This window comes from Muscardinus avellanarius, assembly GCF_963383645.1.
Source record: "Muscardinus avellanarius genome assembly, chromosome: 8".
Classification (NCBI taxonomy): Eukaryota; Metazoa; Chordata; class Mammalia; order Rodentia; family Gliridae; genus Muscardinus; species Muscardinus avellanarius.
Window position 1 is genome coordinate 88227185 of NC_137794.1, and position 72089 is coordinate 88299273.

Here is a 72089-nt window from a genome sequence, read left to right on the forward strand (position 1 = left end):
CGTGAGAAATACGGTTCCCGGATCCCAGCCCTGGAGCCCAGTCAAGGACCAAGGGGCGGGCTTGAACGGAGACAGTGACTATGCGGCGGCCCCCGGGACACCGCGGCCTGCCTCTGGGCTCTTCCCCTCTAACCTCGCACACTTCGTGAGCAAATTAGTAAATCTCTCTCCCTTTCCTCACCCAGGCTATTGGGAAGGGATCTGATTTTATGACTGCAGCAATGCAGAGTAATATTGACTGATTAATCGCAGTGTCTATAGTTTTGTGTACTTCCTAGTGATCCAACAGATCCTACGTAGGGGATTACTGAAGGGACAGCCTGTTGCAGATAGGAACTGTCCCAGGCCAGCATGGGGGATGAGTTTCCTGCCATGTCACAGCAGAAGAGGATGAGGAAAGCTGGCACAGTGCTTCTGAAGAGCTGTTGGTGCTTACCAGAACTTCCCGCCCAGGAGGAGCCCCAGCTGCTGGGCCACGCAGGCTCTAGTGATGGTGGCATCTTTGTGACATTTACTGCTCTTTTATTTATAGTGCAGCCTTCCCCGCAAAGTGCCCCTCTGTCCCGTCCAGCCTTTTCTACCCACAGTGCAACCGTTTCATCCTACCTGCAGGTAAAACACAGGCCTTGCTCTGAGCCCTGGCTCAGCGGCTGTGGGAGGGAGACGTAGACCTGGTGGACACAGCACTGAGCCCACTGAGAGCCTGGCCACGTCCTGGGACCCGAGTCCTCACGCCCGAGAGTGGCTGGCTTAGAGCCCTCAAGGCCTTCTCTCTAATTGCTACCAATAAGACATACAGTCCTGTATCTGGGACCAGGCTTTGAGGCCGACTTCCAGGAAGTTGTCTCTGGCTCACCATCCTGATTCCCTGGCCCGCCACTGTGCTCTGGTACGCATCCTGCCCTGTGCTCATTCATTTTTGTCATGCCTCTGGAACACCATTCTTACCCCTGGATGGACTACACACCCATAGCGGCAACTGGACTGCCACACCACAGGCCAGTGAGCAGATTCCAGGCCAGGTCCTGCACAGTGAGGGAAGGGGCCTCAAGACCCTGAGCTCAACTGAAAAAATAATATAAAATAAAATAACAAGTGAGGGGTATTAAACACACTCAGATTCTAAGAGAAAAGTCATTCTAAAGTATTCCAGAAGGGGGTAGGGCACTTTCAACTCAAGAGACAAAAGTTACTTTCTTTGAAAGAGGTGATGCTGATTCAAGGAGCTCCAAAGCGTCTGGGAGCTTAGAACCACACAGGCGGGCTGTAGTTCCAGGAAGCACAGCGTGTCTGTTAACTGAGCATTTCCTGTGTGCCAGGAATGAGCAGAAAGACACCGGTAATCGATGATGAGAAAACTCACCTCCTGTTAGGGGAGGAGACAGAATGGTAGGTAAAGTCCATAATACAGTAGCGTGAGGCTCCCCTGGAGGTGAATCTAGATTCTGAGAAGACCAGGCAGGGCCTGGACGGCTCCAAGTGAGTGGAATGACATGGTCCCAGGGTGAGACTTCAGACATGGGTGGAGGAGGGTGGATAAGGGAGAGGAAGTTAAAAGACAATAGAAAGAAGGTGATCCCAGGTGAAGAAATTACCTGCTCTGGGAACCCCCCCCCCCTTTCTTCCATCTCTCCAAAAACTTTGACCCCTGGACTATCTCCTCTCTGGCCTCTAATCCCCTCCTCTCCCCTGGCCCTTCCAACTTTAAGTGAGCTCAGTCTTCTTCCATGTAGGAAGTAAAGGTAAATAACATTGTAAAAGAACCTTCCCGTGGCCTTGTGTGCCCCCTTGGCCTTTAGACTTTCTCTTCCCCAGAAATCACTTTATGGATGAATGAGCATGGATGGGCCGTTGTTACTGGAAGAGCCGCCTAACTTCCATGTGGCAGGATGTTCTCTTCCGCTTTACCCACTGCTGTCTCCTCAGCCTCACTCCTGGGTGGAAAGAGTATTGTGGCACAATCACACAGTGGGATTATGCCATGAAAGGTGATCAGTAGGAAATGCTACAGGGTTCTTTCATTGAATGTACTCTGCTTTGGAGAATTTGGGATGTGCCCTTGCCCTCCAACATCAGAACAAGAATGGGACCACTGCCCTTGGCCTTAGAGACTCTACCTAAGGAACAGTGACAAGGTGCTCACAGGCCCTCCGAGAGATAGAGGCAGGGCCCGCAAACCCAGGAGAGCGGAGGAAAAGGGAGAAGAAGTTTCAAGAAGCACATCAACGGGATTCTGTTTCAAGTGTGAATAGGTAATATTCTACGCTTATATCAAACTCAGCCATTTGGCAAATGCTAGAGGCCTCTGTCAGACACCACAGATGTTCTCTAGTGCCCCTTCTCCTCCGGAGCCTTCCTCGTCCCTGTGCAGTGGAGTCATGTCGATAGTTCTGGCTGGGGCAGTAGCTAGAAGCAAATCCTGCTGAGGGTCCTCTACGGTCTTCCCCACAGCCATGTGGACTAAAGAGGCTGCGTGTTCCAGATGGTGGGTACAGGATATGAAACCTCTGCTGGCCAGGGCAGCTGAATCGCTGTGAGAAGTACATTTTTACTACATGGTGATCCATAGCATGAAATAACCACTTGCTTTGCTGTGTCACTGAACTGGACATCAATTTTTTGTAACTCAGATCAAAATCCAGCCTACCATGGTTAGCAGATATATAACTTTAACAAACATTTCAAAAATGTTCATGCATGCTTTGCACTGCAAATACCAGTCCCTGGGCATTGTGGTCCCTTATCTAGAAAGGATGGAGTTCTCTGTGTTGCAAATTGACATTGAGGTTACTGATAAAGAGGTCAGAGCCCAGTGCCCAGATCAGAGGGAAACAAGGCTGTGGGCAGTGGAGGAAGGCCAGTCTCAGGGGGTGCAGGTATATGCCTTCTCTGGTTCTGAGATCACAAACATTAAACACAATTAACTGGGTGTCCAGCTGATCCCACAAAGGCCATAGGCTGTGAAAGCAGCTGCTACTATCTAAGTCCACAGTCCCTGGATCCGTATCTGAGCCTGGATGATGGGGAAGGAGCAGACATTAGTCAATTAGGGTGCAGTTCTTCTGAGGCAAGTGAAGAAAATATGCTGCTTTATACTAAATCCGTAAGGTGAAAGGAATGATCCATCCAAGTGGTTAACTCCAGAACTATTCTGACCCACATTACCTTAGGATGAGCAGAAGTGGCTTCTTTACAAATTTCCCCATCCCCAAACCTGTCCAGGGATCACGGATCCCTTTTCTCTCAGCTCCCAACAGCGGCAGGTCCCCCAGGCTTCCTCAGGCCCGGGTCAGACCCAATTTAACCAAAGAAATGGGTTTTAAGAATTGAATTGATTCTCACAAGTAGGGTTTTACTTGGCCAGGGGCCATTTCCACTGTCCAAAGAGATTTAACAGAATTTTCCTAACATATCTGAGTACGAGGGTAGAGCCTAGAACGTGGGTTTGTCAGTCCAGGTCCACATTCACCAGGAACGAGGCTGCAGATTTCATATCGCTTCTGTTTTCACTCTGGAGGGAGCTCTGGCTTCCAGGCTGCGGTTCTGGGATCATGGACAAAACAAGGATGCAGAGACTTGCCTGGGATGAAGTAAAAAAAAAGGGGACCAGAGAGTGCAGCCAGAATAGGCACCAGAAGTCAGCACTGACAGTGAGCTAAGGTGCCAAGAACAGACCAGAGGTGAATTACAGAATGAAATGCAGTAGTCAGGGACAACACTGGCAGCGGACTTCCAGAAAGACTTCATACCGTGGAGTGGATTTTTAAATTATATATGCATAAATTTAACTCATGTTAATTGTACAAATTAATGGCTTTCACTGTGAATTTCCATGCGTATCTCAGTTTCATGGTACCCACCTTCCCTATTTTCTCTTGCCCTCTCCTCTCTCCCTGATCCTTTTTTCTAATAGCCACTTTTCTACTACTAGAGTTTGTGTTTGTTTGTAGTTTTCATATTAAAGAGAAAATATGAATAGTTCTCATTCTGTGTCTCTGTATCTGGTTTAACTTGACAATCTTTAATTCCATCCATTTTCCTGCAAATGACATGATTTCACTTTTTTATGACCGAATATTCATTCATATATATATATATATAATATATATATATATATATATATATATATATATAATCTCCCAAATTTTATTGTTGACAGACTGACTTTGTAACTTGACTGTTGGGAGCAGTGATGCAATCGATAGGTATGTAAGTATCTCTTGTATACTGACTTCATTTCCTTCAGGAATATACCGAGGAATCACATACATGAATAAAATGGTGGTTCTCTGAAGAACACCCATACTATTTTCCACAGTGACTGTCTTAGTTTACATTCCCACCAGTAGTACATTTGAAGTGCATTATTTAATATTTATAAGGTATACCTGGAAGCTGAGCTGGAAAAGTTGTTTTGCAATCCTCCACTGACGAAGAACAAGGGAGGTAGAGGTGGCACTGGGTAAGAAATTTCTGGTTCACACCGGTAATTCCAGCTGAGACAGGTAATTCCAGGCTGAGACAGAAGAATCACAGGTACAAAAACAGCCTCCGAAACCCAGTGAGACTTTCAGCAACCTAGCAAGCCCATGCTTCAAAATAAAAAATTAAAAAAGAATTGGGCATGAAGTTCAGAGGTAGAATGCCCCTGGGTTCAAGGTTCAATCCCTTGTACCACATACTCACAAAAGGAGAGAGGGGGGAGGGGGAGGGGAAGGGAGAGGGAAAGGGAGGAGAGGGAGAGGGAGAGGGAGAAGAGGGAGAAGGAGAGGGAGAGGGAGAGGGAGAGGGAGAGGGAGAGGGAGAGGAGAGGAGAGGAGAGGAGAGGAGAGGAGAGGAGAGGAGAGGAGGAGGAGGAGGAGGAGGAGGAGGAGGAGGAGGAGGAGGAGGAGGAGGGAGAGGGAGAGGGAGAGGGAAAGGGGAGGGGAAGGGAGGAGAGGAGAGGAGAGGAGAGGAGAGGAGGGAGAGGAGGAGGAGGAGGAGGAGGAGGAGGAGGAGGAGGAGGAGGAGGAGGAGGAGGAGGGAGAGGGAGAGGGAGAGGGGAGGGGAAGGGAGGAGAGGGGAGAGAAGACAGGAGTCAGAAGAGGAAAAAAGAAAAAGAAAAAAGGAGAGAGAGAAAAGAGAAGAAAAAAGACAGGAAGAATCCTCCAGTCCCTAGAAACCAGACCTCCAGGACAGGTGAGGGATAGCCTCACCCTCCCCATGGCAGAAATAAAGTAGGGGTAGAGGCATTTTTAATTCACTGGGTGAAATGTTAATAAGGACTGGTTAGATAGCAATCTACATATTATTCCCAACTTTGATGGTCATATTGTGGTTATGGTTATGCAAAATATTCTTTGAAGAAAATACTTATTCAAAACATTCAGAAGTGAAGTGCCATCACATGGCAACATACTCAAAGTTTCAAGAAAAAAAGTTATTTGTACTGTATTTGGAACTTTTCTACCCATATATTCAAAATATCTTCCAAAAATATATAATTTAAAAAGGGGAATTGGATTTCTACTTCCTGTTATACACACATACTCAGACCATACATGTACATATGCAGATATACATTTTTAAAAGTAAGGAAATGTTAAGCTCCAAAATCAAGTATCATGGTCAGGGTGGAAAAAGGCAGAGTGATAGATTAGGGTAGATTCAAAGGTATTTATTAGTAATTTTTTAATTCATTAGAAGGATGAGTTCTTTTTTATTGTTCTTAACCTACATACAAATTATGTCCATACTTTTGCCTGTATCAAATGTTATAACATCAAAATTTAAAGAACTATATAAAATAGACCTTTTTATTGAAAAGTTTTGTATTTACAGAAAATCCACACCCAGTTTTCCCTGTTATTGCCATATTACATTAGTAGAGTTGCCACAATTAATGAACCAGTAGTCACACATTACTATCCACTGAAATCCATTTTATTGACATTTTCTTAGTTTTAAACCTTTATGTTGCAGGATCCGGCTCATGACAGCCCATTACATTTGCTCCTTTGGGCATGAATTTTTTCATATCATCCTGTGTTTGATGACCTGCAGGTTTGATGAGTATTGGTTGAAAATTTTGTAGAATGACCCTACACTGGAATTTGCATACTTTCTCATGACTAGACTGGTGTTACTAGTTTTGAGAGGAAGACAGGGTGAAGTGTCATTTCCACCCAATCACACATATCCTGGTCCCTAAAACCAACAGGACTTACCACTGGTGATGCTTGCCTTGGACACCTGGTTGAGGTAGTACTAAGGTTTCTCCACTACAAAATTCATTTTTGATCCTTTTCCCATACTGTACTGATATGTACTTAAGTATGCTCAGTCCATACTTAAGAGTGGAGAGTTATGTTCTACCCCTCTCAGAACAGCATTTCTACAAAGATTATTTGGAATGCTTCTTCAAAGGAGATGTCTCTTCTCCCTCTGCCTTTATTTACTTATTCAGTAACATATATATTAATATAAACTTATGAATGTATTTTCCTGAGGTAAGTCATGTCTCTTTTCTAGGTTTCTGTGGTAAAACATTTATTTAGCTATTTTTGTATGTTGATAATATTTAATGTTATCCTTTAATTCCTTATTATATACATACTTATATATTCATGTAATATAAACATATACATAATACATGGTATATAAGATATGTATGTTAGATACACACACACACACAATTTTTTGCAGTACTGAAGATTAAACCCAGGAATATTCTACCTCCAAGCGACACCCCCACCCCACCCCTGTGACCCTCCTGTCTCAGCCTACCAAGTACTGGAATTACAAGCATGTGACTCCACACCTGGCACACATATACATTTTTTGCTCTGCTGACTTTTTATTCTTTTGATTTCCATAAATAATTTGAGCTGAAATACAGAAATAAAAATACATCAGTCACAATGGGCTGAGAGTATGGGAAAGGACAGTATTGGGAAGAAAGGAAAATAAGGACTTGCAAACAAGAAAACAAAATCAGTAAGGATGGTTTGTAAAATGCCTAACTTAGACCCTGTAGAGCTTGGGGACTGAGCTAAGTTTGGCTGTGAGCTTCTGAGCAGCCAAAACATGGAGGGAAACATCATTAGTATGCAGTCTGAAGGTTTAACAAGTACTATGAAAGTCTCATTTTCATGTTTTTGTAAATAATCTTAGATTTTCTTTTTCTTTTATTGTTATAATTGCTGCCTTTGTCTTCATTTGCTTATCTTTCTATCTTTTGCTCCACCAATTAGACTGTTTTGTCTTGATATGAAGAGTTTTACTAATTCTGTTAGAGGTTACTTTAGTCTTGAACTCTGTGATTGTCGGAATAACAACGTAGTCCCTCTATGGACTCTAGGTATCTTAATGCCTTTTCTTACTGTACTTCATGTCTCCATACTTGGAAGGACAATTTATACTTCACTGTTTTATTATTTTATGTTGTACTTTTACAACTATATTTAGACTTTTCTCTTCTACATATTTAAATGGTTTCAATGTGAGGGAGAAAAAAAAACCCCACATCTTCTGACAGGTAAGAGCTCGCGAGGCACTCACAGCTAGACCACCGTGTTCTCACTGACCATCAACAATTCCCCATTCCCTGACAGCAGATGAAGTCACCCAGTGACCCTCAAACAGTGAGCTACTGTTCACAGGCCAGAAGGGCTGCTGCCTTCCTCCGACTCCCCACATTAAAAGGTGCACAGCACCCAATCCAGAAGAACCCCTCCCTCATTGTTAACCTTCCCCAAAACTGCCTGCACATGCTCAATCTCTATAAAAGCCCTCCTTGCACATTCTTAGTGAGAAACAGTTTCTCATCATTGTGGTCTCTTCTGTTGCACAACAATGAAACAAATTTTGACCACACTTGTGTTCTAGTGGTCCTCGATGGCATCGAAAGATACTTGCTGCATAATTTTCCATCATTAACTCTCCAGTTTTAATCTCTTTACGGTGTTTTTTCAATCCTCCCCCCTCCTTTCACCCCTCTGCCAGGACACCTGAGGCCCTCATGAGGCCCTCATGCCATAGCTGTGTTGAAGTTGTGGGGTGCTAATTCCTTTAATTTGAAGTAGAAAAGCCTGAGGCTGTCTTATCTTTCCTTTGAGGACTTTTCTTTTAGGAGCTTTGTTTCTGAAGTGGTTTAATCTTATATATTTAAAAGGTATAACAGGAGGTGCAGTTGTAATGCTTTTGTGACTTTTATATAAAACCCAATGTCTGCAGTCTTGGTGTCTTCCTGTAGAAGTGCTTTCCAAGGTCAGCTTTTCTATCAATCCTATTTTCTGCAATTATAGTCTATTCTTTTTTTTTGTTTGTTTTTGTTTTTTTTTGTTGTTGTTGTTTTTTTTTTTTTTGGTGGTACTGGGGTTCCTGGAAGCCCTTCTTCCTCCGGGCTACACTCCCAGACCTATTTTATATTTTTGAAACAGGGTCTCTTACGCCAGCACGGCTGGCTTCGAACCTGCGCTATCCTCCTGTCTCCGCCTCCCAAGCGCGGGGATTACAAGCGTGCGCCACCACGCCCGGCCTAATTATAGTCTATTCTTTACAGCCTTCAATGAGCGCCTGAATCGAAGACTTAGGTTCCCCAGACTTTCTTCTCATCTATCGCAATTCTTTTCTCAACATAGCAACACTCTCTTATATCTGAGATACCAAGTAGTAGTTAATGAAATCGTTTTTCCTCCAACAAACATGAAAGTCTTGCTTGTATTGCTCTGAATGTTGTTCTTCATGCAGTACAGCAAAAGCCTGTTGCTCGATGTCTTAACTCACTTTTAAATAAGAGATATGTAAAGCCAAGTGCTGGAAAGCAAGGCATATGAATTACCTTCAGCCAACTCACAGCCCATCTGAGTGCTGCTAGATGCGCTGGCAATCATCTGCCTGCTGTTTCCCTCCTGCAAGCACATTTGTGTCCAGACACCAGAGGCCACCCCGGGTCCGGAGACTCCAGACGAGGGCTGTGGTCCAGTGGCCAAGGGGATAAGGTTGCTGCTGGTTCCTCACTTTGCCTCCCGTCCCTCCAGCTTCAGCCCCACCACTCCATTCTCATTCATGTGGCTCTTCTTCTGGAGGTTGATGGGTTCTAAAGAAAGTTTATCATTGTTGGTGGAATTTTGAATGTTGCCAGTTTGAGCCAGGCGTGGTGGCGCACACGCTTGTAATCCCAGCATTTGGGAGGCTGAGACGGGAGGATTGCAGTTTATAGACAGCCTCAGCTACTTACTGAGGCCCTTTGCAACTCAGTGAGACCCTGTTTCAAAATAAAGAATAAAAAATAGGGCTGGGGTGTAGCTTGGAGGCAGAATGCCCCTGGGTTCCAACCCAGTACCATAAAAAAAAAAAAAAAGAAAGAGAAGAAATGATGCCAGTTTGGAGGTCAAAAGCTACCACGTTGGATTATTTCACCAAGGCAAAATCTGCCTTCCTTTCTCACCCTGCTGCATTTCTGAATTGGCAGGGGAGGAACTGCCATGAGAAGTTTAACAGGTTTGACTCAGGAGAATCCTTTATAAAGTATATTTGCATCAGCATTACTGGCATTTCCTCCTCCCCTGCTCTCCTCTGCACTATCTCTGGGATGCTTTCACACTGCTAATACTCCTTCATAGTTTATGGACCATCGGCCCTGCTGAGACCAGACCCCAGGATTTTCTGTGATGTACTGTAACAATGGTTAAAACATGTCAGGCACATAAATAGCGAAGGAAGGAATGAATGTTTTCCTATTCATACATTACCATGAATATTTCAGAGGGAAACTAAACAAAAATGATGAACCAGTTTCATTTCATCTTCTTATCTGTATTTTAAACTGTATAATCTTAATTTTTACACATTAAGATCTGTAATTCTACTACTTTTTACCTAAAACCCCATTAATATTTGTTTAAAAATCGTGATTAATAATAAAGTGAGATGTTGACTGATGTTCACAACTATATAAAAATTACACATTGGAGACACAGAAAAAAAAAGTACATCAGAACACTGGCAACAGTTATATTTGAGTTAAAAAAGTGAATTTTACTCTTTCTTATATTTTTTATTTCCCAAAATTTTCAAAGTGAGTATGATGCACTGTAACAACAATTAAAATGACTGAATTACATACCCACTAAAGAAAAAGAAACTAGGTCTAGAAACTGTCTTCTGAAACATCTCTCATAACACAGAGAAGCTCAGATATTGTCCTAAGTGAATGTGTAAAAACACAAGTCAGCCTGGCGTGGTGGTGCACGCTTATAATCCCAGTACCTGGCAGGCTGCTTTGCAGCCAGCTGCAGCAATTTATTGAAGCTCTCCGTACACCTCCATACCTAACTTAGTGAGACCTTGTTTTCAAATAAAAAACAAAAAAGAGCTGGAGTGTAGCTCAGAGGTAGAATGCCCAGGGTTCAATCCTTAGTACTTCCAAGAAAAAACAAAAGAAAAGCAAATCAAACATGTTCTGCTGTAATGTTTTCAAGGAAGGTTACCCAAGGCAACTGGTCAGTGGGGCCTCAAAGAGTCAAGGTCAGAGGATAAAGCCATATGTGTGAGGAACGAGTAAAAGCATAAAAAAGGAAGTCAAGTAAAGAAATGCCTTAAGCAGAGTGACCCACAGTAGACATACTATTAAGTTTGAAAGGAAATGCCAGCAGCACAAGGCAATCGGATCACAACCCAGCCTGGGCATGCTTGTTGTACCCTGTTATCACTAACTGACACCAACTTCCACTGCCAATGTCTTCTCCCACAGTAGTACCTTTTAATAACACCATCATTCCCTGCGATAACAATCAATTCCAAACATAATACAGATTAAACTCCATTGCAATTTAAGAGGGGGGAAATGATTAGATGCATTCATTTCTTTTACTATAACCCATGTTAAATACTTAATGAAAATTCTTAATTCGATGGCCTTATACAATATAGACAGTGGTTATATCTTGTTCTCGCTACTCCCCCAGTGCATTTCCCCTTAAGTGCACCCTGAATTTCAATACCCCTCAACTCCCAGCTCTGTGCTGGTTACATTCACTTCATACCTCACTATGAGGATACCACAGGGAAAGAAACAGAACTCAGAGTTAGTGATGAGATGGTTCCAGGACTTCTGGAAGAGACATGCTCTTGGCCTGTCTTTGCCCTGGATGGAGGTCTCAGGACATGGTGTGGAATCCTTCTGCAGTGTCTAGTACCTGGCACTGCAATGGGGATTCTCTATGGAGTCTCAAGTCGCAGCAGGGAGGGTGGAGATGAGACCTTTATAACATTGTATGAGCTGTTCAATCTAGACTGGTCCAAAGCTGGACTGCCCTCCCCTTTTTGCTTTTAGTTATGTCTGTCAAAATTTTTTCTTTGTTGCTTCTGTCATATACAGTTATTAAATTTTTGACTGGTATAATATGTAAATAAAACACTGTCTCAGCAAATTATTCCTGTGTGTGTGTGGGGGGTACTGGAGGTGGAACCCAGGGGTTTTTCTACCTCCGGGTTATACTCCCAGACCTATACGTTATTTGGAAACAGGGTCTCACTAAGTTGCTGAGAGCCTCACTAAGTATCTGAGGCTGGCTTTAAACCTGTGCGATCCTCCTGTCTCAGCCTCCCAAGTGTTGGGATTACAAGTGTGTGCCACCACACCTGGCTGCAAATGGTTTCTAAAGTGACAACTGCACAGATACTTTTTTAGTAAAGAAATGTATTCTATGGGTTTACTTAGTATATACTGTGTTCACGTGGTCATTATTCACCAAGCACTGCACTTATGACCTGTAAACTTTACCATGTCGATGTTACTCTTCAATCACGAAGAAATGATGCAGCATAAGGGAATCCATCAAAATACAAAATCACATCAATTGCTAACAAGAAAAATGTTATCATAATAGTCCCTCAGATCAGAGTCCCAGGCTCCGTAGAAGACAAAATCTATACTAAGGCTTCTTGTATAGAGGGAGCAGTCCAACAAATACTTGATAAGTAAAGCCTGGAGTTTGTTGCTTATTCATAGGGTACTCACAATCTATCAGAGATTCAGGATACAGACTAGGTATCATAAATGTAGTTGGAAAAGTGAGAAAGGGAGAGAGCCAGGCTGTGGTTAAAAATGGGCGACAAAACCGGGCGTGGTGGCGCACGCTTGTAATCCCCGCACTTGGGAGGCAGAGACAGGAGGATCACACAGGTTCAAAGCCAGCTGTGCTGGCTTAAGAGACCTTGTTTCCAAATAAAAAAATATATAAAATAGGTCTGGGAGTGTAGCCCAGAGGTAGAAGGGTTTCCAGGAACCCCAGTACCCAGTACCACCAAAAAAAAAAAAAAAAAAAAGAAATGGTGAGAAAGTCTGGATAAAAAGCAAGAATTCATGTGAAAGAACCAGGAAACTCTTAGGTGACAAAGATTGCATAAGCCTCCCCCCAAGTCACAGTCATTGATAGCAGCAGAGAATCTCATAAATACCTAAGGAACAAGGCACATATTGCATATGCTTAAACTAAGGCATTTATTAGGTGGCTTTACAACTTAAATAATGTCTTGGTCACCAAATGAAAAGCTCCCACTAATTCAAAATTACACTTTCAAAGGTTGACTTGGAGGAGGATTACTCCTTTGCTCAATGCAAAAAACCTTTATTGTAACCTTCCGCAAATCTTTTCTTAGAGTTAAATAAAAAGAAAGTTAACTTCAGTACTGACTACATCAAAAGCTCAGTTTAGTTCTTTTCTTTAAAACATGTGTAGTAGAGCTGAAAAGAGAAAACTGCAAATATTTTGTGGTTAGGCTGGAAGTATAGTCTATTTCATGATGATTTCAGTATTTTCTAATACTGATACTTTCATAAATCTCAGCAAAGTAAATCCATTAATTACCATTTCAAAGGGAAAGAAGGGTTTTTAAGTGAAAGTGCAAATTCAGCCTTTTTTTGCCTGTTGGCAACTTGACATTTTTGGAAGGGTGAATATTAATATTCTTTGCAGCTAACTATAGCATTAATTTTCCTCTCGTTTAAAAAATATCAATTGAACATTGTTTCTTTACATATCTGGATTCTTTCAAATCAGCCGTGAGCGATTTCAAATGTCTTTGGAAACTTGGTAGAAATTGACCCATCATTCTTTTATCTGTAAAAAAATTAAAAAAAAATTTCTATAACTTAGTCACACAAAGAGTAACAACCAAACAGAAATAAGAATGAAATAATTATAAGAGGAAACTTTTTTCTTTTTCTAAAATGTTTTCTTTTCTTACCTAGTCATGTTATTTCTAAAATAATATGCTCCATTATCTTCCAGAAGAAACTCTTATTTAGAATGCTTTTTGATAAAGAATGCCTTGACAGACTAAAGGCGATAGAATGACAGTGGTGAAACTAGCTATATTTATTGCATGCAGTGCCGATTATTATACCAAGTGCAATGTATGGATCATTTCATTTTACAACTCTGAGAAGCAAATTCCTATTTTTATAGATGAATAAATTAAAGAGGAAATGTACTCATAGTACTAGAAGCTGGTGGAGCAAGAATAGAAACAGACAGGTTAGCTCCCGAGTTGATCCTCTTTGCCTCCACCCTACCTGGCCATCCACATAATTTCATATAGATGATACATATAAATCATCTTGGTGCTTTAGAAATTCAAAAATAAGATTTTACATGATACATGTGTAACTAAATTCTGAAGCTCTGTACTCAAATTACATATTCAATTAAACTAACTCAATAGTTTTATGCAGAAAATCATATGAAGCATCAAAGTCCTCTATAAAATATAATATACATAAGAGTCATATTAATTATTATAATGTGGAAAAGAACTCAAATTACTGAAGTTTTCTGGTTTATTTCTGGATATTTTCTCCAAAATTCAACTGTACCTTGCAGTATATAACAGGTACATTTTAAAAGCATTATTAATATATTAATTGGAATTTCTAATGAAGCATTTAAAATCCATAAAAAGCTAGTAATTTAAAGAATTTACAAGCGTGCGCCACCACGCCCCGGCTGGAAGTCTCATTACAGAATGTTTAAGACCAAACATTTCCTTCCCACTGTTCTTTCAATTTTCAAAAAAAATTTAATTTCTTTTTCTAATACTTTATGTGTAGTTCCCTGAAACCAGAAGATCTCAGTAATCTTCCCTAAAAGGTAAAAGAAAAGACAACACAACCATGGATACATAAATAGTCCCTTTCCAATACCTCAGTGACCACACCAGCAGCTATGGTAGAACCACTGTATCGCAGCATAAACCTCCCCAGCTCTTTGAAGTCTTTGTAGAGCTCAAGAGCTACTGGTCTTTGTGTTTGCAGCTCCACCAATGCATTCTGGCCTTTAGTCAACAGCCTGTTAAGAAAGGAAGAAAAAAAGGAACAAATGGATATACAACAAAAGTAAGTAATGGAAAAACAACCTGAAAATGAATATTTAATATTCAATTAACAAATCACCATAATCTTCCAAAAATGTTTTATGTAAGTGTTTGAATGAAAATATATACCTTAGAGTTTTCCTGGGTTAAAATATAATGAGAAGAGTAATTCTGGATTTAGGAAACATTACACAGTTTAAATATACATATACATGAAAAATATATTTATAAATATATATTTTTTGGTACTGGGGATTGACCCAGGGGCATTCTACCTCCAAGCTCTTGTTTTTTTTCTTTTTTTTTTCTTTTTTATTTAGGAACAGAATCTCACTAAATTGCTGAGGCTGGCTTTGAACCTGTGATCCTTCTGTCTCAGTCTCCCAGGTACAGGATTACAGGTGTGCACCACCACACCTGGCTTCATATATATATATATATTTAACCAATCTTCCAAATACAATTTTATCCCTTGTAGGACCACTATAACCCCAAATGTCTGAGGCCCCTCCTGATCAGTGCTTTAGTCCTGAGAAGACTGAGAAGTTAATTAACTCTAATACCATAAGAAAGTACTGGCTTTTTAAAGAGAAATATAGTACTCTATGTTTTTCCCTGTAAAATGTGTGTTAGGAAGCTGTCTTTGTTGTTCTGTTTTTTGATACAGGGGATTGAATGTGGAGCCTTGCTTATGCTAAGCACACACTCTTCCACATGATAAAGGGCTTCATACAAATAAGGAAACAGAAATTCCTGTGTATGGGTCCCATCCGGACATACTGAAAGAACAGAACCCAAAAAGGGACATTTCGGAAATATCTTGTAATCTAATTTTGGTGTATTCTAGAAAGACAGAGGAGAAGAATCATAAGCTCTCCTTCTAAAGACAGATTTAGGGAATGACCAAGCCAAACAAGTCCCCTACAAAGATGCCATTTCCAAATATTGCTTTTAGATGGTTGCAGCCCAAAGTTTAATTCCTGATGATGGAGAGAATCTAATATTTTTTGCCTTTGGTTAATTTAGTTTCTCTAAAGTTCAATTCCATTCTGATTTTTAAAAATTGAGTCTACAATGTGTCTGAACTAGAATAAAAGAAAAAAGCCAAATGGTGCCTGTGCAAAATAGAAGAGCAAAGCTCTATACAGATGAAAGGAAAAAGGAACATGAGAATATATTAAGCCCTGACCTTACTGAGCGAGAATTCTGTGGCAGGAGTAGGGAAGGAAAACCCAGAATTAGGTATGAAGAGCCATTTTCAAAAACTCTCCAAATCAGTTTCCTGGCCCCTGAACAAAAGGTGTGATTTACTTAAACGACCTGAATGGGTGAGAATCCTGCCCGTGCCCCTTGTGAGCTTTGTGGCACTTTGCTAGCGGCTTCGCAGGATTGCTGAGAATATAAATCATGTGAAGGCATTCATGAGAGAACCTACAAAAAAAATGGGCTGACAGTGCAACTCAGTAGTATAGAATTTGCCTAGTAGGCAAGAGGAATGGGTTTCAATCCCCAACACCACCAAATAATAATAAAAAATATATATATTAATCTTATAGATAAATCACATTTTCATAACATTATGGCATGCTAGAAGCTAAAGCCACCTGCTGAAAAGACAGTTTCAAAATCCAGAAGCAGCCCTTTCATCCTGAGGAGCAGGCTGAGGCTTACTTGCAGTGTGAAGATTCTCTGCACTTGCAGCCGACCCATTAACCTGCTCACCACCGTGGCCCTCATACAGGTGCAGGTGAGCAACACCAAAGAGAAAGGAGGGGATTTTGGGTGGGATTCCCCATAGGGCTGAGGTTGAGGAAAACCCCAAAGCCGAGGCAGCCAAGGCTCTCCGTGCTTAGCCTTTAGCTGAACTAGAGCAAGAAATCTGGATTTTGTAACATTCATCTCTAGTCTTGTGTGTTTTGTCCTTATTTATACTACTTAGTTCCTTAGGAGATACTTTCTTAAAAAAAAAAAATCTCAACTTTGTCTCAGCCAATGGGGAACTGTCTATACTTGGGCCTGGACAGTAAATGCTAATCAGAGGACCAAATGGCGGGGATGACTTCAGCTGATGTTCTGCGTGGACTTTTGGGCAGATAAGAAAATACTTTCCTAGCCAGGCATGGTGGCACACGCTTGTAATCCCCGCTCTTGGGAGGCTGAGACAGGAGGATCGCGCAGGTCTGAAGCCAGCCATGCTGGCTTAGGAGACCCTGTTTCCAAATAAAAATATAAAATAGGTCTGGGAGTGTAGCCCGGAAGTTAAAAAAAAAAAAAAAGAAAACAGATGCTGGAGGTGTAGAGATGGATGACATTTTTCTTAGCACAAGGAATGATCTCATTAAGCAGGTGACGAGAAGTTAAGGAAGGCATAAAGGCGAACTCTAGAACCAGAGATAGACATTATTCAAACTCGTCTTTCAAAATATAGGACTCGTCTTTAAAATGTTCTTATCTTTTTATCATCAGGGCCTCATGCAGACATCTATAAAAATTAGTACTTAATTTTTTTTTTTTTTTGGTGGTACTGGGGTTCCTGGAAACCCTTCTACCTCCGGGCTACACTCCCAGACCTATTTTTATACTTTTTTAAAATTTGGAAACAGGGTCTCTTAAGCCAGCACAGATGGCTTCGAACCTGTGCAATCCTCTTGTCTCCACCTCCCAAGCACGGGGATTACAAGCATGTGCCACCACGCCCGGCTTACATTTTTTATTTTCATGTCACTTCTCCTGCCACCACATCTAACATAATTATATTTAACATTATACCTAAACAGGAGCTTAAATGTTTTTGTTTTTATGTTGGTTTGAATCTAGTCATTAAAACATATTTTCTGGAACAAGTAAAAATAGCCTTCAAGCCAGGTGTGGTGGCGCAAGCTTGTAACCCCAGAGCTTTGGAGGCTGAGACAGGAGGATCACACAGCCTCAGATACTTAGTGAGGCTCTCAGCAATTTAGTGAGACCCTGTTTCCAAGTAAAGTATATAAAAAAAATAGCCTTCATTTACCTCAAATACTGTAACAATCAGCTTATCTGCAAGGAATTTGCTTAAATTGTTAGTGCTTATGAGTTCTGCATTAAAACACTCACTTAGGCTTTTTCTTTGTGACTTCACCAGTGCTTTTGTTTAAGACACTAATCAGTCGTTTAATAACAGCGGGTTCACTGACGGTTTGGTAGTGTAACAGCACCTAAAACAAGCAAACAAACAAATTGTAACACTGAAAAACTGTTCACCACAGGAGTGTAGACTTTTCTTTTGACACTCACATTTAATTATGCTCAGTCAGCATTGCTCCTGGGAGTCAGTCAACATCTGCCTCATCCAAGGCCCTCTACTCTGATCAGAGGGTATTAACTTACTAAGAAAGGTCACAAGAGGCAGTTCAAATTCCTACCCCTCCAGTACTGTGTAAACTTTAGTAAACTGTTAACTTTCCTGTCAGCTTTTTCCTCTGTAAAAATAGAGAATAACAACATTTTAGGGCCATTATAAAGATAATTTGTATTTAAGTTATTCTTATTGTTACTGTATTATTTTATTATTATTCTTTGGAAAAGCAGGGAAAGACCTGGGATTAAATGACTACTCTTCTACTTGAGTCTGTCTACACCTCAGCTTCTTCAGTTGTAAAATTGGCAGGTTTGACAGAGTTGTGATGAGAAAGAAAACAGGATAAGACAACAGGTCTGGCAATAGTAGATGTTCAACAACTGTAAATTGTTTCATCATAAAAATAAGAGAAGGGGGAGATGATGTTTACAAACTAATTAAACTCTGGCAGTTTTACTAATACTTAGGAAGTTGGTCTTTCTATAATACCCAAACTATAGACATATTACACACTAAAAGCCTATTATTTGAATGCAGATAGTCAGCCTATATTCTGGTTTGGATTAGGATCTATCCAAGCCTTAGCAGCAACCAATGCATTATTAAGTAATGAAGATAAACTAGAGATAAAGAAAAAAGGTAAATAATATTGGTAAGGGCCAAGCATTGTGTGATAGAATTCATTCTACTATCTAATCTTATTTATATGGGGGTAGAGAGATTGGTTTTAAAGTCAGATAGATATAGGTTTAAATCACTTTTTACTTGGGGCAAACTCTTTAATAATCCTACACCTGAAAAGTCCTCAGCCTCAGGTTCCTTATACTAAAATGAGGAAAATCAGATAATGCCATTTTAAAATAGTTTCTGGCACATAGTAAACATTCAGTTAGGTGATGACCATAGATTATTAGCAATTATTGCCCATGTTTTATTTTATTTTATTTTTGGTGGTACTAGGGGTAGAACCCAGAGGCTTTCTACCTCTGCGGTATACTCCTAGACCTATTTTATATTTTATTTGGAAACAGGGTCTCACTAAGTTGCTGAGAGCCTCACTAAGTAGCTGAGGCTGTCTTCGAACCTGTGTAATCTTCCTGTCTCAGCCTCCAAAGCACAGGCAATACAAGCGTGAGCCACCACGCCTGGCTCTAAATTATGTAACATTTTTAATAGTAATTTTTCTTATACATAAAACATGGACAGCCCGGCATGGTGGCACATGCTTGTATTCCCCGTGCTTTGGAGGCTGAGACAGGAAGATTGCATGGGTTCGAAGCCAGCCTCAGCTACTTAGTGAGGCTTTCAGCAACTTAGTGAGACCCTGTTTCCAAATAAAATATACAAAAGGGCTGGGCGTATAGCCCAGAGGTAGAAAGCCTCTGGGTTCCACCTCTAGTACCACCAAAAAAAAAAAAAAAAAAAGTTACGTAATTTAATGTGGCCATGCCACTGCATATCAGAGCTGAATTTTACTATTAGGTCAATCTTAGAGCTACAAATCTCTAGTTTTCTCTACTTTTACTTACTAAGGAGCCTGTAGAAATCACACAAATGAGACCTTTATTTTATAAAAAAGGAAACAGAGCCGGGTGTGGTGGTGCATGCTTGTAATCCCCGCGGTTGGGAGGCGAAGACAGGAGGATCGTGCAGCTTTGAAGCCAGCCTCCCTGGATTAAGAGACCCTGTTTCCAAATAAAAATATAAAATAACAGGTCTGGGAGTGTACACCGGAGGTAGACAGGTTTCCAGGAACCCCAGTACCACCAAAAAAAAAAAAAAAGGAAACTGAGTCTTGGATACCATAACAGTTAGACTGACTATACTCATTTAAAACATAGGAACCAGGCATGGTGGCGCACGCTTGTAATCTCAGCATTCGGGAGGCTGAGACCAGAAGATCATGGTTCGCAGACAGCCTCAGCTACTTAGTGAGACCCTCTGCAACTCAGTGAGATCCAGTTTCAAAATAAAGAATAAAAAATAGGGCAAGGGGTGTAGCTCGGAGGTCGAATGCCCCTGGGGTTCCCCAAACCCACAAAAATAAATAAATAAATAAATAAATAAATAAATAAATAAATAAATAAATAATAGGCTTTAATTAAGTGTGCAATATGCCTATAGTTTGGGTATAATGGAAAGACCAAATTCCCAGGAAGTAGTGTAAGTATCAAAATTCAATTGGTATGCTTACAGAAACATAAGTATTTCAAATTTGGAATCTCCTGGCCAAAAGAGTTTGTACATTCAGAATAGAGAAAGGCTGGCTTGGACTGTAGTTCAATCGAAGAGCACTTGCCTAGCATGTGTGAGGCCCTGGGCTTGGAAGAAAGGGAGAGAGGAAAAGAAAAAGAAATGCAAAAGGGAATATGGATATACAATCCTAGATTCCTAGGCTTTGGGAACTTTCTCAAGATCAGGTCATTCAAAAAGAATAAGGGCACAACTGAAACTCTATTATTCCAAAAAGGCAAATTGGTTTTCTTTTTCAATGGCACCTGATGACTGTGATGACTGATGATTCCAAAGTAATTACCCACCAAATGGGGCGGGGGACATGATGCATGCCAACGTGGTGGGAAATACTTACGCACATTCCATGAAGTCAGGTCTCAAATAGAGGCCGCTAATATATAAGTCTAAGTCTAAATATCTATGAAACATGTCTTTCATTACAAACAACTTAGACAAACAAGCATGATTCTCTTCACTCAGCTCAGATGTGACAAAGAAATTGGTATTCATGGCTTGCAAAATGTCAAAGAAATGAAGTTAGCTAAGTTCCCTCTACCCTTTGTTGAGCTATGTGTGAATTCCAGGGTAAAAATCAGGGTGGACAAAAATGGGTTGAGGCAGTTTGAAGTTTGGCTTAATTTCTCCTTCTAGCTCCACACTGTCTTTGGACAATGTTTTTTGTTGGCTCTAACAAAATACACACAAGTGGAAAAAAAACCTACATTCAAATAAAAACTCTACATTCAAATAAGAGAGAAGTGGCTCCACACTAACAAAACATTTTAACCCATATTATATATGACAAAAGTCACTGATAAAGCAATCTGCAGAACAAGGAGAAACAAAAAAGTACTGGGTTTCCCAGTGAAAGAGATGAAGAACAGGCCCTGGCTTAATTTACTATTCATACAGTTACAACCTCTCAGAGCCTCCATTTCTTCATCTGTTAACGGAGACAAAACTAACAGACCTCTACAAAAGCTTGCTTACAATTCTGAAAATCCCCAAAGACTGAAAACCTGTAGTTTTTTTTTTTTACAAGTCTGCTATAAACCAATTGATGTAGCAAAACTGTACTTGAAGGGAGACCATTTAAAGTCCTATGAATCTCACATAATGTTAAAAAGTTTTGGTACAACTGGGCTTGGTGGCCCACGCTTGTAATCCCAGCATTTGGGAGGCTGAGACAGGAGGATCGCAGTTCATGGCCAACCTCAGCTACTTAGTGAGGCCCTTTGCAACTCAGTGAGACCCTGTTTCAAAATAAAGAATAAAAAATAGGGCTGGGGTTGTAGCTCAGAGATAGACTGCCCCTGGGTTCCATCTCCAGTACCACAAAAAAAAAAAAAAAAAAAAAAAGTTTTGGTACAGAAACATAATGTTTCATCATGGAGAATTGGGTACTTCATCACTTTCTGTTAAGGATTTTACGTAATATGTACATAGATAGCATTTCCCTTTTTACTCTCCTAACATTTCTGAATTCTGAAATCACTGGCCTCAGGGTTTCGAGGCTATAACTGCTTCATGTGGAGTTATGAGAATCAAACTATCTAGTGTTTTGCAAACTATAATGGGCTACATGATGTTAGGCGGCAAAATAAGTTATTTTCCTTAAGCCTTTATGTAACTATTTAAAAAATATCAATACATACATGGTCTTTTAATTTTCAACAAGGGAATACTAAGATCATTCATAGGAAAAGAACAGTCTTTTCAATAAATGGGAAAATTGGATATCCACATGCAAAAGAACAGAGATAAAGCTTTACCTAAACCCATATACCAAAAATTAACAAAAAAAATGGAACAATGATCCAAATGTATGAGGTAAAACTATAAAAGTCTTAGAAGAAATCATGGGGCAACGCTTTCATGACATTGGACTTGGCAATGATTTCTTCAACATGACATCAAAAGCACAGGCAACAGAAGGAAAGACACTGGGCTTCTTCAAAACGAGAAACTTCAGGCCAACAAGGAAACCATACCAAGAGAGTGAAAAAACCTGGATATGGGGTGCACATTTATAATCCCAGTACTTGGCAGGCTGAGACAGGAGGATTGAAAGTCTAAGATCGTCTTCAACTCCTTAGCAACTTGTGAGCCCGGGTTTCAAAATAAAAAATAAAACAGAACTGGGGCTGTAGCTCAGAGGTAGAATGCCCCTGGACTCAATTCAATTCCCAGTAACACAAAATAAATGTGTGTGTGTGTGTGTGTGTGTGTGTGTGTGTGTGTGTGTGAGAGAGAGAGAGAGAGAGAGAGAGAGAGAGAGAGAGAGAGAGAGAGGAAGAAGAGGAGGAGGAGGAGGAGGAGGAGGAGCTGGAGGAGGAGGGTGAGAAGACAACAGGAGAAAATGTTTTTAAATCACTTATCTGATAAGGGATTAATTCTTAGAACAATAAAGAATTTTGAAAATCATATCTGATAAGGGATTAGTTCCTGGAACAAATAAAGAATTTGAAAAATCATTTATCTGATAAGGGATTAATTCTTAGAACAAATGAAGAATTCCTATAATTCAATAACAACAAAATAATCTAATTCAAAAATAGGCAAGCCAGGTGTGGTGAGCATGCCTGTAATTCTCATACTTGGGAGGCTGAGACAGGAATGTAGGTTCAAAGTCAGCCAGAGGACTTTAGCGAGACCCTCAGCACTTAGCATAACCTTGTTCTGAAATAAAAATAAGAAAGACTGGAAGTGTAGCTTGGAGGCAGAATGCCTCTCTTCCAAAAAAAAAAAAAAATAGGCAAAGGACTTCAATAGACTTTTCTTCAAAGATATATAAATATCCAATAAGCACATGAAAAGATACCCCAAATCATTCATCATTAAATAAATGCAAATAAAAACCACCATGAGACACTACTTTTACACATTAGTTCAACTATTATTAAAAAATAAAAATTATATCCTTGTTTTAAAAAATTGAAAATAAGTGTTGATGACAAAGTGGAGAAAATGGAATCCTGGCATGCTGCTGATAGGAATGTAAATGGTGCAGTCCCTGAGAAAAATAATTTAGTAGTTCCTCAAAAAGTTACAATTACCATATGATCCAGTAATTCCACTTCTAGGTATAGTCAAAAGAATCGAAAACAGAAATTAACAAAAGAGACAGATGTACAACCATGTTCATAGCATCATTATTCAAGGAGCCAATAGACAGAAACAATCTGTCAACCTAGGACTGTATAAGCCAAATGAGGGATATATACAGCGGAATGTTAATGGCTTTAAAAAGAGAAAAATTCTGATACATGCTACAACATGAATAAACTTTGAAAATGTTGTGCTAAGTGAAATCAATTAGAGACAAAAGGACAGATAATGTATGATTCCATTTATATGAGCAATCTGAAATAGGTAAATTCATAGAGAAACGAAGAATAGTAGTTATTGAAGGGTAGAGGGAAGAGAAAAATGGGAAGTTGTTTCTAATGGTCATAAATTTTTAGTTTGGGATGGCAAAAAGTCCTTGTTGATGGCTGCACAACATTGCAACTATACTTATGCCAATGAATTAATACACTTAAAAATGGTTAGAATGGTAAATATCGAAACATGTGGTTTACTGAAATAAAAAGCAACTATTCATTCAATTAAAGTCTAATTTATTCTTCTATTATTTTCTCTAAATTTTTTAATTGTTCAGAAAGCCTTTTCTTGATTAAAAAAAAAAATTCTTTTGCAGTCTCCCCTTCCATGGGGCGTACATTGACTGACATAACAATTTATCTGAATCAAATTTCATTCTGGTATTTTTCAATCAATATACGTAAGTAAAATCTCATAAAGTTATGCTGAAAACTTTCAATTCATGCTTATTTTTAAGGAACTATTGCAAACAGGAAGACAATATTACTATTCAGAGTAACTACTGATTTCTTGACCTCTCTACCTCTCCCATTGGTAAATATTATTGCATGAGTAAAAACACACAGTAACCTCCCACCTTCTCACCATAGGACATGTTGCTTTCTATGAATGAGTCCCATTTGCTCAAAAGCAATTAACTTACTTACTTGGCAATCAATAACCTAAGTTTTGAATAGTTAAAAAGTAAATACTTTCAACTATAACAACTTTGGTGATCTGCTCTTACTCCTTTTTTAGTATGCAGAAGAAATGAAATATAACTATGGAAGTATTAAACAGTATGTCATGAATACAATTTTGTATTATAAAATTTACATAGACTAAATCTGTGAAAAAAGTACACATAAAACAAGAAATTCAGACTAGCCCCAAGTAATATCTTCCTGGGTAAGTTAACATTATGGTATTAAAATGAGTGATGTGTGCATATATGCCTCTACCACCCTGTACCCTAATAAGATGCATGACTACAAGGCATCAAGGAAAAAAAAATTTTAAAAAGAGTGGATGTCTGTAGATCATACAGTTGTAGAACATCCTTATTTTCAGTAGGTTTTTTTTGTTTTGGTTTGGTTTGTTTTTTTGGCAGGTCTGGGGATGGAATCCAGGAGCATTCTACCTCTGAGCTACATCCCCTGCCCTATTTTTTATTCTTTATTTTGAAACCAGGTCTCACTAAGTTGCGGAGGGCCTCATTAAATAGCTAAGGCTGTCCATGAACCATGATCATCTGGCCTCAGCCTCCTGAATGGTGGGATTACAAGCGTGCGCCACCATGCCTAGCTTATTTTTTCAGTAGTTTTTATGATTTCCAAAAAATTTTTAAACACTCTATTACTTTTATAAGTAACACTACAAATAAGTATATTAAAGAAAAGCAATAAGGACCCAATCTAAAAATATTAGCTACATAGTAAAAATTTATCTACCATTAAATATACCATTAGCCCCATAAGAATTTAATTAAATTATCACAAGTTTGCATCTTATTATGAACTATCCTCTTAATATCTCTTTGAAAAAGTCTTCTAGCTCAAAGATCAAAATAAAAAACAAAATAAAAATGATTTTTAAATTCTAATTCTGTTGTCTAGATGAGAATAAGATGTTAATTGAAAATGAAGATAGCATCTTATAAAGAAAGTTATTACATTTTTGAATGAAGAGACTGAACTTATGAAAACAACAATAAAACATTTTGAAACTTACGGGAAATCCTTTAGTGATAGGAATTTCAATATTAAAAATAAGGATTCGAGCTCTGAAACGTGTGCAAGCCTTAATGGGTTCTTTGGGGCCACAAAAGATGCAACCAACACTGTAACAAAAAAAAAAACAAAAAACAGGGAGTGTAATTAGAGCATGCCAAGTGTGTGTGCTGAAAAGTAGTAATTCCAATCTTTTTGATTTTTGGACTGGGGATGGAACCCAGGGGCTTTCTACCTCTAAGCCACACCCCCCAGCCCTATTTTTTATATTTTGAAACAGAGTTTCACTGAGTTGCAGAGGGCCTCACTAAGTAGCTGAGGCTGTTCATGAACTGCAATCCTCCTTTCTCAGCCTCCCAAATGCTGGGATTACAAGCGTGCACCACCACGCCCGGCTCAGTAATTGCAATCTTAAGTAGCATTTGTTAATACTTCCACCAGTGTCTATCTTTTGACCATATATGACTTCAAATTGTAGTAAGACTGCAAAATTTATGTGTTCTGTCACCCTTTACCCAAAACAATGACTGCTTAAATTAATTTTCATCACTCACTTGATTTTCATGATATCCATCCCAACCAAAGTAAGACTAACATGATCGCCTGCTGCTGCCCAATCCACAGGTTCATCATGCAGAGTGATTCCTGGAAATGAGTAAGAACCAGAGCACACAGTGAAGCGCCTCGAGACCAAACCATAACAACCATGAGAGTCTGGCTGGCTTGTACTTCATCAGGCACTACTCATCATTTTCAGTATGAATGGCTCGAGAGTGAGAAATGTAACTGTGAGCGTTGAGGAAAACACACTTCCTCTAGACCTGACTCTTCTAGAACACCATCTTAAACACAATGCGATTTGTATTTGCCCGTAAAAGGCTGGCTTCTGCCTATTTAATCAAGATTTTTAAACTTGCATACACAATGAAGTACAGCCATTAGCCAGGCCTTATTCAAATATTCCTGTTATGTTAATGGTGCAGGAATAATAAAACAGTTCAAATTATTTATAATGACTTAAAAGACAAATCCAGGGAAGATGCCTGGTAGTGTTTTGTTCTCCTGAACTTCGCTTACTGACACATCCACCCAACAACAGCCTGTGTTCTCCAAGAAATCCATAGGGCAACTTGCTGAGTCAGAATTTCAAATGGTCTTCTCAGCAGGTCCCTTATTTATTTCTGCCTCAAGGAGAATCTCTTTCCAGAGAGTCTGTATACTGGTAACTAGTTATCCAGAAAAAGAGATGAAGGAAATAATAATGTAAAAATTTAATTCAAAAATTATCCTAGGTATTGCTGTATACCAAGAGATAGATACACACCTATGTACCTAGACAGTCCTAATGGCAGTCCTAGGGACTAGTTCCCAAGGGCCTTATTAAAGATATCCCACATTTTTCTAATTTTATGGGTTAAATTTATTAAGTTCTTTTCCACTGGAATTTGGGCCTTTTGATGAAGATAATATGTAGCCTAACCATGGAAAAGCAGTTGTTGGAAGTTTAATATAAATTATACCCCCTATTTTCTTTATTAAAATCTATATTTTTCCCATGCAGCATATTTTTAAGGAACAATTTCTGACTCTGAAGAAGACAACCTATAGTTTTATGCAAAATTTCATGTGTATACATATATCAGCATTAATATGAAAAGAGGAAGCATAACTTTCACCAAATATCAAAGAGATTTTTTATTCTAAAAATGTTAGAATTATGGTATTATGAAATAACTGTAAAATTTCATTTGTAAATGTAAACTTAAAATGATCCTATATGATATCTGCTATAAAATACAGGACTGAAAATAGAAGCCAGCTATTTACATATACTATAGATTACCTCTGACTTAATATTGTTGAAGGCTTTTCATATTACAAGTTAACATTTGGAAAAAACTTTCCAAAGAGAATTTTATCCTCTGGTTCTTCTTTCTCCTACACTACTCCATATTTGTTTTCCTAAGGACTTTTCTCACTGGTCAGACATACTAAAAGAGGCTCTTTAATATTCCATGTGGTTGATATTTTAATAAAGTAAAAAAAAGTGACTTGAGATTTCTACTTGTTAGTAGCAGATTCAGTCAAGTGTCCCTCTTGGGATGCTTCCAGTTAGAAAGCCACAGCAGCACATAAGTATTGAGAGAGGATACACAGAAAAATCAAGCAAAACAAGCAAAAGCAATCAGCTCAGAGCTGAGGGTAGAGATCCTCCCACTCATTACAATAGCCCTCCCCCCATGCTTTAGAGGGAGTTTCTCTTTTAAGAGCAACGGACCCTTTCAAAACAGTGCTTGGAGTTCCTCTGAGGAAAGGGACAGAAAAGAGAGAAGTACAGAATGTGGGACTTTCACAGGTGACCAAATAAGGATTTTAGCAGTCACAAGAGAACCAATCTCAAGGTCTATGATAATTTTAGGCTCATAGTCTTAATTCACATCTGCTGATCATTGGGAAAAAAAAAAACAACAACTTATTCTCAAAATAGGTCATTATCATATAGAGAAATTGGTATTTCAAGAAGAGTATAGTTCTTAATCACTCTTAAAACTAAAGGAATAAAAGCAAAACCAGAGAGCTGCATTTACAAAAAACAGATACATGAAAAAATGACACTTTTTCAAGTGTATATCATTTTCATCTAAACAGAAATTTCATGATCCCTGGCAGATATAAAGAAAAAAATCAAGTAAAAATAACATTTGTTTTCATTCCCTTATTCATCTTTAAAGGTAGGTTAAATATGTTACCTAAAAAGATATTCATTTTATTATGATAAACAAGCTATCTACTTTCAAAGTGAGCAAATTAAACAAAATGTATATTCAAGTTTATAAAGTAGTCAGCCAGGCGTGGTGGTGCACACTTGTAAGCCCAGCATTTGGGAGGCTGAGGCAGAAGGATCATGGTTCTTGGCAAGCCTCAGCTACTACGTAGTGAGGCCCTTTGCAACTCAGTGAGACCCTGTTCCAAAATAAAGAATACAAAACAGGGCTGGGGGTGTAGCTTGGAGGTAGAATGCCCCTGGGTTCCATGCCCAGTACTAAAAAAAAAAAAATTATAAAATAGTCAATGCAACTCTGGATATAAACTATAAATTGAGAGTAACAGAGAAAAAGTACTAAAATTTTAACATTCTCAGGTTATAATTAGCTTAAATTGATAGTCTTGATATTACTTTATAGTAAAAAACAGATCTTCAGTATATACATTGAAGACAGAGTTCGATTAAGGTTAAGAATAGAACTATAAATTTTAAAACCAAATTAGAAAAAGAATAATGTGTATGTGCGTAAAGCTAGATGATTAGGAACAGAAATTGTTATCAACCATCATAAAAGCACATATTAGATCTCTGGCAATTCAAACTAGCTCTATTTCTCTTTTCAACATTAGGCTTTTCTGTATTTATATTTTACTTAGGTCTTCCTATAAGTATATATGTGTATAGATGTTATTATATAAGATTTTAACAATATAAGTTATATAATGTGTTCTGAAATACACATTTCAAAATGACAGACTCTGCCACTAACTAGTGTTGGGTTGGATTTAGATTTAATTTCTTCTACAGAAGATGATTTGAAATGTATCTGACAGGTGTCTACACATCTGGTTCAATCCTAAGCAAGTTTCTTGAGTCAGTGTCAAAAAAACAGAATGTTACCACACTTATAATACTATATGTACATACACACACACAGTCACAACAGAAAAAATCGTTTGGTATTTTCACATTTTAATCTTCAACAGTTAGTATCATTTTGACAGTCAGTTACAATTTCAGTAAGAGGTTATTTACTTTGGAGTTAGAACTAAACTACTTTAAAAAAAAAAAAATCTGCTGTCTCAAGGCATGTTTAGCAAAAGCACCTTAGCAGGTGAATACCTTTTGCAGTACAAGTTTCATTAGGAGGCATTGCTAGAAGTCGGTCACCAGCCTGAATATAACCAGCTTCAATTTTGCCAGTCACACAAAATCCAGATCCTTGATCTGCAAAACATGTAAAAATCTTATGATTCATACAGCAGTGTTATCTGATAATTAGTACTACCATATTTACTTCTCACATAGTTCTATAAAACTATTAGTTCAATGAACATTAAACAACAGTAATTATTTCTTTTCTTTCTTTTTATTTTTTATTTTTGTGGCACTGGGGATTGAACCCAGGGGCATTTTAACCCTGAGCTACACACCCAGCCCTATTTTGTTTTTATTTGGAGCAGAGTCTCACTACTTGCTGAGACAGTCCTTGAACCTGCAATCCTCCTGTCTCAGCTTCCCAAGTACTGGGATTACAGGCATGTACCCCCCCCCAGTAGCAACAATCATTTCAGAATATTTAATATCACTATTAATATTCATATCATTTAAATTAATTCATATTCATATTTTTCTTACAAAGAAAAATATTTATAGTATAAAACGTGGAGGTATACTCCTTTCTCAAAGATTTGAGTAGTACCAGGCACTATTCTTAACTCTTGGAATAATGAGATGAAAACAAAAGTAGTAATGAGAGAGTCAAAAGAACACTTATACTGAACTGAGACATATACCATTTAAAATAACAGAAAAAGGTGCATCAAAGTATCCATGATGGCACCCTATGGGTGCTATTCAGGAGTAGAGTGCTTGCCTTGCACACTAGGCCACAAAAAACAAAGACTCCATGACTGAGCGAACACACACTTTAGGTACTTTGAAAGAGCAGGAAAAGAATTTACCAGGTAGCTTGTGTGTATGGATCAGGAGAATGAGGACATTGCTGACCAAGGACACTGTGTGCAATGCCAAAAACAAACATGAGATGTGCAAACAGCCATGTGCTGTTTACAGGGAGAAACATGGAATACTTGAAGGAAAGGCGAGCCATGAGACCACAGAGGGAGGTGAGGGAGGGAGGAATAGTAAAAGGGCCTCATAAGCGACATTTAGGGTTTGAATTTCGTCCTGCAGTTCAGCAATTGGAAGCCAATAACACTCAGTGAACAAAAAAGTGACATATTTTTGTGTTCGACTGGAAGATGATAGAAATGCACGTGCTGATTATAGAAAGGGAATAATTTCAAGAATTTGGGAATAAGGAATAACAAGCTTAGAGTGACAATGACAAATGTGATAAGGACAAGAAGGGAGAGATCTGAGAAGGTGACACTGACTGGGAAACAGGTAAGAAACAAGATCCACCTTGGTCTGAGCAAACGGGAAAGACCATGAGACACGGTGGCGAAGCTGCGTTCCAGGAGAGCGGCAATCCCAGCAGCACACTCCTGGGGGAGGCGCCCGGCAGCAGCGAGGCACATGTGCGTGGAGAGCTTGGATTAGAGGTACAGATTTGGGGAAGCATCAAGATGTGGGTGAGAGGAACCCAAGGATATAAGTTCATAAGGAGAATGTAGAGGAAGAGGAGGACGGAAGCAACAGGACAGTTTCAGAATCAGAGAATGAGGAGTCCACAGACTGGTAGAGAGAGGTCAGAGAAACAGATAGGTTAGAGGAGAAATCGGCCACAGACACCCAGGGAGAAAGATGAAAGTTAGATGTGGCTACCAGCACCAGAAGTAATAACAAATTCAAGTAAGACAGACTGGAAAGTGCACATTTACTTTGGCAACCAAGAGGTGCTTACAGGAACCCACTGGGGCAGCGGGGAGAGAAGGCAGAAGCCAGGAAGCAGCCTGAAGAGCAATCAAGGTGTAAGAATGTAGAGACAGCATGAATTAAAAAAAAGTAACCACATCTGGTATTTTTAATAGACATCAGAAGACATTTTGAAAGCCATTACCATATTTCCTCTACTATAGGATGGGAAGCTTAATAAGTTTCAATTTTACCGAATGATTTTTTTCATTCATTTATTATCCAGTTATTAAACATCTATTATGTACCAAATTCTGGGCTAGGTCCTGCAGTAAAGAGACAGTGCTTGCCGTCAATGAGTTCAGAATCCATGTGAACTAAAGAGCACAGACACAATTTTCATGCTGCAGGAAAGATGCAGTCATAGAGGCTACAGAGAAAAGCGGGGATGCCTGGCTGAGTGTGTGGGTGAGCGGGCTGCTCATCAATTTACTGCTGATCAGTACCAAATGCTCTCTTTACTGTCTGCTCTGTGTTAATGAAGATTTGGGAGTCACAGAACTTCTTTTCAGTATTGATTATCTCAACAAATAAATGTTACATGCTTTTATTTATCAAGGCTCTTATTCTATTTCCATTTTATAGTTTTCTAGGTGGGTCTTTTAGACACATGAAATTATGTATATTCTTAGGTATTCAGTATAACACCTACTCCAACAGAGTCTGAATCTCTCCCAAGCCTGTCTTTCCTCAGCCTACAGTACCACTTAGGGTTTTCTTTACATCTTATAGTTACTCCTATGTCACAGCTAATAATTCTTTATATTAAATTTCTCATTTTATCTATGTGTGGTACCTCTCTCCTAGCTGAAGCCAGAGTGCTACAGATATATGAAATAGGTAAGTAAAGAGAAAGAACACTAACACATGGAAACATTAGACCACATAGCAATAAAGGTCCTAGATTATTAAGAAACAGTGAACAATCTAGTTTGACTGGAAGATACAGAAACTAAAAGGATCTAATGGGAGAAAAAAAATCACAAGATTAGAAGGAAAAAATAAATTTTTCTTATGCCTGATAAGTATAAGGTGTGAAATGGAGAGTAAATTGAAGGTTTGTTGAGGCAGGGAATCTAGAGTAACTTAGTACAAGCCAGGCGTGGTGCACACTTGTCATCCCAGCATTCAGAAGGTGGAGACAGGAGGATAGCAGTTTTCGGCCAGCCTCAGCTACTTAGTGAGGCCCTTTGCAACTCAGTGAGACCCTGTTTCAAAATGAAGAATAAAATAAATAAATAAAAAGGGCTGGGGGTGTAGCTTGGAGGTAGAATGTCCCTTGGCTTCATCCCCAGTACCACAAAATAAATAAGTAAATAAATAAATAAATAAATAAATAAATAAAAATTAAAAAATCAATAAAGAGACTAAAAATTAGGGCTGGGGGTATAACTCTGAGGTAAAATGCCCCTGGGTTCCATACCCAGTATCAGAGGGAGAAAAAAAAAAAAAAAAAGAACTTAGGACAAAGAGGAGGACAGAAAAGAACGGAAGTGACCATCATGAAGAAGCTGTGCGGAGGGAGCACTTACCTTTGAACACATCTGATACGCACAACCTAAAAGGCTTGTCAATGGAGCGCTGAGGAGACTTGAAGGAATCTGGGAGAAAATGGCAGAAAGCAAGGTTTAATTTAAAATGTAGGGCTATGGATGGCACTCAGCAGTAGAGTGTGTGCTTAGCAAGCTCAAAGCCCTGGCTGGGTTCAATTCCCAGCACCAAAAAAAAGCAATTTTTTTTTACTCTAATGAACCCATTATAGTCCCAGGTCTACTAGAAAATAATTATATTTTATAAAATGGTAACTACAACTATTATTCATATTAACAAATTGATTTTCCTTATTTTTCTTTTTTTTTTTCAATGCTATACTGGGGATTGAACTCAGGGGCATTCTATTAACTGAGCTATATCTCTAGCCCTATTTATGTATGTATTTATGTATTTATTTATTTGTGTATGTATGTATATATGTATGTATGTATGTGTTTTTTGTTTATTTGTATTTTGAAACAGGATCTCACTAAGCTGAGGTCCTAAGTTGCTGAGGCTGGACTCAAACCTGCAATCTTCCTGTCTCAGCCTCCCAAGCAGTGGGATTAAAGGCATGTACCACCATGCATGGCTAACACTTTGCATTTCTAAAACGTATTCACACATGTTATCTCATTTAAGTTCAATAACAATTTATAGACAGGACAAGCACTAGCCTCACTGAACTGAAAAAAAAAATCATACTAATATCAGACAGGTAATCTAACTCCTCTGAATAAAAATCCACAGGACACATTACTGTCTCCCATAAAGAATTCTAAATAATTTAATATCAAGTTTATAATGCACTGAAATTAGAATGGTAGTATACTTACCGATTTGTTCTAATAAACATGGTCCTTTATACCACTTTGTGAGTTCACTTGATTGAGATCTTGTGATTAGATTTTCACCACTGAGACCACTTGTAGGGATAAAAGCTACATCACTCTCCTATTAAAAAGATTGAATTATAAAATTTAATACAACATTAGAGTCACCATTACCATAACTGTACTAGGTGAGCATAAGCAACAACAATATACTTTTTAAAAAGATAATAGAAACCATGAAATTACAGCCCCATGGTTATCTAATCCAATAATTTTCACCTTTATTGTTTTTGTAGGAAATCTACTTATTCCAAAACACTTAAACATTTTTATCTGGTGACATAGACAGGAGAAATTTTTCTCCACCAACATTTCTCTGAGACCTTTATAGACCTACACTAATTATTATAATAAGTAGGGGAAAGTCTTTAACTTATATAAAATCCAAACCAATTATTCAACATATGCAATTTTCTAAAGTGAAGAAATCCAGAGAATATATTACATACATGATACCAAGAGAAAATAAAATGCAGAATGAATTAAATGCATTTAACAAGACAATAAAGTATTAACTTTTTTCTCTTAACAGTAAGATTTACAGAAAGCAATAACCAAATAAATTTAAAGTGTCATACCTTAAAACCTGCTTGCTTAAGAAAGTGCCCAAGTTTTCCAGTAATCTCTTGAAACCTTTCTTGTTGCCAATTAACCTGATAAAGATCCGATTTATTTTTAGAATTATGCTTCAGAACATATGTAAAATTTAAATTTCTGCAATAAAATATAATCAAGACTATATAAAACATAAACTATAAATATGAAATCTATTAAGATTAAAGATCATAATTTAAGATCTTACCATTAATATAACCCAAAATTAATTTTCCTGAAACAGAAGACCAAGAAATAATACATTTTGATTTCTTTTAACGGTGCTAAGGATCGAACCCAGGACTTTGTGCATGCTAGGCAAGCACTGTACCAATGACCTACATACCCAAAACTAGAGTTTTTCGAATGTGCTAAAACTGATTTTAAATTTGGGGAGAAACAGTGAATAACTTATTAAATTTTGCTTGGATTAAATGTTACAATAAAATAAAATTACTGACATTTGCTCCAACCAACCAGACTAAAAAAGTATATATAATATTGTCTCTAGATAATGATATATAATACTTAGAGCTAATTTTACTAATATCTGTAGCATATATAGAAACATATCCCAAATAAGATGAAATCCCCGCACTTCGGAGGCGGAGACACGAGGATCGCGCAGGTTCGAAGCCAGTCTCGCTGGCGTAAGAGACCCTATTTCCAAAAATAAAATAGGTCTGGGAGTGTAGCCCGGAGGTAGAAGGGCTTCCAGGAACCCCAGTACCACCAAAAATAAAAAGAATAGATAAAAATATAAATAGAGGAAAATGTGATCAAGCAATTAGCAAAATCTTAAGTCATAGCCACAATATGGATATTTACTGTAAAATTCATTTTCTTATTTGAAATTCTCATACAAAAATGCTATGGAACTAAATTACTACATGTAATAATGACACTATAAAAGAACTAAGAGAAAATAAAAATACTTATTTGATCCTATGGTTAAAAAAAGTTTAAACATAAAGAAGTCAAAAGGCTTATATACTTGAGCATATGTCCAAAATATACAATAAAAAGAACAAATTACACAAATAATTCCAAATAAAAATATTTAAATATTAATATTCGCAGAAGAGTACATTTTTTAAAAGAAATATGCCTTATATGTCAAATTGAAAAATAACTGTTTAATATACCAATGTTAATAGGCATTTGTGAAAGGGAATATACTACATATGACAAGAATAAAAAATCAAAACATTTCTCCAAAATATTTGCATCATTTCAACACATCTTAAAAGTATATGTCTTTATAGCCAGAAAACTCCATAGAATAAACACATGGATATGTACACAGAGAACAAATGGACTAGAATAAAGGAATAAAAACACTGCTTTATCCAAGAGTTGCTAATTGCTTAAAAATATGCCTAAAATTATCATTTTTAAAGAAAGCATATAGTAATATCTTACAACCCAATGTAAAACAACTTCTACCTATAAAAATAAATTGGATGGACATACAAAATAAAATGGCTTCATACTTTCATTTTACTAGAGTAAGTATGTACTACTTTGTAATCAGAAATAATTCTTAAGTTTGAAAAATTCCTTTTGAAAATAACATATATCTTGGTTAAAAAATTACTAATTTCTCATTTATCTAACATCAATAAAGTGATTTAATTTTTTTAAATACTGCAACTTGACTAATAAAATGAACATTAGTCACACCTGGGACCATCTGGGGCCGAATATTATCTTAAGTAGCATTTAAAACAAATTCTCACAAAGCCTTTAGGTACCTGATCCATTTTATTGACTGCAACTGCAAGCTGTGTCACTCCAAGAGATCGGACCAAGAGGCCATGCTCTCTTGTTTGTCCTCCAGTTTCAAAACCTGCTTCAAACTCTCCCCTGCTGGCATCTACCACTAAAACAGCTACATCTGCCTATGGAAGAAAGAAAGAATCGAAATCAGAAATAATGTCATACTACTCTAATTCGAATAACAGATTATTCAATTAACTGGTCACAGTTTAAAAGGCAGAACCTAACTCGAGCCCAACCTGATACCAAACAACAAACAAAACAAGTGAATCCCATAGATGGATTAAAAGTTTTAAATGAAAATATGTAGTAGCATATATTATACCAAAATTAATTCTATAAAGAACAATAGGAAAGTCTCATCTAATTACCCAACAAAACACCTAAAGAAATCAGAAAAACATAAAATCAAAACTAAGTAGACAAGGATAAATATTCTCAAAAGGTAAAAACCATAATCTTAATGTACAATTTACCAATAAAGGGGAAAAAAGATACAGCTTCATAGAAAATTAGTTAGCATATAAGCAAATAATTTGATAAAGACAAATGGCTAGCAAACATGAAAAAAAAGTTCAAAATCACTAGGAAAAAAAGAAAGGAAAAGGGAAATTTAAAAATGTCTGTTTTTCGAGTCTCAACGTTAAAGAATTAAAAGACAAAATTAGCTGGGCATGGTGGCACACACTTGTAATCCCTGAGCTTGGGAGGCTGAAACAGGAGGATCGTGCAGGTTCGAAGCCAGCCTCACTGGCTTAAAAGACCCTGTTTCCAAATAAAAATAGGTCTGGGAGTGTAGCCCGGAGGTAGAAGGGTTCCCAGGAACCCCAGTACCACCAAAAAAAAAAAAAAAAAAAAAAAAAAAAGGACGAAATTATTTACAATAAGCAAGGGTTCACCAAGAAAGACCCTATGTCTCTCATACGCTGCTATGAGAATACAGTGCATAACTGGCCAATGACATTTTCACAGCAATTATCAAGAAACCTACAATTATACATATTTTGCTTCCTTTCAATTCTACTTCTATAAATTTATCCAAGGAAATAATTATGGATCTACAAGTATATTCACCAGAGTATTATTTATAATGATGAAAATTATGAATAAACCAAAACAGCATATCCATCCTCAATGAAGCTGTTGAAAAAACCTTGTATAAAAATTTTCCCAACTTTTGTGAATCATTTTGTGAAAAAAAGACAATTCTCCTCTCATATTCAAATTTTGCAAACAACAAAAGATGAAAAAGGCTAATGTCAGGTCAGCTCATTTTCCTTTATAGCCTTATTGAAACTGGCTTTGCTGGCTTCCATCATTCTTTTATGTTGATGGTTCTTTGTTGATTCCACTTGTTTCTGGTGGGTGCAGATTGTAAAACTTCACAACTAACAGTTTGTGCAAACATAGGCATCCCTTCATTTCATTTTTATCATTTATTTTTGTCAATTCATTGTCAGGACATTTTTAAAAAAGCATTCATTTTCTCTTTCACAGTTTTGCCTTGAGTGAAAACCTGTACTCAAAGACACCTGCTCCTCTGAGATCCAGACAAAAAGACTACGCATCACTGCAACCCCCTTGGCTCTATCTCAAAATGGGCATTCCTTCTTTGCAGGGCCCTCTGCCATGCCACTCCATTACTAAGTACCTGGCCTTTCAGCCAGAATAGAGTCCACAACAGGGTCTCTTTCTGTTGCTTCCTCAGAGACAGTATGTCTATGCTGTCCAGTTTTTTAAAAAATTTCACATATATTATAATACAATCCTCATCATACTGGGAAATGAAATGGGCATAAAATGTCAAGAAGTTATCAGAGTCTATATACTCTTAAAAGAACTTTAAAATTTAAATTAGAAGTATCAACCATACCCTTTGTTTGGTAGGGCCATTTATGCAATTATTTTTTTCCTTATACTCTTATCCAAATCTTCCTTATACTTTACTTCTGCTTTTAAGTGGAGTACTCCTTTCTATCCACTCACGGTTTATAATGCTGAACTCTCAATTCTTCAATAAGATACAGGCATTTTGATCAAAGATTCTTAGTACCCTTGACAAAGAATCTTACCACAGACTCTTTAGAAGTATTAAGAATCTTTGTAAATTGTAGTAATAAATTTGAAAACTGGCTCTTTTAATAAATAAGTAATATACAATATAATAAAATATAATATTTATTATTTATATTTATAACTAATAATAATATGATATAATAAAATAATAACACTTGCAATCACTACCTCAGGCAACTTGTCTAGTCTCTCTGTTAAAAATTTACTTACTTCATAGAAACACTGGAAAGTAAATATGTTACCCAGCTCTGACACTGCAAATCCTAGGCTAAGTAATTATAAATCTATTTTTCATCAGGTTTTGCTAATAACTGTAAAATTTACCTTAAATTAAAATCTGAACTTCACTGAATTGATATTAAGACACTTAATGTTATTAAGTGCTCTACCTAATCTTCATTCCTATTACCAACTCCAAAACATTGCTAGGTAATTTCGCTATTATTAACATACTTTCTGTGCACCTGTTTCTGTGAGCTCAAAAGCCTACACATTTTGAATATAATGGGATATAATAAAATTCAACTAGATAATCTCTAAAATACTTTCCTATGCTAATTCCATAAGAGATTTGGAATAAATTATCTTTATAATAATTCTGGACTCTCAGGTTCAAGAATTCCAATACATTTTTACTACAACTACTTCATTTATTTACTTATTTATTGTGTGTGTATGTGTGTGTGTGTGTGTGTGTGTGTGGTGTCTCTCCCATAAAACTATCAAAATGTCCTTTGCCCTCATAGTATCCCCACGCTGCCTCCCATTGTGCTCAGTACATAGCTATTCAGTAAGTATGCACTGAATAAACACACACACACACACACACACACTAACACACACACACACACACACACACACACACACCATGGACAAATACATATGAGGAGATAAAGAGAAATTAAAGTATATTGCATCCTTTGGTAAACAAATGATAACATATACCTCATAGGTATATTATGGAGGTAGGCATTAAAATGGGGAAAATATATTCCTTGTGGAGTGGCTATATAACACTAAATGCATAAACACCTAGCATAGTGTCTATTCCATTATATACTAAATCATTTCAATCATTTATAACATTTAGTCTATTAAATTAATACTCTAAAAACATTAACTTTCTAAAATGGAGTCAATTTCTCATTTATCTTCAGATATATATTAATTTACTCATGCAATATCCTTTTATGTTGAGAATGATTACAATGTCTTATATATGCAATGCCATTTTAATTATTTTAATTACTTAAATACATCTTTACCAATTTTTTCAGCTTGCTTATAAGGCATCACGTTATGTTTAAAATTAAAACTATCCTCTAATCCTTAGAGAGAGCAGACAGAACCTGAACTGCCCTCGGTACAGGAGGTAGTTCCAGTTGTCACACCAGCAATATAGGAGAGCTGTCTACATGCCAGGAAACTTGCTATTTTGGAAAACTTTTTGATCTTTACCAGACTGGTAGGAAATGCTGCTTCTAGGGTTTTAATTTGCATGTTTTTCTTTTATGAATAAAAAACTCTAAGGTAAATCCTGAAACAATCATTCCAAGTTATCAATAAATGAAAAATGAAGATATACTTTATGAAGGACTTTACTATTATTTTTGGCTACAAAGAAATTCACAGCTTTTATACATTCCCTTCTTATATATGGGAAAAGTTTTATAAAGTAAAGATTAAGAGATTATGAAAAACACAATTCTCAATTTTTTTCAAACTCTGAAAGTTAAACTTTTCAATTTTACAATACTTAAAAAATCCTAGAATTAAGCGGGTGTGGTTTCGCATGCTTTGTAATCCCAGCATGTGGGAGGCTGAGACAGGAGAATTGCGGTTCACAAACAGCCTCAGCTACTTAGTGAGGACCTCCACAACTTAGTGAGACCCTGTTTCAAAATAAAGAATAAAAAAAACGCCAGGGGGTATAGCTCAAAGGTCAAATGCCCCTGGGTTCCATCCCCCAGACCCCCAAAAAACCAAACAAACAAAAATCCTAGAATTAGAACCTTAACATCAAGAAATTTACCTACAATCAGGATAGTATATGTAGTTAAGGAAATAACTGGTACCTGGGCTGCTCCTGTGATCATATTTGGAATAAAATCCTTATGGCCTGGAGCATCCATTAATGTAATAACTTTGGTTGTGGTTTCAAATTTTGTCATACCAACATCCATTGTTACTCCCCTTAAAAGCAAAACATAAATGGTTAGAATGTACTAAAGAAATAATCAATGATGTAAATTAAATTTAAATGAGAACCAAAATTTTAATATAAGAATTTTCTTTAATCATTATTTTGAATAATTAAGCTATCAATTAAGGCTAGAAAATCTGTTATAAATAGAATTACATCCATATGGCTTTCAAAGAGGCTGTGAATGCAATCTATCAAAGTAATAAATATTGAGCCTGGTGTGGTGGCACACACTTGTAATCCCAGCATTCTGGAGACTGAGACTGAAAGATCGTGGATAGCCTCAGCTACTTAGGCCCTCCGCAACTTAGTGAGACTCTGTTTCAAAATAAAGAATAAAAAATAGGGGAGGGGTTGTAGCTCAGAGGTCAAATGCCCTTGGGTCCCATCCCCAGACCCACAAATAAAAAAAATGATAAATATTTCCCATTTCCTTAATTTTTATGAGTAGTATAAATTATGAACATTATAAATTAAGAAGGCTACATAGGCCATCTCCAGATGAGAGAAAAAATAAACACTGCTTAGGAGAAAAGATAAAATGAAAAATGAGCACTACCAAGAGGTATTTTTCTCAATGTTTATGCTTCACTAATTATAGAAATAAGTGTATAAAACTTTCATTTGCAAAGCTGATCAGTACATTTACAAATTTAAAAAACAGGAAATATCAAAAAAGATGCCAAGTTATTAAAAAATTTTAGAGAAATAATAGCAGTTGGCTTCATTTCCCATTTCATCTTAAAGACCAACACAATACTTTTCAGTCACAAAAATAAGGATTCAGAGTAGAGGATACAAATAAGGGAAACCAAAAGGCCATAAATTTTAATGATTTGTTTAGAAGATAGCAGGAAATTATTTAGGATTCTAATAGTTTCTCAAAATTGAAAACTGTCCAGCGAGTTTTTCTTACTAATGTGGCAAAGGTTTGTGATACTCTAGAGTTAAAAAGATACCTATGAAGGAATAAAAGATTGCTATGATTTAAATTCCTATTTATCAGAAGATCAAGGAATACTGTGACCTGCTTTACTGAGAATTATCTTATATATTATAATGTAGACTATGTAGGACTGTAAGAAAGTGAACATATACATCATTAGAAAAGTATGAAACTCTTGTACTGGCGCACGCTTGTAATCCCAGCATTCGGGAAGCTGAGACCTGGAGGATCATGGTTCACAGACAGCCTCAGCTACTTAGTGAGACCCTCTGCAACTCAGTGAGACCCGGTTTCAAAATAAAGACTAAAAAATAGGGCAGGGGATGTAGCTCGGAGGTCAAATGCCCCTGGTTCCATCACCAGACCCGCAAAAAAAAAAAAAAAGAAAGATAAAAGAAAGAAAAGTATGAAACTCTAATTATACTCTCTAGTTGTGTTCAGATTGAAGGCATCAGGGACACAGTCTAATCCTTTGTTAATTTAGGACTTTCACTGAACTTCACAGGTTTATCTTACATTTCACTTCATTATTCTGATGTCCTTTGGCTATTTCATCCCTAACACCCATAATATGATAAATATTATAATTCTAACAAAGCTTCAAAAGAAGTAGTATTTTTCTACATTCTTCTGCTAGAATCTCCACAAAATTACCACTAAAGAATAGAAACAGAAACAGAAGGAATAGATGACCAGATTATATCTATATAGTAGGATACAGATTTAATTACTTGTTGATTCTGTCTCATAAAAACATAATGCATAAAAATGAGTCAAGACTCACATTTTGGATTCCCTGTTTTTTTTTTGTAATCTACAGAGGAGAGCTTACTACAGTACCCTTTCCTTTATAACCTGATAGAAGATTAAGAGTCATACTCATAACTTTTATTCAAAATCAAGATGTGACATATACTTAGGGAGGTGACAACGGAAACCTTTCCAATAGAATAACTAACTTGAAGTACTTGTAGCTTCTTTCTGTGTGACTGTTTATTTTGTTTTTTCGTAAACATACATTAAGACTATTATCACAGAACTTGAAAGGTAAGAGTAATTACTATGATAAAATATTTAGAGTTTTTCTCAAAATACTTCATGGTATGGTTTACATATTTGACACATATTGCAAACTTATTTTTAAAAGACTGTATCATTTCAAAAAGAAAATTTTGAAATATAGTGACTACCTTTCCCTTTCTTCTCCAGTCTCATCCAAGACCCATGCATATGCAAACGAAGCCTTGCCAGCTTTTTTGGACTCTTGCTCATACTTATGCATAGTTCTTTTATTTACATTACCCAGGAGAAAAAGCACATGGCCCATCAGAGTACTTTTTCCAGCATCAACATGACCTGAGGAAAATTGATTCAGGATTAATACTAAGTTCATTTCCAGATGTTCACATAGAACATGCATTATTGCATGTATAATTCCATACTTCAGGTCAGTGTTTAGAGTAATAAAAGTCAATTTTACCAAATGACAAAACACCAAAACAGAGGGAAGAAAAGGCACCTCTCTGGAGGAAATTTCCATAATAAATATGTGCCATTTTTATAGTGTTGAAAAAATGAAAATGCCACAAATCAAATCTAATGCCCTCCTAGGTAACCTGGCATTATTTGCCCCAGGGTGACCAGACAGCATTATGATGCAATGCCTTTTTGCTTTATGTTTATTCCACCCTTATAGAATGCAGAGTGTCCCACTCCATTCCCAGAAGCCCTCAGGGGAAGGTAGAGCAGACAGAGGAAGGAAGGGCATACCAATGACCACTAAGTTGAGGAGCTGCTTCCCACCCTGCCGCTTCTCCAGTTCTGCCTTCACATCTATCTGCTGCCTCAGCTTGCCTGACTTCTTCACTGGAGTTGGTGTTGAACTCTGTTCTTCCAAAGCTTGATTGGAGTGGGGTGGGAGCGCCAACTTGGAAACAGTCCCAAGAACTTCAGAAGAAGCGATGCTGGGATCTTCACCCGGAGGTCCTTTTTGAGGAGTTTGGAAACTATGACCATTTTCCTCAGAAGGTACTCTACAGAAAGCAGATAAGAAAGAAATATTTGAAACCAACTAAACTGATGTCCCATAGTATCCTAGTATCCTAAGGTCATAATCCTTTACATTCCAGACCAAAAATGATCTCTAAGTAGCTAGAATCTATTTAGGTAGAAATAATAAGTAGCCAGGCCCAAACCACAAAAATACAAAGTTGGAGATCCCAGGAGGAGAAAAATTCTACCAAAAAGACAGACTAAGAAAAAAAATTTTGTAAAAAAATTGAAATTTAAGGTCCAAGCCCATAGCATTGGTCATAATCATCAAAACCAGTGGCATAAAATAGATATTTTATAAAAATTGTACAGCCGGGCATGGTGGCGCACGCTTGTAATCCCCGCGCTTGGGAGGCAGAGACAGGAGGATCGCGCAGGTTCGAAGTCAGCCGCGCTGGCTTAGGAGACCCTGTTTCCAAATAAAAATGTAAAACTGGGTCTGGGAGTGTAGCCCGGAGGTAGAAGGGCTTCCAGGAACCCCAGTACCACCAAAAAAAAAAAAAAAAAAAAAAAATTTGTACAAAATGTGTTACTGGAGATAAATTAGTATCAAAAATAGTTTTGCCACTAATTTATCTTTTCAACAAAATAAACTATGATCTTTTCTAATCAAACAGTAACCTTATGGGAAAGATCTCTAAATGTCTAGTTTCTTAATATTTCTGACAAAAGGAACATAAATTCATTGGTTCAACAATCAATTTACTAAAAACTACAACATACAGTATGTTCTGATGTTGAGAAGAAAAAATATATAGAAATAAAATATCTATCATTCTCTAAAACTTAAAATCTAGTGAAGGACTGAGATAAGTAAAATAAAAGCAAGAAGATAAACTTTATGTATCCTCTCTTTGACAGTAATGACGAATCCAAAAGTACACAGTGATCTCAGTTTCCTCGGCTCTTTGAATTTGGCTACTCCCTACAGAAGCAGCACCAGGGCTATCATCCTACGTGTGACTATAAAGAATGTGACCTATCAGTCAGATTATACTGAGCCCTACATATCCTTTCACAACTATGGAAAAACAGAATTAGCACTAAGAGCAGATTAAATTACAAATCAGTAAGAAAGAAGCCAATTCCATCCAGCTCAAGTAGAGCTAGCAAAGCAGAACTACATACAGAATGCAACTATAAAAACCATCTAAGGCTGCAGAACAATGAAGGAAGTGTGTACGAAAGAGTAATTGATTTCCCTCTTGCTCACTACTAACAACAACAAAACAGATTATTTTCTGCTCTTGGCAGTTTTACAGGCTCAACATTAACCCTCCATCCCAAGCTTAGGATGGAGAAAAAGAGGCAAATCAACCATTTGCCGTTGATGAAGCACTGAGATCAGTGCTTACTCATGAGTCTGAGGCAGGAGGATCACAAGTTGGATGGAGGCCAGCCTCGGCAACCTAGAAAGACCTTCACAAGCTAAATCAAGTGAAATCAAACTTCGACTCTAATTTGTAAGTATTTATTTTAATTACCACAGCTAGTTCCAAAATCAAAGAATAACAACCCTCTACCTTAAGAGTAGTGAAAAATATATATACAAATTCCAATGAAGGTATTCTACAAGAATGACTAAACATACACTCTGGTTCTGATCAGCACTAGGAGAAATCATAATCTCAGGCTTAAAATCTTTTTGTTTTTAGCTAAAGTATCTTTTCTTAAGAGGAAAGCCTATGCTAAATCCACTATGGAAAACAGATGTAGACAGCCAAGGCTGCAAAGCTAAGCATGGCTTTGAAGTGCAGCACACCCACCAACCAGGCAGCCTCACTCGATAAGAAGGAAGAACTTCTCAAATCTCAGGTCTGACCTGACCATTTCATTTGAAATTCAGTTAACAAGAAACATCTGCTTTTTTCTCACTTTCAATTTAACAACCCCTTTCAGGTAACTTCAGTAAGTTGCAAATTAAATCACTAAATTAATTCACTAAAATTGTTATCCTGTTGGAGGGAAGTAACTAGAAAAGCATCCTTAGGTAAGTCTGCACCTAGTTAAAAATGATGTTTTAAGATTTGCAAAGTCGCTGGGCGTGGTAGGGCACGCTTGTAAACCCAGCATTTGGGAGGCTGAAACAAGAGGATCCCAGTTCGTGGACAGCCTCAGCTACTTAGTGAGGCCTTCTGCAACTTAGTGAGACCCTGTTTCAAAATAAAGAATAAAATATCAGGCTGGGGTGTAACTCAGAGGTTGAACGCCCCTGAGTTCCATCCCCAGTACCCCCCCCCAAAAAAAAAGAAAAGAAAAAAAGGAAATTTGCAAAGTCTCTAAGATCTAAAAACTGACCATTCTCTGTTCACACCCAGAATCGCTGACTGATGTGAATGAAAGAATAAATTAAATTTTTTTCAAGTATTTTCTGGTATAATTTTGTAATATTATCTAATATTATAAAATGACTAATTTTATTCATAAACCACTTTTCCAAAAGTGGGGTTTTTAATACATGAATCTACATTTAATCTTTATTCTTGAGTTGATATTTAGACGTCAATAATCTAGATTTAAGCGGTTAAGTGTAGACTATTCTACATGTCATATTCCTACCATTTATACTGAACCTTATATTACATACATTTTCTAGCTATGTTAACTATTTCATTAGTACGAAAGTTTTTTTTTAAGTCCCTTCCAACCAATGCATTACCCTTTACAAAATATTTATTGGTAGAAATGGATCTTCAGTAGCACTATATTCAATAAATTCTGTATTCTCCTCAAGGATCTTGTGTGGGACCGGGAATTTAACCCAGCCCTGTTTTATCTTTTATTTTAAAACAGTCTCACTATGCTGCAAAGGACCTCACTAAGTTTGCTGAGCTGGTGGCAAGCCTGCAATTCTCCTGGCTAGCTTCCCAAGTTCTGGGATTACAAGCATGTGCCACCATGCCTGGCTTATTATCTATGAATCTGAACCCAGGAGCACTCTACCTCCCAGCTATACCCTCAGGCCTTTCTAAAAAATTTTGAAACAGCTAAGCTGCAGAGGGTCTCATTAAATTGCTGAGGCTGGCTTTAAACCTGTTGTCATCCTATTTTAGCCTCCCAAGTACTGGGAAAACAAGTGTGGCCACCTCACCCAGCTTTATTTGTACTTTCAAAAAAGTCTCAAACAGACTGAACTCAAGTTAAATAACTTATATGTTGTAAATTATTCACATTTCATTTGATTAAAAGAAATATAGCCGAGCATGGTGGCACACGCTCATAATCCCAGCATCGGGGAGGCTGAGACTGGAGGATCAGGGTTTGCCGACAGCCTCAGCTGTTTAGTGAGGCCCTCCGCAACTTAATGAGACCCTGTTTTGAAATAAAAAATAAAAATAGGTCAGGGGGTGTAGCTCGGAGGTTGAATGTCCCTGGGTTCCATCCCCAGACCTGCAAAAACAAACAAAAAAAGAAGTACGTGCTCAGTGTTATACATTGCTTGCTATCTAATAAGTCAGATTGTCAGAGACACTTAGTATTATCTTAGTTATCCAATTCATCCTAATCCATTTTCTTTCACAGATGATAAGGAATAAATAAGTGCTGCCAGGCGTGGTGGCGCACCCTGGTAATCCCCACGCTTGGGAGGTGGAGACAGGAGGATCGCGCAGGTTCGAAGTCAGCCGTGCTGGCTTAAGAGACCCTTGTTTCCAAATAAAATATAAAATAGGTCTGGGAGTGTAGCCCAGAAGTAGAAGGGTTCTATCCATCCCCAGCACCACCACCAAAAAAAAAAAAAAAGAATAAATAAGTGCTACTATCTTCTTATGACTTGTTATTATATATATGTATATGTATATATATATACATATATATATATATATAAATTCCAGGTACGTTTAATTTTATGCCATTGCTATGTAATCAATTTATTCAATATAAAGATCTAAATTACTTTAAATATAATATTTTATTTATTAAAAATTTAATCATTCTATGATTCACTGATTAAAATAACTCCTATACCCCATATATTTGTGCCACCTAGTGGTATAAGAATTCCCTATCTCAGAAGGCTAGATTTCACAAAATCATAGGGTTTTCATGTTAAAAAAGCTATAAATTGTTTAATGTTGTGAGGAATGACAATGAGAAACAGTAAGTAACACACATAGACACATAGAAATTAGGCTAGTCCAGCCTAATTTCTCCTTCCCTCCTCTTTTATTATGTTACACTGAGGAAATGGAGTGCTTCAATGCTAATGAAATATTATAGAAAACTAAAAAGCATCCTCTTTCTTATAGACTACCAAGAGGCAATACTGACTTCAGAAAAGCAGGGAAAGAGCCTTAGAATCTTACCTGGGTATTTCGAATCCCATCGTTTGCTTCTTTCCAGACACTGTCATTTTAGCAACTTTTGGCACAATGTCAGATTCACTTCGAGATGACTGAGATCCTATTGATTTTCCTAATTATAGAGCAAAATATAAATGGCTAAGTCAATATATTAGTAACATATATTATTTTTACTTATATATTAGCAGTAATATATTAGTAATATATATTACACATTATATAAATTATAACAATTTTCACAGAATTCCTGTCTTTAAAACACCCAATCATTTCTCAAAAAATATTTAGTTATATATAAGTGCTGAAATAAATTCTATCACCCTATTTCGGGAAATCCCCTACTGTCAGGGCTCTCCGATGCTTAACCTCCACCAAATCTCTTCCTAATTTTGAACTGAATGTTAAGTTTCAGTATTAAGAAGTCACAAGGTGGTTTCTGCCCTGAGCCTTGTGCTGACATTACACCTAAACCCTCTACCTCCCTCTCCTACCACACCCTTTCAAAATACTAAAATTGTCTGGTCAGTTAGCAGATGGCTGAACTATTTTTAATCCTGTGAGGTTTATAAACCAATGAACAAGTTGAGAGTCTGCTGAATTTTGCTAGAATACTGTAATATGCTTGCACAGAATGCTAGACTTAGTACCTGACACTACAAGGAATGTGGGGGAGGAAGAAGTCAGTGTCAAAAAGAATGAATATTTTTGTGTGTGTGTGGTATTGGGGGTGGAACTTAGGGGCTTTTCTACCTCGGGGCTATACTCCCAGACCTATTTTATACTTTATTTGGAAACAGGGTCTCTCTAAGTTGCTGAGAGCCTCACTAAGTAGCTGAGGTTGGCTTCGAACCTGTGAGATCCTCCTGTCTCAGCCTCCCAAGTGCTGGGATTACAAGCATGCACCACCACGCCTGGCTCGAAAAGAATAATTTAAAAACTGAAGGATAAATTTCGAGCCAGATCAAACTAACACTTCATAGATTTGATCCTAAGATAATTCACTGAATTTTTAAAAAATGTATCTTCATAACTTTGAAAAAGAGTACCATCAGGATTAAATCTACATAAAACTATAAAAACCATATATTCTATATCTACAAATATATATGCAGAAACAAATTAATTAGGAAAAATAATGTTCCAAATTCATTCAAAATTACTGTTTGCCTCCTATATACCAACCACTATTCTGGAATGCAAAGCTGAACAAGAGGAGACACAATGCTTGTGCTCAGAGAGCTTACTGTCTAGTAGGGAAAGGCATCCACAAAAATATACAATTACAACTGTTGCTAGTGTCAAAAGAATCCATGCATAATGTCAAAAGACCAGATGACAGGGTACATGAATTAGAGAGCTTTTCTGGGAAAGTGAGAATTAGAGCCATGTTATATATTAAAAAAAAAAAGCTAGCATGAAAGGAAAAGCCTTTCAAAGGCAGAGTCATTTGCACAAAGGCCCCATTGTAGGAGAAAATGTAGTACTTCAGAGCAAGTAAAATCAGAAGGGAGCTAAGTGAACCTGGAGAGGTGGGCAGGCCAGCCACGCAGGACCTTCAGGCCATACCAAAGACCCTCATGTTTATTCTACAGAAGTGGATATGACCAAGATGAAATAAGCCAAAGGCAGGAAGCAGAGAGAAGAGGAAAATGAAAAAGCATCTAAAACAGCTTAAGGATGAGAAAATTACTCAATTAAAATATATCGGGAATTTGGATCATCTGAGCTCTCTCAAAGGGAATGTCAAGAAGGAAGTTCAACATGTTGGTCAAACTTAAAACTATACCCCAGTAGAAAGTTATGGACTTGAGATGTATAAAGATAACCCAATGTGCCAAAAAAAGAAGGGGGGGGGGTTCTGAGCTGAGGCATATATTTGTGATTTTTGAACACATAATTGGTAGTGGACGACACAGACATAAGTACGACCAGATAATCAGAGACAGAGATTGGGGGGTCCTGAGAGCAGTTTTTTAAAAACAGAAGTGGTTCCTAGGACAAAGCCTTAGGAGAACTCCAGCATCTAAGTGCAAGACAATACACATGCAAGAAAATGAAGCGTGGGGCTGAGAAAGCTGAGGAAAGAGAATGTTTGGTGAAGCTACAGCACTGGGATCTGACCCTTCAGCTGAAAGTCAGGCAACCAGGGTGAGGACTGAAAACACCACTAGTGTAATGATCACTGTAGAAAAAGGTCACTGGTGGAATTAGCAAGAGCCATTTAAAATAAGTGATGGAAGCAAAAGCCAGAATGGCTAAAAGAAGGAAGAGGAGAAGGGGAGGGAATAGAAGAGGAGGAGGTAGAGGAGGAGGAGAGGAAGAGGAGAAAACAGACAAAAATAAAATGTATGCCCATTGCCTCTCATTTATACTTCAAAGCCCATAAGCACTAAAAAATTTAAAAGGATTTTAAATAACTTGTTTGGAAGCAAAATCTGACATGGGCTAATGTGAAGTTAATAATCTATAGTCCTTATTTATACCACTTAAAGTGAAAAAACCCATACTTTTCAGGGCAGAAATAGCGATGTGTTTGATCATGAGGGTACTGCTCTACTCACTGGAGCTGTTATGCCATATTCAGTACGTACATGGTAATGCTTTCCTAAATCCGCAAAATTCAAAAATACTGAATTGAATCTGGCCTAAAGTGATTGAAGAAACTTTAGATGTCCAAAAATGATTCTTTTTAAAGAAGTCTGGCTGGAAAGGAAGGGGTGCATTAGTAGAATGTCATCAGAAGGGAGACGTGAGATCAAGCTCATGGAAAAGACAAAACCACAAACCTGAAAGAGATTTTAGGTTTTAGAATATACTAGGAAGAGATCACCAATCAATCAATCTCTATCTCTCTCTCTCTCTCTCTCTCTCTCTCTCTCTCTCTCTCTCTCTCTCTCTCCCTCCCTCCCTCCCTCCCTCCCTCCCTCCCTCCCTTCCTTCTTTCCTCTCTTTTTCAGTACTGGGATGGAACCCAGAGGCATTCTACCCCTGAGCTACACCCCCAGCCCTATTTTTAATTCTTTATTTTGAAACAAGTTCTAAGTTGCAGAGGGCTTCACTAAGTAGCTGAGGCTGGCCGCAAACCTGTGATCCTCCTGTCTCTCTGCCTTCTAAGTACTGGTATTATAAGCGTGCACCACCATGCTCAGCTATGAATATCTGTTTCTGAGAAGGCAGAAAAGGACAGAACCCAAAGCACAGGTAGAAACTGAACTAAAATTGGAAAGTGGCTCTTCTATTTCAAAAGGAAGATTTTTATGATAAGAAGCTGGAAGATGAAAATTCCTAATGCATGGCTTCTATTTTCTCATTAACATAGCAGCAGTTACCTGCTGAGACTGAGGCTGGATGGAAAAATTAGAAAGATTTGAGAAGTGAGTAGTATTTGATAATTTTTGCACAGTGGAGCACAGGTGAAAAAAATTAGGGAAAGTGTTCAAGAATAATGAGAGTCCACAAAAGTTTTGTGAAAATGAATTTATTGTAGGATCAATCTGCCTTTCTGTGTGACTTTCTCTAGCAATGTACAGCCATTCCAAAAAAGGCATTAACTGCTTCATAGAGGGTTAAGGTTCTATCCAACAGGTGCCAGCAGAAAGCAACAAGGTAGCTGAAGATACCAAGTCTCCAAAAGGTTATTGAAATTATTAAAGATCTTGAAACCTAAGCTAGCTAAATAAAACGATAAAAGGAAAACAGTGATGCACTGGGAGAAAGCAGAGGGGTGGATAGGTCAACAAAAGGTCATGGTACGAAAAGCACAATTAGAAGTAGCTGTGGTCAGAATGAGACACAGTGGATTGGTGACTTTGAAGGACAGAAAATACCAGTGAACTGCCAGTGAGAGGTGAAGGTCACTGCAAATGGAGAGGTCAAGGAGTAGAGAGTGCTCCTTCAGCTGGACTTGGTGTTATATATACAAGCCCTAGTGTAAGCTGTGAGCACGAAGAGCTGAGGGTCCAGAGGAAAGTGTGAGCCAGAAGTTAGTCTTTGCCGAATAGGGAGACGCGGCATGAGGGTGCTCAGCAGACGAAGGCAGCAGGGCTAAGGAAAGGCTGACCCTGGCAAAAGACAAGACCCTCAAGGACACAGAGATTAAGTGAGGAAAGGGATGGAGGAATAATGATGTTGGAAGGGCAGAGAAAAGAAGATGAGGTTGACCTTCACAGCCCTGAGGTTTAAGAGGCTACAAATGAAATAAAACAAGGAAGTGAAATAACATTGGAAAAACAGCTGAGAAGGACAGAGGGCTTGGCCTTTCATGGAAAAAGCAGTTCCTAGAGTTCCAGTAAAGGTGAAGAAGTGTGCCGGGCGTGGTGGCACATGCTTGTAATCCCCGCGCTTGGGAGGCAGAGACAGGATGATCGCATAGGTTCAAAGCCAGCCGTGTGCGCTGGCTTAGGAGACCCTGTTTCCAAATAAAAATGTAAAAATAGGTCTGGGAGTGTAGCCCGGAGGTAGAAGGGCTTCCAGGAACCCCAGTACTACCAAAAAAAAAAAAAAAAAAAAAAAAAAAAAGGTGAAGAAGTGTGAGGGGGTGAGGAAGGAGAAGGCTTAGAGGAGGACATTTAGGATATTATAACAGTGACGGTGCAGTGGTGGAGGTGCAGAGTGTGTGTGTGTGTGTGTGTGTGTGTGTGTGTGTGTGTGTGTGTGTAAAAAATAGAAAGGGAAGAGGAGGAGGAGGAAGAGGAGGAAGGCAGGAGACATCCCGATTGTGTAAAACAAGGAAAGGAGACAGTTTTGGGCCCCTGTTACAAGAACAGAAAAATAATAATAAAGCATGGAAATGTCTCAACTAGACTCTATTGAACTCATTCCAACTTCCCATCAATGTTCATGTTTTTATCTTCCAACCATATTAACATAAAAACTTTCTTGACGCATATATGCATTTAGCACATTGAAATACTGTAATTTTGATTTTCTAAAAAGTGGGTGGGTTGCCGGGCATGGTGGCGCATGCTTGTAATCCCCGCGCTTGGGAGGCGGAGACAGGAGGATCGTGCTGGTTCGGAGACAGCTTCGCTGGCTTACTCTTCGCTGGCTTACCCTGTTTCCACATAAAAAAGTAAAACAATAGGTCTGGGAGTGTAGCGCGTGGGAATGTATACTACAATCACATAAAAAGTTTGCAAGCAGAGAAAATCACTGCGATCTTTCAATATTTCTGGGAATACAATAAATATATTACTTTTTTGTGGTACTAGGGATGAAACCCGGGGCATTCTAGCTCTGAGCTACACCTCCAGCCCTATTTTTTATTCTTTATTTTGAAATCAGATCTCACTGAGTTGCAAAGGGCCTCACTAAATAGCTGAGTCTGTCTTTGAACCGCGATCCTCTGGTCTCAGCCTCCCAAATGCTAGGATTACAAGCGTGCACCACCATGCCCAGCTAATATATTACTTTTTGGTGATTCTTATCTATAGGACATAAAACTCAAGACACACCATTTCAAATTTTAGTTAAATAACAGTAGATGGAAAATAGCCAGTATTATACATTTGAATACTGATTAAAGAAACAGGACTTACTCTCCGCCCCCGGTCAGGTATGCCATTATGAAGGTAACAAAACCACAATACATTCTTGACAGATAAATGCACCATACACATAAAATTTTGCATGGTATTTCAAGGGGTTCAATACATCCAATTCTGGAATAATCCTCCATTTAGGAGATAACCTTGGTGCAGGTTATTCTAAAAACATATATTCAAAAGAATGCATTCCAGCCGGGCATGACAGCGCACACTTGTAATCCCCATGCTTGGGAGGCAGAGACAAGAGGATGGAGCAGGTTCGAAGCCAGCTGCATTGGCTCAAGAGACCCTGTTCCTAAATAAAAAGTATAAAATAGGTCTGGTAGTGTAGCCCGGAGGTAGAAGGGTTTCCAAAAACCCCAGTACCACCAAAAATTAATAATAATGTATTCCATAGTCAAAGACAAAAAACACACATTCAGTAAGTTATCCACTGAGCTGTTATTAAGACCAATATGATGCACTTCTACTTATCCAACCATATTACAAAGTCTTATGATTAGTATGGCATCTGATGAACTACTGAGACAGGTCAGAAATGAACTAACAACTAAAATAGCCAGTTAATGATCTTAAAAAGATACAATGTAAATATTTAAATCTATCATATTTTTTAAAATTATAAAATATTTATTGTATCCTGTCATCCTTCCCAATCAGATGGAAATTCATTAACTGTATAAAAATCCCAAGAAACTTAGCACTAAATTTTCAGAAGTCTCAAAATATGGCAGCAGGGAATCTGCACTGGATGGGAAATAGGTAGGTTGGATTATGGTCTCTGCCACTAATCAGCTGTAACTTGACGGCTTAAGCAGTTCATTTCACTATCTTAAGTCTTTAGAAGGTTTCTTTTTTTTTTTTTTTTTTTTTTTTTTTTTTTTTGGTAGTGCTAGGAAGGAACCTAGGGCCTCCTACTTGTGCCACTTCCCCAGCCCTCCTCTGAGGTTTGGTACAAAGTATATGAAGTCTATTCATTTTATGAAGTGAATTAAGGTTTCTATCCCTTGAATGTATGTATTTGACTCCTAAACCACAAAAATGTCCTTCAAGTCAAATGGGCTACTATGAAGTAAAATTAAGATATGCCATCCCAAAGGGAAGATATCAATGTCCTCCTCAAAGCCAAACAAAACTCACCCATCAAATCAGTCACCCAAAAGATATGCATGCCAAAGATTCATGTATTAATGGCTAGTGTATAGTCTCCAATGGAATACAGAATTGTTCACCTGATAGACTTTTCACTGATAGGAATATTAGTTACTCAGTTGGTCAAGGTTTATCTGCTTGTTTTTATAGACAAAGAAATTACATGATTTTACCTATGTGGCAAGGTTGCCCCTAAAGTATCTCCCTACCTGCCAGTTCACTCTCATTCTCTAGTTATCTCTGCAGCAAAGCACAGGTAGAAACTGCCACCTTCTGTCCTCCAGAGCTCTACTGCTTCTTTTCTGAGACTAAAATCTAGCTACTATAGGTTTCCTCTGGAGCACAAGATGATCAGGTCTCCCGTCCTGAAGATTATTTTTCAATGTATATTCCTTTGCAAAGGATACAAAGCTAGATCTCTACAGCATCACACAATTGTTACTGACTCTTGAACTTAAGACTCTCTGCTTACATATTCATATGATTTGTTCTCTTCTGACTCATTCCCTTGGTCATTAAACACATTCTGTATGAGACGACTAGGTCTTTGAGCATAGGAAGTACCTTATGCACATGTTCATGTTGCTCACTGCATAAGTCACAGTGTTCTGCCCATAATGAGCTTCCATAACGCTTACTGACTAACTTCTACAGGTTTATATTCTGCAACCATAAGTTAACTTCTGTTGTCTTTTTAAGTTATCTTAGACTTCTTCTACAGGCAATAACCTCCTCAATCTTACTTTCTGTACCTATTTCCTGCAATTAACACCAACCACCTCCTAATGCTTGACAATATGAATTGTAGAAAGCCACACTTGCACTTACTATGGGTCTTCTCTATTCTCTTCTGCCAGGTGCTCTGCATGGTCTTTAGCCTTTATAATAATTATAGAGAATAGGTATAAATTATTCCTTGAGAATAATTTATGAGAAAAACTGATGTTGACTTTGCCAGAGGCCCTGTTACCTCAGCCTATAGTCAAATTAAATATAATAAATAAATAAAAAGATATGAGTCACAAGGTAGCTATTCTCAAAGGGCTTATATATCATTCTGAGACACAAGCCGTAACAGCTATGAAAATGATTTGCAGGACAATAAACAAGAGAAATTCAAAGCATACGCCTAAGCAAATGTGGGAGGATTACCAAGCAAAATGAGGTCTGATCTAACTAAAAAATAATGATGAGGCAAAAATGTGAGAAAGTTCAAATTTACGGATCAATGGGACAAAAATTATGAAAAAGACAAGGCAATAATAAACTTTCAAGAACTATATAACTTAGGCTTTGAATGAAAGACCTTTTTAAACAGATCTTTTATAGATTCATGTTCAAAGACTCCAATATAGTGGAATGGAATATTAAATGTTTTTAGAAAGAATAATTACTAAAACTATTTAAAATGAGAAAGGCCAAATTAAAAGATTAGTGTTAAAAACATAGAAACGTATATGTAATAGTGATTTTTCCTTAAAATAAGCTGCCATAGCTCATCATTCCATAAATTCTTCACTTTTTCCAAGCTAAAAAAAAAGCAGTTCGCAAGCTTCTGTCCTAAGATCCCATTTACATCCTACTGATATCTTCAAGTCAAGAGCAGTTTTAATTAGTCTCGTATAGCTAGAAATTTCTAGTATAGATGAAACTTATAGTATACCTAGAAATCTAAGGCCCTGCCAACATAAAATTCACAGAACATGAGCTCCAACCTTGTCGTAATCAAATACTCAAGAATTACTCCCAAATAACATTTTGATCCCTTCTGCAAAACATATCTACAATACAATGAAGTGTGACATATTATTTTTGGGAAAGCATTAAAAATTTCTCAAACAAAACTATCAGACCTTTATTCTACAGAATTATCTTATCATTGTCTAATATCCTTGGAAGAAAATTCTTAAATCAAAAATAACTGCTGAAGTTTGTGGTAAATCAGAGTACATTTACAGCAGTACTTTTAGTCTGAATATCTCTATACCTGCTTAGCCTCTTTGGTTTTTAAACAAGTTGAGGTCATTGTAGGACCAAGGAAGAAATACTAGACATAAATAGTACCATGTCACAGAGAGATGGTAACACAAAGCTCCTTACCTTAGCTTGAACCCAGTGTGTTTTTTTATTTGCTTAAGTGTCATGCAAGTAAGTTTCAAGAGTACATAACACCAAAAAAAGTATGGTGTGAGAGTGCAAACCCAATGAAACTATTTTGGGGGAAAACATGTCAAGTTTGTGTTGAAGTTCATCCAGAAAAGTAAATGTGAGAAAATGACCAATAAAAATTTTAAATTAAGAATAATGATGGGGGTCTGAACTACTAGATAGTAAAACCTCCTGAAAAGTTGGAGTAAAATTTGGTAGGGGCTTAAGAACAGCTCCATAAATTAGAACAGAGCATCTGCAAATGTATCAATGAGTAGGAATACATTTATATTGCTTTTATATAACAGAAACTAATAAGAATTGAGCATACAGAAAAATATACAGAAATAGAAATATGTGTATGCAGAAATGTTTCACATCAGTAGGAAAAAAATGGGTTATGCAACATATTGTACCAGGAATATTGGCAATTTACAAGACTATCACATTTATGGTTTTTGTTTTGTTTTTGGTACTGAGGATTGAATCCAGGGGCATTCTACCTCCAAGCTATATCTCCAGCCCTTTTTATTTTTTGTTTTGAAACAGAGTCTAAATTGCTGAGGCTGGCGTTTAATCTACAGCCCTCCTGTCTCAGTCTCCCATTTTTATGGTTTATCATACATGAAGTTCTTACTGATTAAAGATACTGATGTAAAGAGGAAAAAATTATAAATATATGTATAATTTTCAAGTATGAGAGACTGACATAAATTGATAGAAAAACTTCAAAATTTCTCATTAAAGATAATATAAACAAACATAAAAAATGTGCTAAAAATAAATGCAAGAGGTTAATATATATTATAAAAAGTTCTCACGAACCAATAGGAAAAAACTCAGGAAAAGAGAGTAAGCCATTGATAGACCAGGTCGACAAATACAAATCAAAGCAAGTGTGGCACAGGAAGGGAAGTGGAAGGTGGGAAAGGGAGGAGGGCTTGGAGAAGAAAAAAATGAAACAGAGCTGGAAAGGGGGGAGCAGGAGAAAGGGAGCATAGTAATAAGTATTTCTGCTTTTTAATTTTATTTTTTTATTATTTTTATTATTTTATTATTTTTATTATATATATGTATATATAATTTTTTTGTAGTACTGGGGATAGAACCCAGGGGCTTTCTACCTCTGGGCTACACTCCCAGACCTATTTTCTATTTTATTTGGAAATAAAAAGTCTCACTAAGTTGCTGAGAGCCTCACTAAGTAGCTGAGGCTGGCTTCGAACCTGTGCGATCCTCCTGTCTCAGCCTCCCAAGCGCTGGGATTACAAGCATGCGCCTCCATGCCCAGCTAGTATTTCTGCTTTTTATGAACATCTAATGAAAGGAAAGCAGAAGAAGGCTGCTAACTGATACTGTTAAGTGTAGCCTTGTACACTTAGGTGGGGGGAAACTGATAAAATCCAAAATGTACTATGCATATCATACTTCTGAAAACATGGTCTACAGAAATATTAACAATACTGTACAACAATATATGAACAAGATTGTTTACTGTAGAGTCATTTGTAATAACAAATAATGAATGCACAACATAAAAGAATGGTTAAACAGGTTCAATGGGATATGTGTTACATATAGGCAGCCCTACACATATGAAAAGTTAACCCTAGCACATCGAGTGGATAAAACAGCCATATTACACAGCAGTGATCCTGCACCACTGTTACTGGCATTACAAAGTCCACAGGCATGTAAGTAAACAGGCTGTGTGTGTGTGTGTGTGTGTGTTACTGGGAATTGGACTCAGGGCCATTCTCAGCCCTATTTTATTTTTAATTTTAAGACAGGTTCTCACTAAGTTGTTGAGAGCCTCACCAAGGTACTGAAGCTAGACTCCAACGTGTGATCCTCTAGTCACAGCCTCCACAGTACTGGGATAACAGGCATGTACCACCACACCTGTCTGTAAGTGAACTTTTCAAAAGTGATTACTTCTAGAGAGTGCTACTATGAAAGAGAAGGTGTAGCTTTCATTTCAAACTCAATGTACTTCTATGCTGTAATGACTACATATTTTTATAATTAAAAATATTAAGTGATAGCATGTATCTGAAACATTTTAAATGCTAAGCACTCACATCTGTACCATTCTACAGAGGCTTGATTTTTCTTAAAAGCTAACAAAAGAAAACTCTACTTAGCAATAGCACAGTACCCCTCAACCCAAACTTTCCATCTATGATTCTGAAACACAACATACAAAGAAACATACAAAACATCTAATGACAAGTTTATGTTTTGAAACAAAAGAACAAAGTTTATTCAATTGATTACTCATGGACAACTTTATAGTCAGAATTCTCTCTAATAAAGCTACAAATGTTAACAGTCTTGTGGGGGGTGTTTGTTGGGGGGGGTGTTAATTCCCTGTGTAGACTGAGACTCCTTAACAACCAGGACTGCAGCAACATCCATTGATCTTCTTCAGTAACCGCAGCATTTTATAAACTGTCTAGCATCTATATATTTACTAAGTGCTGAATACATAAATAAAACCATTTCTTGACAGCCCTTTCAATGTTCTGATAAATTTCTATAGGAATAAAGGAGAAACATAAAGAGAAATTGTAAATGTGACTTCTTTGAGTGTGTGTCCTCTTAGCAGACAGGAATTTCATGATAAAATCTACTCCGCGTTCATTCCATTCTCTAAAGCAAGATTTTTCAATGTTGGCACTACTGACATTTTGGACAATTCGTTGTGGGAGGCTGCCCTCTGAACATTTTGAGGATGTTTGACAGCATCCCCAAAATGTCTCCAGAGATTGAAAACTATCCCTCATGGAGCAAAACTGCCTCCAATGGAGAACTATTGTTCTTAAGAGTAATTAGCAATTAACAAAAGGAAAATATATATACTACACATACACACACATATAGTTAATAAAACTAACACCTCAAATACATATCTCTTAAACTTCATTGCCCCCAAATCTAGCAATCTTAAATACCTTTCCTATCTAATCAAGTGTGATTTTTTTTTTTTTTTTTTTTTTTTTGGTGCTAGGGATTGAACACAGGAGCATTCTACCTCCAAGCTGCACCCCTATTTTATTTTTATTTTTTATTGGAAACAAGGTCTCACTAAATTGCTACGGCACAGCCTCCCATGTACTCGGGTTTAGGTATGAATGACTGATTAATACTAATGTATCAATTTTTTCATAGTAAGCATTTCTCAAGTTTGTTCCTTCTTTTCCCACTGATCAAGTTCAGACCTTCAGGAGCACGTTTGCCGTATCTCATACAGTGACTCTCTGTTTTCCCTCTCTTTCCTCTGTACTACAGTTTTTGTTTGCTGTTTTATTTTGTTGTTTTATAGTGCTGGGAATTGAACCCAGGAGCATTCTACCTCCAAGCTACACCCCCAGCCATTTTTATTTTTTGTTTTGAAACAAGGTCTCACTAGGTTGCTAGGATTTTTCACTGTGTTGCTGAGCTGTCCTCAAACCTGTAATCCTCCTATCTCAGCCTCCTAAATACTGGGATTACAGGCATGTGCCACTACACCCAGTTTAGGGTTTTCAGTATGATCTCATTCACCTAAAATGTATTCAACAGCTCTGTATAGAAAAAAAAAAAAAAAAGAACAGTGTACACAGTCTTTTGCACCATGACCCCAATTTACCCCTCAAGACCTATCTCTGCCTTGCTACCATGTGCAGAATAAGTTCTCTGGCTTTAACACTTTGTTTTCTGATGTGCATGACTGTGGCTCATGCTATTTCTAATTTCTATTCAAATGCCATTACTCTCATGAAAATTCTATTTTAATAGAGAAATATGTTTTATTATTCATGTACAAAAGCCAAGTCGTCTTGATAATGTTATGAATCAGATGTCAACTTCAGTGTGTTATGATTGAAGATTTGAACTTATTCCAAAAGGATTTACTGAGCCCGCACGGTAAAGACCAAGCATTCTTTCCTCTACTTAAATAGTAACAGAATCCAATACATGTAAGTTTACATGCATACTTTCACAACACTTCCTCAGAAGAGCCCCAGTAACCACACCATGTCAAAAGCTTCCAGTTCCCCAGGCACTTAGAGGTCAATAAAGCAGCTATGGACTCTTCTACCACACACCCTGAGTGTGAACCCAGGCCTTGCCCCGACACGGCTTCAAATGAATCTGACTCTTCTTTGTGCTCGTTTCCTCATATATGTAATAAGAGCACCCACCTAATAGGGTGTATTTGGAGAATTAAATGAGTTAATAGATGTAAAGTGCCTAGAGAAATGGTAAGCAGAGTCAATGTTCACAGCAACAGAAAGCACACAGTCCATGGGTCTCTTACTTCTCCTTTTCCTCATTTGATACTGGCGAACCTGGAGGCACAATTACGTTCTGTCAATCACATGTTTCTTCAAGATGGGAGGGAGGAAGATGCCCTCTGTGTAATAAACACTATGCTAGGTGCTGGGGTAAACAAATCAAAAAGTAAGATATGACTCTAATTCTAAAGAAACCCAAGTCTAAAAAGAACTATCACATAAACATGTTTAGTATTATAATGTTAACCAGGAAGTTCACTAAATACTGTATGCATGTATGTCCCTGTCACTCTGAACTACATGATGACGTAAGATTACAATGCTCCAATAAAAGTATTAAAATAATGCAGGCTAAAATAGTGTGTGGGAAAGGTATTAACCCACCTTCATTGGAAAGTCAGGGAAGGTGTCCCTCAAATTTCCTAATAAGTCTTTTAGGAAAAATAATAAGAAAAGAGGATCAGAGGCATGACACAAGGCATACAACTGCCCTAAGTAGATCAGTATGACTAGGACACAGGAAGGATAGAAAGTGACAAGACGTGTGGTTAGAAAAGCAGATAATTAGCTGGGTGTGGTGGTACACACCTGTACTCCTAGTATTTGTGAAGCTGAGACAGGAAGATCACAGGTTCACAGCCCCTCAAAATTCAATGAGACCACTTTAAAATAAAAAATATGACTGGGGGTGTAACTCAGAGAGAGAATGCCCCTGAGTTCAATCCCTAGTACCACAAAATAAATACATAAGAAAAGTAGAGGACATGTGGTGCATGCTTGTAATCCCAGTACTTGGGAGGCTGGGACAGGAGGATCGCACAGGTTTGAAACCAGCCTCAGCTACTGAGTGAAGCGCTCAGCAACATAGTGAGACTCTGTTTCCAAATAAAGTATAAAATAGGTCTGGAAGTATAGTTCAGAGGTAGAAGGCCCCTGGGTTCCATCCTCAGTACAGAAAGACAAAAGGAAAGAAAAGAAAAGAAAAGAAAAGAAGAGAAGAGAAGAGAAGAGAAGAGAAGAGAAGAGAAGAGAAGAGAAGAGAGGAGAAGAAAAAAAGTAGAGGTAACTCACTTAGGAACATGTGTAACATTTAGTACATTTAGATTCTCAAATAGGTACTCTGAAGGAATTTAAGTGATGAATGATGTATCATAATGTGCACTTAAAATTTACTCTAACTACAGAATAAAAGATGGACTGTGGAAGCAAGATCGAAAAAAAGAGCAATTAGAAAATTATTACATAGCCAGTTATGGTGGCTCATGCCTATAATCTTAGCACCTGGGAGGCTGAGACAGGAAGTTTAATCTGCAGTTTTCAGACCAGCCTCAAAGACTTAATGAGATCCCATTTCAAAATTTATAAAAAGGACTGGGAATATAGCTCAGATATAGAATGCCCCTGGGTTCAATCCCCAGTATAATAATAATAATAATAATAATAATAATAATAATAATGAAAAAGAAAAGAGAAAATTATTATACAAATACATGAGATGCTATGAATTGATCTAAATAATAATGAAGATGAAAGGAATCTCAAAAAGGTATTATAAGGTAAAATCAGGTACCCTTTAATGCTTGAAAGGATGTAAAGGGCAAAAGAAACAGTCTAAAATATTCTGCCAAGGAAGAAGGGGTGGATGGTGATGCCATTAACAAATGTGAAGGACCTTCCAGGAAGCTAAGAGAAGTTTACTGGTCATGATTGTACTTCTCCAACAGTCCTATCGTTCAGTGCAAATTATAGCAGTTCATAGAAAAACTGCTTCCTCCTCCTAAATGGATGGGGACTGCTACCAAAAATTTAGTAGTATTGACCCAGGCGTGGTGGCGCACGCTTGTAATCCCCGCACTTGGGAGGCTGAGACAGGAGGATTACGCAGGTTTGAAGCCAGCCTCTGCTGGCTTAAGAGACCCTGTTTCCAAATAAAAAATATAAAAATAGGTGTCTGGGAGTGTAGCCCAGAGGTAGAAGGCCCCTGGGTTCCATCCCCAGTACCAAAAAATAAATAAATAAATAAATAATTTTATTAAACACTACCTAGATACCTTCTTGGGTTCTCATAGAGTTTTTCAAGTTAAATTATAACATGTTCTTGACACTGGGGACACAGAGATAAATAGCAGTGTCTGTTATTAGGTATTTTTCATTCTAACAGATGTGATCTATATCAAGATAAAACAAGATGATTAAAATAAAGACAGAGAAACTAAGAGAAATTTTCAGGTGCTCACCAGCACTATGGTTACAGCTGAGCAAGGGCTACAGCACAGGATATGAATAAGAGAGAACAGGCATGAGAGAGAGTACATTAATAGAACACAGTGATGATTTAAATGCTAGGGAGGAAAAATAAACCAGAAACCTAAGTGACTAAAAGGACTCTACTCCAAATGTTGTTAATGGAACAAACACACTGTGTCTGAGATTCCTTTAGAATATATACACAGGAATCCACAGAAAGCCAGGCACAGAGGCACATGCCAGTTGGGAGGTTAAGGCAGGAGGATCCTTAAGTTCAAGGTCAGCCTTCACAACTTAGCAAGATCCTTTCTCAAAATAAATGACAAAAAAGGGCTGGGGATACAGCTCAATGGTAAAGTAGCCCTGAGGGGTGTGTGTGTGTGTGTGTGTGTGTGTGTGTGTGTGTGTGTTAGAGATCAACAGAAAATAGAGAGAGTGAGAGATATCAACGGGGGGGGGGGGGGAGAGAGAGAGAGAGAGAGAGAGAGAGAGAGAGAGAGAGAGAGAGAGAGAGAGAGAGAGAGAGAAACAGAAAATAGCCAAATTCCAGAAGAAGAGTGCTATTAAGCACTTGAAGCACCTCAAGTCCTAGATAGCTTATGGAAAACAAAGGAAGAGAAGGCAGCCAGGGAAGAAATCCTCAAAAGGAAGGAGGCAGAGGTCTTCGCCTTGCCTATAGTCCTTACACAAAATCAGCATTCACACATCAGTATGAGGGGCCATATCTCTAGAGGTCATGTGGTTCAGTCTACCGGTTCACAACTTAATTAAATTTCTGAGATCTTATGGACCGTTAGTTAATGGAACTGCTACTCATTTTCTCCAAGCTGTTTCCAACACATCTTTTTCACCCTGTGTCTTCCTTCTGCACCTCCGTTTGATATATGAAAGTAGTTTTCTTAAGATGACTGAAGCAGGGTCATTTTGAAGCTAAATGTATGCAAAGAACTGCTAATCAAGTACCTCTAAAATATGAAAACACTTTGAATCATAATTCTGTGATTTTAGTGAGACTAATCATAATTGATATCTACTTATATGTTTCTGAATAAAGGCTGATGTTAAAATCAATATTCTGGTTATGTTTAGTTTGTACATTCCAAAATCTCCTAAGAACATATTGCTTAAAGTTAAGAGCTTGGCAATTCAATCATCCTCTGCTTAATAAAGGAAGATTGTTTTATATAATTTTAATTTCAGTGAGAAACTGGAAGGCTAGGTTATTATTCTAATAATAAACCCCTAGAAGTCGTGGTCTTACTATTCTGCTCATGCTGATTTTAGGTTCTAAAGCATACATTAACAGAATATGACCAACTTTAGGTCACATGTAATAATCCCAAATTGCTAAAAACAAGAGCTCCAAATTAAATGATTTGAATATCAAAGGCCTTTGTTATATATCTTCATGTGACAGGTGTTGTTTCTTGACTATATTATGAATATTCAAGTATATGTACCTTACCTCTCCAACTGACCTGAGCTCCAGAAGGTTAGCTTTTTATATTTTCTATATTTAGTCCAGTGCCTGATTACATACTAGGCATCCAAATGTTTAATAAAATTTTGTAATTTTATGCATGGAAAAAAGTAATATATTCTCGAACCCAGTGTCATATTTGGAAGAGCAAGACTGTTAAAGGAACCAGGACATCCTTACTCCTTTCCCCTTTGAATCACTGTCACTGAGAGACACTAATGCACGCAATCATAGGACAGACAAGAAAGGAACAAGAACTACTTATCTGGTATAAACCTAATTTTAAAAATGAAGAAGTGGTGCCAGGCATGGTGGCACATGCTTGTAATCCCTGCGCTTGGGAGGCTGAGACAGGAGGATCACACAGGTTCAAAGCCAGCCTCAGCTACTTAGTGAGGCTCTCAGCAACTTAGTGAGACCCTGTTTCCAAATAAAATATAAAATAGGTCTGGGAGTATAGCCTGGAGGTAGAAAGCCCCTGGGTTCCACCCCCAGTACCACCACCCCCCCCAAAAAAAAGAAGTAAAGCTCATGTAAACTAAACAATTTTGACATTCTTTGAAAATCCTAAGTATCTACCTCTTATCAACTGGTTTGTAATTAGCTTTATAATTAAAAGATATGTGAAGACCCACCTCAAGCAAGGAAACTAGTTCAGATGAACTTTTGAGGTTTGTGCCCCTATAAACTTTTTTCTTCTGCTTTACATACTGATTAATTTTAAAGCACAACATATAATCATAGGGTATTTGACAAAAATAATAGTTTAAAATACAATTTTTAAGCTGTAAATAAAGTCTCTGTTTAGGATAAATACATTATTTGCTTTAACAGTAGTTTTAAAGGCAGATTCAGACCTCTTAAGCTATTTAATGGCTCTAATGTTTATGACTTTAAAATGTACATTTATGAACATTTTGAGAAATTCATTAAAATGTTTGGTAAATATGATAAACCTCTAATGTGATCAGTTTCATCATCTACTTAGAAATGATTAAATCTTGTATTTTAAAATATCTTATAACTAATCATTAAGAAAATACAAATAAAAACTTTAGTGAAATACTACTTCACATATGTTAGGATGGCTGCTTAACATGAATTACTTGCTCCAGCCCTTTACCTTGAGCTTTTACTATCTATACTTGTAAAGTGTGTTTCTTGTAAGCAGCAGATATGGATGGATTCTGTTTTTTAATCCATTTTGCCACTTTATGTCCTTTTATTGGGGAATTAAGGCCATTTACGTTCAGTATGATTATTGAGAGATAACTTTTAATTCCTAACATGTTAATATTTTGTTTGAAATACTGTTTATTCTTCTTTGCTTAGTTGTCTGCTGGATGGAAAATCTTGTTTATTGGTCATATAAAAATCTTTGGAGATTCATTATCTATTTTAGTCTTTTACCTATTTCTAAATTGTATTGTTTGCTTTTATTGTTAATTTTTAGAAATTATATTTGGAATATTAATATACCTTCAGATATAGCATTTGGAAATATTTTATCCCATTCTATCAGTAACTTTTAATTCTGTTTACATTGTCTTTGGATGTATAATATTTTTCTATTTTTTATGAAGATTGTTTATTCTTTTGTTGCCTGTGCCTTTGGAATCATATCCAAGAAATCACTGCCAATTTCAATGTTGTGAAGTTTTATGACCCTGGTTTTCTTCTAAAAGTTTATAGTCTTAAGATTTACATTTAAAGCCGGGTGTGGTGGTGCATGCTTGTAATCCCCATGCTTGGGAGGCTGACAGGAAGATCGCACAGGTTTGAAGTCAGCCTCAGCTACTTAGTGAGGCTTTCAGCAACTTAGTGAGACCCTGTTTCCAAATAAAATATATTTTAAAAAAAGGTCTGGGAGTATAGCCTGGAGGTAGAAAGCCTCTGGGTTCCACCCCTAGTACCACCAAAAAAAAAAAAAGATTTACATTTAGATCTTTTATCTATTTTGAGTTAATATTTGTTTAAGGGCCCAATTTTATTCTTTTTCATGTAGTTATTCTTTTTCAATAATATTTAGTGAAAAGATTATTATTTCCTTAACCAAATGTTCTTGGAAACCTTGTCAAAAATAACTTGACCATATATGGAAAAAAAAAATATCAAAGTTAATCAGAAAACCAAGCCTGGGAAGGAAGAAGGGGGAGGGTCAAGGATTGGGTAGGGGCTGATTGGGTGATGTGTGCGTGTATATCTCCACAAGTTTTTCTATCCCATTAAGATGTATAACTACAATGCACCAATAAAAATTTATTTTAAAAAAAATCTTACAAATTTACTATAAGGTTTTCATTATACATTCTGGTTTTTTAAAATAACTACTTAGTAGCCTATGAATTAAGAACCTTTCCCATACATATGGATAAACTATCTTTAACAGCATCAAATGCAAAATGTTTGAATATTGTTAATACTATTTTCAACATATAGAGTACCACATAATAAAAGTCAGTGTCTAGGAAATAATGTTCTTAAAACCGAATCAAAACAACCAAGATGTTCTTTTTTCTTCTTCTCATAAAATCTACAACTAAATTTGAAAGAAAATCACGAAGATAGTTTTGAATAGTAAACTTGTGGCACTAAGTACTTTCAAATCTGAATCGGGGCTAGGGGTATAACTCAATAGTAACCACTTCCCTAGCATTTATGAAGCCCTGAGTTTATTCCCCAGCACCACAAAAAAAAAAAAAACGTCAAATTTGAGAAGTACATATAAAATTTAAAGACACAAGTATAGAATATTAATTTCTGCTTGAAACTAAAAATGCCTTTATAATTTTTATTCAATATATGCACAGAAGCACATACATATATACATATGCATACATATATACATATATATATATGTGTACACCTACATATTAAGTAAAATATAGAATAGAAAGAATGGAAATACAGAATACAAAATTAAACATACAATATGACCTTAACATACAGAATAAATATGAATTTTAAAAACTTAAGAAAATATATGGTAAAAAATTATGTTTGCTGTCTTTGGGTTAAGAAAATCTTGAGTGACTATTCTCCCTTTATTAATATTAAGAATATATTCCTTTGACATTAGAGAAATGTGATTTGAAAAAAAAATTTTTTTTTTGGTGGTACTGGGGTTCCTGGAAGCCCTTCTACCTCGGGGCTACACTCCCAGGCCTATTTTATACTTTTTATTTGGAAACAGGGTCTCTTAAGCCAGCGCGGCTGGCTTTGAACCTGTGTGTTCCTCCTGTCTACGGGGATTACAAGCGCCACCACGCCCTGCTGATTTGAAAGATTTTAAGTAGAGCCAGGTGTGGTGGCATATGTGGTAATCCAAGCCCTTGGGAGGTGGAGACAGGAGGATCGCACAGGTTCAAAGCCAGCCTCAGCTACTTAGTGAGGCTCTCAGCAACCTACTGAGACCCTGTTTCCAAATAAAATATAAAATAGGTCTGATGGTATATCCGAGAGATAGAAAGCCCCTGGGTTCCATCCCCAGCACCACAAAAGAAAAACAAAACAAAAAAAGATTCTAAGCGGAGAAAAAATTTTAAATATTTATGTTTTAGAAACATTCAAAATGAGCTTCTAATAAACTCCTTTAAAATGAAGCAAATTCACCATAATTCAGATAAAAACATGTTAAATTTAAAAATCAAGATTTTTTTTAAAAATGGGTTTTCCATGTAAGTATCATTTTTACCATCATTTTTTCTATAAATGATTTCACTCTGCTGGTCCATATAAATACACACACACAAAAATAAGACTTTCAAATTTTCAAAGAAATTGGTGTTAAATATTTTAATGGGAAAACTACAAATAAATTATTTCACTGAATCTAAACACTAAAATTCTAGTTATCACATGTATATTATGAAAGTACACTAACTAGACTACAGAGAATAAATCACTTCCTTCAATAGCACAGATGCAAGGTGATTTTAATTATTCATTTTAATACACCTTTATAATATAAATTTCTCATCAAACCCAGCATGCTGCATCTAACTATAATGCATAGGAAAAAAAAAAAAAAACAGAATGGTTCATTAGGACCAGATTTCAATTTTATGTAAATATCACTAAATTGACTTTTTTTTTTTTTTTGGCAGTGGGAATTGAAGCCAGGGTCATTCTACCTCTAAATCTAAACTATATCTCCAGTCCTTTTTTTTTTTTTTTTTTAAACAGGGCCTTGCTAAGTTACTGAAGCTGGCTTCAAAGTTGTGATCCTCCTGTCTCAGCCTCCCAAGTAGTGGGATTATAAGTGTGCACCATTATGCCTGGCAAAACCAGGAATTTTTAAAAATTAAAAAGAATTAAAATAGATTTCTAGATTGGATTATGAGCAGACATTATAATCTAATATATACAATTATGACTTTGACCACTGTCTAGCAATAAGAATCCCAGCTACTTAAAGAGAGAATAAAGGCAATATATTTATTTTATTTATACATATTGCTGTGATTAAAATTTTATTTGTTAGGCCAGAAATAAGACACCCTATATAATAAAAGCCTTACTTTAAAAAATGAAATAGGATAAATCCTTAAAAAAAAAAAAAAAAAAACGAGACCTACACTGTTGTTCATCACCTTCTGCCTTGGGCCTTGTACTGCACTATCTAAGCTCCTTCTAAGTCTCACATCTCACAGATATCCCCGTGATTACCTACCTTCCAGATTTTCACTAACAAATCATGTTAGTCCTTTATTTTTAAGTTTGGGCATAATGTTAGTATTGGCAAAATTAAGAAGGAATATTTGAGAAATACCTAATAATGCAGAATAATCCAAATATATTTAGCTCCTATTATATGGCAAGAAATGTTATAACAACTCAACCGACATGAGATCATTTAACATCACAACTGGCTAATAAACAAAAACAAGTATTACCCGACTTGTACAAATAAGAAAATTGTGGCACAGAGTTAATGTGCTTAAGGTCACACAGTTGGCAGCTGGTTCCTCTAGTTTAAATCCAAGCAGTCAACGTAAGTACTTGTGCTCTTCTAAATTACTGTGGAAACTGATAGTGAGAACCAACAATTTATGGTCACAAAATCAGAAGAATTGAACATTTGGATAAAGAGAAACAAAAATCCTATAGTATTTCTGGCTGAAAATCAGAAAAAGATTTTTAAGAACCATGCTCAGGAAAGGGCTTCGATTAGCAATAAAAATTAAATGGTATTAATCAAATTTAAAAGGCATTAAATTTCATTAACATTGTTTTTTAGTGACAATAAAATTTCAACATAATCTGTTTTTACCCGCTGTGCTGATAACTGAACCCGGGGCCTCTTGCATGCGAGGCAAGGACTCTACCACTGAAGTACACCCCAAGCCCTAGCCTTGGAATTTTCCAGAACATGACCTGAAAGTTAGGAAAAGGCTGTTGAATTGAATAATACTAAACAAATTAAACTTTTATAAGATATGCAATATGCCATTGTATATCTCCAGATACATATCCAAGCACTACCTTGAATTTATACATGAGACCAAGAGTCATTCCTAGACAGTTTAAGAAGACTGGAAATGGCACCAATATAGAAATAAGTCCATGCTATCAAATGAAATTATTTTAAAGTAATTAGTAAAGAGAAGGAAAGAGAAGCTAGCATTGTTTTAAGGAACTACTACAACAATCCTGGGTTAAAGAACAAATCATTATAATACTAGATATCATCTAGATATTATTATGCATTACATTAAGTAATGCTAGTAATTATAAGTAATTATTGTGTGTGTGTGTGTGTGTGTGTGTGTGTGTGTGTGTGTGTGTGTGTGTTGTCTGTCTGTCTGTCTGTCTGTCTGTCTCTGTACCACTCTGTCTGTCTCTCTCTCACTTGGGATTGAACCCAGGGCCAGTCCACCTGAGATACAGCTCCAGTTGCTGAAGCTGGCCTCAAACCTGCAATCCTGTTAGAGCATCCCGAGTATTAGGATTACAGGCATTTACCACCACTCCTAGCTATATTGGCATCATTTTTTCTTCTTCTTTTTGCGGTACTGGGGATGGAACCCAGGGGCATTCTACCTCCAAGCTACACCCCTGGTCCTATTTTTTTGCCTTTTTATTTTTTTATTTTTTTTATTTTTATGTGGATCATATTAAAAATGGCATACATTCTGACTGTGCTTGGTGCCCTCCTCCAACTTCCCCTCCCTCCCTGCCAACAATGAGTATCCAGGTTGACCATGCTCCATTCATACTTTTACACATATTCAGATGTGCCTCCTCCATTAATCAACCTCAGCCTTATTTGTATCCTACCCTTCCATTAAACCTCAGCATAGCCTTTAAAACAGGGTCTGAGCCGGGCGTGATGGCATTCGCTTGTAATCCCCGCGCTTGGGAGGCAGAGACAGGAGGATCGCGCAGGTTCGAAGCCAGCCACGGGCGCTGGCTTAGGAGACCCTGTTTCCAAATAAAAATGTAAAAATAGGTCTGGGAGTGTAGCCCGGAGGTAGAAGGGCTTCCAGGAACCCCAGTACTACCAAAAAATAAAAAATAAAATAAATTAAAAAAACAGGGTCTGAGTTGTGAATGGCCTCGCTAAGTAGCTGAGGCTGTCCGCAAACTGTGATCCGCCAGTCTCTGCCTACTGAATGCTGGGATTACAAGCATGCACCACCATGCCCAACCCTATTACAACTATTTTAAAGAAACCAAGTCTCATAAGAATTCTGTAACTTACCAAAGTCCTGCAGTAGCAAATGGCAGATTGGTTGCAATGATTTTGATCTAATTTCAGAGCTATCATCCTTTTCTATTTTATTAACCACTACCAACCACAGGATATATGGTGATACATTCTTAAAAGTCTAATAGTAATCTGAATAAAATAGTTCCATTCTTTTTACACCCTATAAAAATTAAACTCTAGAGAAATTAAACTTAAAATTAAATATAAGCAAAATTCTCTCAAAAGAAAATTTAGAATGTGTATAACCCAGAGATTAAGATTTGTTTTTTAAATCCAAGACTGGAAATCGTTAAGTTACAACAGACAGACCTGGTAAACCAATAGTTTTAAATTTTCCCATAGAAAGAAAATCATAAGAACATAAAAAAACTATAATAATTCAATAAAAATGGGCAACTGATTAGTTCAGAGAAAATGTTCAAATGACAAACAAATATATAAAGAAAAACTCAACTTCACTAGTGGTCGAAATTAAAGTAGCAATGATACATAAACTTCTTACCTGACAGACTGTCCAAAATCAAGAAAAGTATTGAATTTTTTGAGGAGGAATAAACTTTAATACTTTTCACAGCAACTGCCATGTCTTCCTGAAAGCAAGCAATACTTTTTTCAAACCAGCAATTCCACTACAAGGCAGCAATTCCACTACAAGGGATGTCTAACTAGCTCATAGGGGGGGAAAAAAAAAAAGGCCTTAATTTGTAAAGATATGTACAAAGAAATTGAGCAGCATTGTCCATAGAAGCAGAAATAGAAAATAAGCTTCAAGACATGCCAGGTGACATATCCTTGTAATCCCAGCATTTAGGAGGCTAAGAGTGGAGGATCGCAGTTAGCGGACAGCCTCAGCGACTTAGTGAGTCCTTCCATAACTTAGTGAAACCTTGTTTCAAAATAAAGAATAAAAAATAGGGCAGGGGGTGTAGCTCAGAGGTCAAATGCCCCTGGGTTCCATCCTCACACCCGCAAAAATAAATAAATAAATAAATAAATAGCTTCAATATGGGATGTCTTAAATAAGTTACTGTATAGGAATATCAGAGATTATATAATAAAAATGAATTAGAACTACTCTAGTTGATAGTGTTTTTGCTTTTTTGTTTTATTGCAGTTCTGGGGATGGAACCCAGGGGCATTCTACCTCCAAGCTACAACCCCAATCCTATTTTTTATTCTTTTTTTTTTTTTTTTGGAAACAGGGTCTCACTGAGTTGCAGAGGTCTTACTTACTAAATAGCTGAGGCTGGTTGAGAACTGTGATCCTTCTAAGTCTCAGCCTAGGATTATGAGCATGTGCCACCACACACAGCTGATAGTGTATATTATGAAAAAGTAAAATGAATATATAATATTACTTTTTTTTTAACCAAAGCATAATTGAAAGGATCCCTGTAGTCTTTATTTATATATTATGTGAAAGAATATATATCAGGCTGTTAAAAATGGTCAAGTGGAAGAAAATTATAAGTAATTC

The 72089-nt window shown here is 37.2% G+C and overlaps 1 protein-coding gene across 1 annotated transcript; it reads right to left on the bottom strand.

Annotated features, from left to right (window-relative positions):
• Positions 1-3448: 3448 nt before the first annotated feature.
• Positions 3449-52610, bottom strand: LOC308266102 (HBS1-like protein; the record flags this gene model as incomplete). The annotated part of the gene is made up of 16 exons (XM_080700128.1): positions 3449-3580; positions 14189-14333; positions 17452-17552; positions 25025-25133; positions 25578-25668; positions 28913-29017; positions 30919-30987; positions 32203-32271; positions 33040-33157; positions 35445-35591; positions 39621-39738; positions 41885-42050; positions 42465-42727; positions 47051-47159; positions 50993-51108; positions 52585-52610. 16 exons carry the CDS (start codon positions 52608-52610, stop codon positions 3449-3451), a joined length of 1884 nt encoding a protein of 627 aa, XP_080556254.1.
• Positions 52611-72089: the final 19479 nt, after the last annotated feature.